We start from the raw sequence: 63,276 nt of genomic DNA on the forward strand, positions 1-63,276 counted from the left end.
AAACTTTCAATTCTCCCGCCTCAGCCTCCTGAGTTGCTGCGATTACAGGGGTGCACCACCTCACCTAACTTGCGCTTGCTCTTGTCCACTTTGATAGTAAATTTGCTAAATTAGTTCCCATTATCCTCTTGCCCTCCAGCTTCCAAAATGTTAGTGATTTGTTCTCTGAGTCTGATTATATCAACAGAAAATACCCCAACCATCTATGACAATAGAACTCTGGCCTACAATCTCTGTAACAATTGGCCAGCAGGGTCATGATTTGGTCGATGAGTCAGCTTCCCAATATTGTGTCCCCTACCTCTACTTGTAGGTCAGGACCAACCATAAGAAACCTGTTTTCTGGTGAGCTCAACTCCAGCTTCCCCTTGATTACAATCACCAATCAGAGAAACCTTTTGCCTGCCTTCCAATCTCTGCCCAATATGAGAATGATAGTTGATCCCTACGACAAGCCTGAATAGTCTGTCTTCATTTGGGTGGTCTTCATCTTTTTGACTTTGAAGTTTTATGTTTTGGAGGGATTTGTTTTAGAGGGATTTCAGGAGGAAGAGTTTTATGTGGTTCAGTCCAACATCTTCAACTGCAAGTCTTTTTCTGTGCCCTGTCAGTTGGCCACTGTTCACTCTCTAGCTCCAACAGGCTTCAAAATAACCTTCATTATGTCTTCTCACAAATCTGGATGCAGAATTCAAAATCTGTTCAAATTCCTCCAAGGTATCTACAGGAACATAAACATTAGGGAATGATAGACACTTTTCTGAGCTTTACCTATGGTAGACAGAAGATGAAGTTATACAACATTCACATACACCAACACAAAGAACACAAACTCAATTCCCCAAATGCCTTAAACATGTCTTTCTTTCCCCAAATCTCTCCTCTGTAGATATCTTCTTCTTTCTACGAAGAAGTCTGGAGCTGACTCGCTCTGATTGATCCCCTGAGCCTTTAAATTCCTTATCCCTTTGCCTACAAAGCTTTGGCTCAGACTTTCAGTCTGCTTTCAATATACCACTCCCTGCAGAATGAAAGGGATGCAGACTCACCAGCCTTTCAACCCCCATTCTTCAGTGACTTGCCTCATTATGTGCGTGTGTGTGTGTGTGTGTGTGTGTGTGCGCGCGCGCGCATACCCATGTGAGTGTGTCTCTTCCTCATTCTAAGGGACATCATGAACATCTTCGAAATTACTATGGGCATCTCTCCCAAGATGTAATCTCATTCCAGCTCTATAGGAGGAAAACAGTTCTCCACATATCTAAACCCCCAGAAAAAGACCTTTTCTCACTGGCTAACAGTCTTTTTGTGTTTCCAACTAGCATTTAAGCTTCTTTTTTTTTAAAATTTATTTTTTATTTTGGTGCATTATAATTATACATAATAGTGGGCTTCTAAGCTTCTTGAGTGCACAGATGAGAGCTACCCTATGAGTTAGAAATTTCCTCTCTTCATAGTAACTAACAATATTATGAAAGTTTATAGAAAGAAAGTGGGAAGAAGGGATGGATAGAGTCTCAGTGGAAGGAAAGAGGATTTTCAGAAAGTGTCTATTAGGTGGTGGCTTCTCCAAGTTTGGGCTTGTATCTTCAACACACTAAACAAATCCAATAAAGGGCTTCCATGTTTATTGTGTATCTTCAGTTCTCGTTATTGTATTAAATTGCCTGATGTGGCATGCATCCATTATTAGTATCTTTGCTTTCCATATCAATTAGGGATTAGGTTCCACCACTGGTAACAAAACTTGTCTACAGTGGCCTTAAAAAAAGAATTAGAGTTTATTTTCCCATGAAAAAGAAGTCCAGAGGAAGGTAGTCCAGGGTTAGTATGGAAACTACACAGGGTATCAGGGATCCAGGCTGCTTCCACTTCTCAATTCCACCTTCCTAAGTACCTAGCTTCCACCCTAACGTTGCCACCGGGTGACAAAGGTATTGGAGCTCTGCCATCAGGTCCTCTGTTCTTTTTCTTTTTTGGTGGTGCTGGAGGTTGAACCCAGGTCCTCACATATGCTAGGCACAGCCTCTACCATGACCTACATTACCAGTCCAAGCCATCAGGTCCTGATTTAAGCTGGGAAGAAGTGGAAGGGTAATGATAAAGGGAAAATGAAGCTCAGGAAGTTGCCTGTTCCCCTTTAGGAAAAAATACAAAAAAATCCCATGCAAAAGCTTCTGCTTACCTGGAAGGCCAGAACTTAATTACATTGCCATACCTAGTCCCAATGGAGACCAAAAAAAAAAAAAAAAAGTATTTTTTTTTAAAGTGTCCCCTTCACTTTCATCACTAAGCAGAAAGAGAGAATAGATATTGGGTGGGCAATGGCACTTCCCTTTCAATTCCTTTTGAATATTCTGTACACAATGTCCCATGAGTCCTAGACCAGTGTTTGACATTGAGTTGTCTTTAGAATCAGTGAGTAAATGGTTAAAGAATTTTATTTTTTTTTATTTTTTTATTTTTTTTTAAGAGAGAATTTTTAATATTTTATTTTTTAGTTCTCGGCGGACACAACATCTTTGTTGGTATGTGGTGCTGAGGATCGAACCCGGGTCGCACGCATACCAGGCGAGCGCGCTACCTCTTGAGCCACATCCCCAGCCCAAAAGAATTTTATAGATAAATCAAACAGTTCACAGAATGACTTTTTAAAAAATTAATTGATTTTTTTTTCTGGAGCAGTTTTAGGTTTATAGAAAATATGGACAGAAAGTACAGAAAATTCCCACTGCCTTCCCCTCTACACACAGTTTCTCCTATTACTGACATCTTGCATTAGTATTATACATTTGTTACAGCATTATACCAATAGTCTTTTTGTGTGTGTGTGGGAGAGGTATTGGGGATTGAACCCAGGGTCCTGTGTATACTAAGCATGCAATCTTCCACTGAGCTATACCCCCAGCATCTTGATACGTTAGTAAGTCTGTAGTTTACTTTAAAATTCACTATGTTGCACAGTCGTGTGGATTTTGACAAATGCAGAATGTCATGCATCTGCTATCATATCATTATTTCTTTCTTTTTCTTTTTTTTTTTTTTTTTTGTTGTTGTTACAGAAGATTGAACCTCAGAGTACTTTACCTCTGAGCCACATCCCCAGCCCTTTTTATTTTCTACTTTGAGACAGGGTATCACTAAGTTGCTGAGGCTCTTTCTTGCTAAGTTGCTGATGCTGGCCCCACACTTGTGATCCTTTGGCCTCAGTTTCCCAAGTTACTGGGACCACTGCACCAGGCCAGAATAGTTTCACTGTTCTAAAAATGCCCTTTGCTCCATCTATTTATCACTTCCTTCCTTCTCCATAGACCTTGGCAACCACTGGTCCTTTTACTATCTCTATGTAGCATTGCCTTTTCTAGAATGTCAGGTTGTTGAAACTATACAGAACGTAATCTTTTCCAACTGGCTTCTTTCACTTAGCAATGTGCATATTTTTTTTTTTTTTGGTGACTTGATGGCTTATTTCTTTTTTGCTGCCAAATCACATTCCCTTGTTAGGATGTACCATTGTTTGGCTATCCATTTGCCTAGTGAAAGGCATCTTGGTTGTTCCAACTTATGAATAAAGCTGCTACATAAACATCTGCATGCACTTTTTTCATATTTTTATTGGTACATAATATTTGTAAGTAATGCTGTGAACATTTTTTGTGGAACTATGTTTCAACTCACTTCCGCAAATACCTGTGGTGTGATTGCTGGATGGTATGCTGAGAGTTTATTTACTTTTGTAAGAAACTGAAAAACTGTCTTCAGAAGTTGCTGTACCATTTTATGTTTCTATCAATGAATGAGAGTTCCAGTTGCTCCACATCCTCAGCAGCATTTGAGGTTATCAGTATTTTGGTACTTTTTTTTTTCCTTTAGCAGTACTGGGGGTTGAACCCAAGGCCTGATGCATGCTAGGCAAGCACTGTACTACTGAGCTGTATTCCAAGCCCAGTGCTTTGGATTTTAACCATACTAACAGGTGTACACAGGTATCTATTTTAGTTTTAGTTGGACACAATACCTTTATTTTATTTATTTTTATGTGGTTCTGAGGATCAAACCCAGGGCCTTGCATGTGCTAGGCAAACTCTCTACTGCTGAGCCACAACCCTAGCCCCATAAGTATCAATTTTTAAACTATTTGAAATGATACACATTAACATCTTTAAGGATACCACATTCCTGAAATCACAAGATGTCCAAATTCTAGAGCGCTGTTTCCTAAATTATTAAAATGAAATAGTCATAGTTTAAGATGTAAAAACCACATCTGTGAATTTTCATAAACCAGTTTTCATTTTAATTTTTCCTCAAAAAATTAGAATGTGTAAGAACCGTGTGTTAAGGTAACAAAGAAAATAATATTCTACTCGCCCTTGGGAAGCTCTAGGGAAAATATTTTTGCAAAACAAAACTTTAAGGGGGCCTAAATGAAATTTATCATTAAGTAAAAAAAAATTAATTGTACATAGACACAATAACTTTATTTATTTATTTAATGCTGAGGATTGAACCCAGTGTCTCACACGTGCTAGGCAAGTGCTCTACCACTGAGCCACAATCCCAACTCCCTAATTTTTATTTTAGTTTGTAATTCCCTAATGACAAGTGGTCAATAATGAATCTTCTATGTGTTTATTCGTATATAGTCTGTATATGTTCTTTGTTGAGCGGTCTGTTCAGACTTTTTGCCCATGCTTTAATTGCTTATTTTGTGTACTGGGAATTGAATCTGGGGTGTTCTACCACTGAACCACATTCCCAGCCCTGTTTTGTATTTTATTTAGAGACAGGGTCTCACTGAGTTGCTTAGTGCCTTACCTTTGCTGAGGCTGGCTTTGAATTTGCAATCCTCCTGCCTCAGTTTCCTGAGCCCCTGGGATTATAGGCTTGTGCCACTTCGCATAGCCAATATAACCTTTGTTATATTTTATTTTGAGAAGGGTTACACTACGCAAGTTCACTGTGTATTTTGGATACCAATCCTTTATCAAATATGTGTTTTGTAAATATTGTAAATATTGTCTTCCATTTTTGTAAATATTGTCTTTTCATTCTCTTGTCTTACTAATTTGTTGGCATAGTTGTCCATCATATTTTTAAATTTCTTAAATCACTGATGTATTTTATGTCTTCCTTTATATTGTTGTTTATTTGATGCTACTTCTCTTTTATCCAGACGAGTCTCACAGAATTTTGTTTTCTTTTTTAGTTTTTTTAAAAATCTAACTTTAGTTTTATTGTTCATTTCTAGTGCATCTTTTTCTATTTCATTAATTTATTTTTCAGGCTGTTGTCTTCTATTTGGACTTATTGTTTTGATTTTTTCTAATGTATTAAGCAGGTCACTTATCTGATTAATGTTTAATTATATAATTAATCTAATTGTTAATATTTCTATTTTCTAGTGTAAAGACATATAATGTTAATTTGCCTGTATCCTATACATTTTGATAGATGACATTTTTTATGTGGTTCCTGGGATCAAATCCAGGACCTCACACCTGCTAAGCAAGTGCTTTACTACTGAGCTACACATTGAATCTTAAATAATATATTTATTATCATAAAATCTAGTATCATAAGTTCCATTGGGATTTCTTCTTTGACCTTTTGGTTATGTAGAAGTTTTTAAAATTTCTAAATATGTGGAGTTTTAAAAAATAATCATATTATTGATTTCTAACTTAATTATAATATGGTCAAAGAAAGGATAGCATTTTTTTTCATTTTGCAATCTGTAGATAGTTGCTCAATGGATTAAATAAAAATTTTCTAAAGTCTTCCTTGTGTATTGGAAAAGTATTTTTTTTGTGTGTGTTTGTGTGATAGTTTTATACACATCCTTCAAAAATGTTAACTAATTGTATTGGAAACATTTCCACAATGACTGGTGATTCTCAAGATATTTTTTTTCTATTTAAGAGTGAGACAAGTTGGGTGTGGTGTGCCGAAGTCTGGCTTGGCACAAATCAGGAGCCACTTGTCAAAAGGAAACTAACTTTATTTTTAGAACTACAAACGCCAAACAAAACAGCTCCAGGGAAAAACCCTCAGAGCCCAACTGCCACCACCGACTTCCACAAGCCTCTCTCCCCAACACCAGCCTTTTCCTCCCACAATCCTCCTCCTCTTGAGGCCGATTGGCTGGGTTGCGTGGGCAGAGCCAAAGAAGTCACCCAATGAGCAGCTCCGTGGAGGAGCCAATCAGCTAGATGTTGCTGGGGCAGCTGTGAGCCAATCATCAGCTGGCAGTCTGAAGGGCAGGGAAACAGCCCAATGAACATCACCGCAGAGGAGCCAATCAGCTAGATGTTGCTGGGGCAGTCTGAAGCTTGCTGGCAGCTGGAAGTTTGCTGGGGCCCCTTTGGCTGTGGCTCTCAACATCTCCCCCTCTCTGTTTAAACAACAAGCATGTGGCTTATGGACCGTGCCTGCCTTAGGTTGTCCAATACATATGGTCCTTACCCGTCTTCGGATGAGCTGACCTCAGGGCGTCAGCCTCCTGTCTTAGGTTGGTACCATTGTAATTGGATCTTACCCGTCATTGACTACCGGTCCAGTACAGCCACACCTGTGGAGAGGTCTCAGCGGGGGGTGGGGGGGGTGGGGGGGTGGGGGGGTGGTGAGGTTCTTTGCCTCACCTCTGTTGACCCCCAAATTTTAGCTGAATGATCATGACAAGCAGAAGGGAGGAAGATATACCAAGTCAATTGACGGCTCCTTTTGGGAAAATTGTACCACCGATGATATCATCAGCAAAAATATCCCAACACTACACAAGTCGCTGCACCAACAGATAGTTCACAATGCATACAAGTGACACATAGTTCTGTAAGCAGTTCAGTGTAAGTTCTGTAAGCAGTTCAGTGATGGCTATTGCAGAAACTGTAGATTAGTTTTATCTTTGTGTTCACCGGCACAGGGATGAAGATAGGAATTCTGGCAATAATGACTAAAGAAAAAATTAGGTAACATTCCAGAAGACACTAAAAGAAAACAATTTTCTTAACAATTTATATTATCTTCATCGGCACTGGGATGAAGATAGAAATTCTGGCAATAATGGCTAAAGAAAAAATTAGGTAACATTCCAGAAGGCACTAAAAGAAAACAATTTTCTTAAAAGAAAACAATTTTCTTAACAATTTACATTATAGTGAAGAGAATTATTAAATATAATGAAAACGAAAGGTGAGAGTAAACAAACAGAACCTCCTTTTTTGTTTACATATTAAAACAATTCTTAACAGTTATTTACCCAATTTAAATTAAACCATTTAAATCACGTGAATAAAAAAAAAAAATATTTGGATCCATCTTTTCATGAGCGCTCATCATATATGATATATGGAAATACGTACATTGGACATACGTACATTCAAACATATAACACAAAACACAAGTGTGCACACATAATATAATACATACAACACATAACACAATAGTAAAGGCCTTATAACTTTTTACAGGTAAAATCTCTATTGCAATGTTTAAAAACTCTTGGCTCTCAACAGTGGTGCATGCCTTAATTTCAGAGGCTCATGAGGCTGAGGCAGGAGGATCTCTAGTGCAAAGCCAGTCTCAGCAATTGAGAGAGGCCCTAAGCAATTCAGCGAGATGTTATCTCCAATTGAAATATAAAAAGGGCTGGGGATGTGACTCAGTGGTTAAGTGCCCCTGAGTTCAATCTTGGGTTAAAAAAAAAAAAAAGAGTGAGGCTCTTAAAAGGCTTATTAAAAATGTTGTTTTCACACTTGGAGCTTGTTGACTGGGCCTTCAACATAAAAGTGATAGGTTATAAACCCAGTCAGCTTATTATCGGATCCACCCAAATGCCAATATTCTGACATTCTAATCTAATCTATTTCTGTTTTTTCTTTTTGCAGTACTGGGGATTGAACCCAGGGGTGTTCTACCACTGAGCTACATCCCTGGTCCTTTTTATTTTGTACTTTGAGATAAGAGTTCTCTAAGTTGCTGAGGCTGGCCTTGAATTTGTGATCCTTCTGTCTTGGCCTCCCCAAAAGCTGAGATTATGGGCAGGTGACACCATGCCCCTTTATTCCCATTTAAAAACCATTTGATTAAAGTATATATACCTTTAAAAAAAAGTTCCCATAAATGTGCAACCTGAACACACATGTCAATCAGCATTCAGATTAAGAAACAGCACATTAACAGTACTTTAGGAGCATCCTCATGTGCCCTTACATAGTTTTCACTTTGGGATATTACAAAAAGTGTGGGTATTGAGGATTTTTTTTTTTTGTACATGACCTCTTGAACTTATGGGTATAAAATTAGGAGTAAAATTCTTGGGACAAAAGCTATTCATATGTTCAGCTTTAGTTGACCTTTATTGCCAGTTTAAGTAATTGTATCAATTTGTATTCTCTTCAAGAGAATAAGTTCTTTGATTGCTCCACAATCCTAACAATACTTGGGATTTTCTTTTTCTTTTTTGCCTGGGAGGTAAAGAGTGATATTACATTATGGTTTTCATTTGTATTTCCTATTTATAGAGTGCTTTTATATTTTTAGGTGTTTCAAGAAGAAACAGACAAAATGGAGTGAGTTAATCTTCTATATTTGCTAGAAATTTATTCCTTATGGCTATTTATCTAATGGGACTTGGAACCTTTTTCTCTGTATTGGAAGAAATATAATATAGACAATGAGGACAACACAGTTCACAATTATATGTGAGGCAGCTAATATGTACTATACTGAGGATTGATTCCTAGCTCCAACGTTTACTTGCTGAGATACCTTGAGAAAGTTATTGAACTTTCCTCCATTTTATGTAAAATGGCACTAATAATAGTGCCACCTCATGGAGATGAGGATTAAATGACATAAGATAAATAAAATGCTTTGTGAAATTCCTAGCATACTGAGCAAGTACAAGTCAACAAATGGCAGCTATTATTATATTTTGTATTGGTTATTTATACACATCTCATTTTTCCTTCTGCTTTACATAGTTCATGACAAAAGAACAGCTTATAGCACATATTAGTTGGCTCACATATAATAACTGCTACCAAAGACTGAATCAACGGGGCTGGGCTTGTGGCTCAGTGATAGAGTGCTCGCCTAGCACTTGTGAGGCACTGGGTTCGATCCTCAGCACCACATAAAAATGAAATAAAGATATTGTGTCCACCACCTACAACTAAAAAATAAATATTAAAAAAATACCGAATGAATGATTTAATATATAAATAGGTATTATGGTTATTGTTATAAAAGATGGTATAAATTATTAATGGCTATCAGATAATATGCACTGCTAATGAGGAATACATTATTTAAGTACACTGTCGCTGGGGCTGGGGCTGGGGCTGGGGCTTGGGGCTGAGTGGCAGGGCGCCTGCCTCGCACATGTGAGGCACTGGGTTCGATCCTCAGCACCACATAAAAATAAATAAATAAACAAAATAAAGATATTGCATCATTCATCTATAACTAAAAAATATTTTAAAAATAAATACACTGTCTCTCCTATTCACTTTCATCATTTAAAAAGTCAAAAAAAATTAATGTGGTAGAAAAACACTACCCAGGATAATAAAGAATGAAATGAAAATTAGATGTTTTACATTGCATCCTGTGAGAGTTCTCGACTTCTCTCTCCAAAACCAAAATGAAAAAAACTAAAATACCTTCCCAGAAACAAAAACACCACTTTCTTGAAAAGACATTCCTCCTTTCCAACTTTTCACAGTCATTTTTGTTCAACAGTGTAGAAGCTGAAGATACAACAGCTTCCGTACAAGATGGCGTCGCCCAGTCCCCGACTCCGACTGGGGTTACGTCTTCCCGGTCCGCAGTTGGACCGGAAATGGTTGCGGTCCTAGTGGATCCGGGTGGGTGAGCGCAGGCGGTCGCGAAGGTTCCAGCTTTTCAGGGAGAGATGAGGTGCCGCAGGTGTTCAGGCCCAGTCTGAGGCCGCAGGTGAGTGAAGCTGAGGGACTAGCGAAGTCTTCACTGTTCCTGTGTATCAGGCGGAGGTTTTTTTTTAGCGTCGACAGGAAGGGTGGTGTGGTGATGTTGGGGACATCACTGTGTGCGTGGGTGAGTGATTTGCGGGGAGCACGCTGTCCCCAAGCGAGTTGGTCCTGCCCCTCTCCCCGCCCTCGGGCGCGGCCTCCAGGTCTCCCCAACCCCTGGGCGGGGGCGGATCAGCATCCAGGTTCTCCGGGAGACTCAGGTCTCGGCCCTGACGCCCTCCCCATCGGCTCCTTCGATCCCTTCTTCCCTTTTGGGGAGGATCTTACAAGCCCTCGGGGCTCCCTGATCCAATCAGCTGAAAAGGAGGCCGTGGGGCCGCCCTGCCAACTCCTCGGCTGTATCCTCGCCTCCGCAGCTACAGCCCCTCCTAGAGTCGTGGGGACCAACCCCGCACCCATCACCTGGGGGACAGAGCCGAACGAGAACCTTCATAGTTATTTATTATAAAACTGACACCCGCACGTTTAAGTACAAACAAACCCAAGCCCTTAAACAAGGCTCCTTAATAAACCCACTTTACACCAGGAGTTGCAACGGAAGGTCTTTGTTTTATTCTTTTTTGCTGTATGGTCGGTCGTTTTTGTGGTGCTGGGGATTGAACCCAGGGCCTCACAAATGCTAGGCAAGCGCCCTGCCGCTGAGCTACGTCCCCAGCTCCGAAAGGTTGTGTTCATTATCTGGATTAGAAAGAGGGGAGAAAAGCGGTTTAATAGTGGGGAGGAATGCTTAAATTTGGTCTCGTTTAAATTGTTCTAAAAAATGTATCTTTTAAGACATTCATTGTACTGTAAGCATTCAATCTTGTGCAAAAAAAATCATGGAAAATTGTTGTCTATAGGTTTTTCTGTCTTTCTGTCCATACTGGGGATTGAACCCAGGGCACTTCACCACTGAGCTACATCCCCAACCTTTTTTTATTTTTTATTTTGAGACAGGGTCTCGACAAGTTGTTCATGCTCTTTGAACTTGCGATCTTCAAGTCTCAGCCTCCTCAGTAGCTGTTTTTTTTTTTTTTTTTTTTCTGTAGCTATAGATGGACAGAATGCCTTTATTTTTATGTGGTGCTGCAGATCCAACCCATTGCCTCACGCTTGCTAGGCAAGCACTCTGCTACAGTCCCAGCCCCGGAAAAAAAAAATTTAAACAAGACAGGTCCTCTCTATATATTTTTTCTGTTTCTTTTTTTTTCTTTTCTTTTTTCTTAGTTGTCGATGGACACAGTGCCTTTATTTTATTTATTTATTTTAATGTGGTGCTGAGGATCGAACCCAGTGCCTCACAAGTGCTAGGCAAGCACTCTGCCACTGAGCTACAACCCCAGTCCTATTTTTTGTTATCTTTTTTTCTTTACTAGCCCTTTACCCAAAAGTAAGAACTGTTATCACTTTGCGTTGTATTTTTTTAAATTTCTTTTTCTTTATGTTTATTGACTAGTGTGTGTACAGGTAAGATATATATTTGTAAGATTTCGTGTTAAATCTTTTACAAATGTGTATTTTTTTTCACAAATATAGCATATTGTCCCTATTCTGCAACTTGATGTTTTGTGCCTAAGAATGGTTCTTGAGGGCTGGGGTTATGGCTCAGTGGTAGAGAGCTTTGCCTAGTATGTGTGAGGCACTGGGTTTAATTCTCAGCACCGCATATAAATAATAATTTTTTTTTAAAAAAGGACCATTGATAACTAAAAAAATTTTTTTAAAAAATGGGTCTTAAAATACTTCTTGTCACTATAGAGATCAATCTATTCATTAAAAAAAAACTTTCTTTAGTTGTTGATAGACCTTTATTTTACTTATTTATTTATATGCAGTTCTGAGAATTGAACCTAGTACCTCACAAACATTCCAGGCAAGTGTGCTACTGCTGAGCCCCAGCTCCAGCCCCTCAACCTATTCATTCTTTTTGCTAAGTTCCATAGTACTTTAACATTGCAGAGTGTGTGAAATTCCGTAGGTTGTTTCCAGTTTTTCACTGTTGGACCCATGGTGTGCAAAGAATATCAGTCCACATGTCTCTGTGTGCCCAGATGAGCATTTCTCAAGGATAGTTTCACTTAGATGGAATTGCTGGATAGGAAGGGGTGGATGTTTAATAATGCCAAACTACCTACCATAGTGTATAGTAATACCAATTTCACACAGGCTTTTTAAAATATTTGATGTCTTTTTTTTTTTGCCATCTGATGGATGCAAAATGATCTTTATTGCTATTGTAGTTTGTATTCCCCTAATTCCTGTTGAGTTTCAGAATCTTTTCACAGTCAGCCCTTTATAATTCCTCTCTTGAGAAATTTTTTTCTGGTGGATTGACTTTTTCTTGATGTACTGGATTTTAATCTTTTGTCATTTATATGTGTTTTAAATATTTACTCCCAACTTAATACTTTTAAAAGTTGTTCCTTGTCCCTTAACTTTAAGGCATCCTGTTCTAACAAAGCTTTGCATTTAATGTTTACGTGAACCAGTCTTTTCTGTGTGTGTTTGTGCTTTGTGGCTTGCCTTCCTTCCTTTCTTTCTTTCTTTCTTTCTTTCTTTCTTTCTTTTTCTTTCTTTCTTTCTTTTTTAAGTTAAGGATGTATATTTTTTTATTTTATTTTATATTATTTTATTTTAGGTGTAGATGTAGCCATATCCCCAGCCCTTTTTTTTTTTTTGTATTTTATTTAGATGTAGATGCACAACACAATGCCTTTATTTATTTTTTATCTGGTGCTGAGGATCCAATCCGGGTCCTGCCTGTGCTAGGCGAGCGCTCTATCACTGAACCACAATCCCAGCACCCCGCCCCCCCCCACACACACATCATTTCTTACCCCGGTGGTTCTCAGAAAGGGAGAGGGTTTGTTGCCTTATGGACCCATTAGTGATGTCTGGAGACATTTTTTGGTTGTTCAGCTGAAGGGTTGCTGTTATTATCACCTGATGAGTGGAAGTCAGGGATGCTGCTCTACATCCCACAATGCACAGGACAGTGCTTCCCAATGCAGAAAATTTTCAACTTAAAATGTCAGTTTTGCTGAGGTTAAAATATCCTACTCTATTGTAAGACAGAGCAGGGTTTTCTCCTATAACTATTATTTTTTCTCCAATAAATTGTCTTTATACAATTTATTGGAGAAAAAAGAGTTATAGGATATTTTTGAGGTTTTCTTTAATTTCTCTAGAATTGGTGTATGCATGTGTATATGCATGTGTATAATTATTATTTTCTAAATAGTGTCACTTTGTATATCATCCACTCTTAAGCTGTTAATCTGAAATGCCATATTTATTGTATACTGATATCTCACACAAACAAGATCTGTTTTTTGACTCTGTTCTGTGGACTAATTTTCTGTATTGCTGGACCCCAAAACCATCACATCCTATAGTGAACCGTATGTTATATTTTCAATCTAGTAAATACTCCCAAGTGATTATTTTACTGGAAATCACATAATTTGTCAGCTTCCATGCTCTCTCTGGGGTTTAAACCCAGAGGCACTTTACCACTAAATACATCTCCAGTCCTTTTTTAAAAAATTTTTTTGAGGGCTGGGGATGTGGCTCAAGCGGTAATACGCTTGCCTGGCATGCACGGGGCGTTGGGTTCAATCCTCAGCACCACATAAAAATAAAATAAAGATGTTGTGTCCACCGAAAACTTAAATAAATAAATATTTTTTAAAAATTCTCAAAAAAAATATAATTTTTTTTTTTTTTTGAGACAAGAGTCTTGCTAAGTTGCTGAAGGTTTCATTAAGTACTGGGACTGACCTTGAGCTTGTGATTCTCCTGCCTTAACTGAGTTACTGGCATACTCCAATATTTTAAAAAACAGGTTTTCAGCTATTGGTTTTCTTTACAGATTAATTTTAGAATCAACTTGTCAAAATATTTTTTGTGGTTTTTTTTAATATCACATTTTTTTTATTGGTTGTTCAAAACCTTACAAAGCTCTTGACATATCATATTTCAAACATTAGTTTCAAGTGAGTTATGAACTCCCATTTTTACCCCAAATACAGATTGCAGAATCACATCGGTTACACTTTCACATTTTTACGTAATGCCATACTAGTAACTGTTGTATTCTGCTACCTTTCCTATCCTCCGCTATCCCCCTTCCCCCCCTTTTTTGTGGTTTTATTCAGAGGCAATTCATATGTTATATAATTCATTCTCAAACTGTATAATTCTTTGAATTTTAGTATATTCACAGAGTTGTGACACCATCAGTACAATCTAAATGTAGAACATTTTTATTACCCCCAAAGAAGCCTATACCCATTTGTAGTCACTCCCATTCCCAGCTTCCCCGATGCCCTAGCTCTAGCCAAATTCTCATTGTTCTGTCTGTATAGATCTGAATATTTGTATAAAGGGAATAAGACAAGGGGTGTAAAAAAAAGATGATGTGGTCTTTTGTGACTAGCTTCTTCCATTTAATATTTTCAAGATTCAGTCTGTCTTATTGCTGAATAAAATTCCATCTGATGGTGTATTTGTCTCCTAGGGCTGTAGTAACAAAGCAACACAAACTGAGTGACTGACAATGTAAATGTATTCTTTCACGGTTTGGGAAGCTAGAGAGTTATTATGAAGGTATCCGTGGGACTGCACCACTCCCAGGCTCTGGGGGAGCATCCTTCCTTGCCTCTTCCTAGCTCCTGTGGTTGTTGGCAGTCCTTGGCCTTCCTTGGTTTGTGGTTGCGTAACTCCAGTCTCTGCCTCTGTCATCACAAATCTTCTTTCCTGCATGTCTGTCTTCACATTTGACTCCGGGTCTCTTCTCTTCCTATAGGACAGCAGTCATGTTGGATTAAGAATCCACTCTACTCTAGTATGACCTCATCCTAATTTAATTACATCTAGAAAGACCCTGATTCCAAATAAGGTCACATTCACAGGTGTCTTTTTGGATGACACAGTCAAGCCATAACGTAGATGCGCTGCATTTTATGTATCCTTTCATCAGCTAATGGACATTTGTGTTTCCACGTTTGGGCTATTGTAAATAATGTTGTTATGAACTTTATAGTGTGGCATGTTTTAATTTCCCTTGGATATATATATCTGGGAGTGAAATTGCTGGGTCATATGGTAACTTTTCCCCTCATATTTTTTATTGATGCATTATAATTATACGTAATAATGGGATTTGTTGTTACATATTCATATGTGCATACAGTATAACAATATCATTTGGTTAATATCCCCAGTATTTCCCCTTTTCTTTTCCTCACTCTACAGGTCTTCCTTCTTATTTTCATGAGATTCCCTACTTCCTATCTTTCCACTCTATCTTCCACATATGAGAGAAAACATAAGACCCCAGACTTTCTGAGTTTGGCTTATTTTGCTTAACATGATGCTCTCAAGTTCTACCTGTTTCTTGCAAATGACATAATTTCATTCTTTTTTGTCTGGGAGGGGCACTCAACCACTGAGCCATATCCCCAGCCCTTTTTTTGTATTTTATTTAGAGACAGGGTCTCACTGAGTTGCTTAGCACCTTGCTAAGTTTCTGAAGCTGGCTTTGAACTCTCAATTCTCTTGCCTCAGCCCCCCAGGCTCCAGGGATTACAGGTGTGGGCCACTGTAACCAGTTCATTTCTCTTTATGGCTGAATAAAACTCCATTGGGTAGTTGGGTATGGTGGTCAGTTAAGAGGCTGAGGCAAGAGGATTGCAAGTTCGAGAACAAACGTGGCAACTTAGCAAGACCCTTGGCAACTTAGCAAGATCCTGTCTCAAAATAAAGAGGACTGGGGATATAGCTTAGTGGTAAAACATCCCTGGGTTCAATCTCAATACCAAAACAAACAAAACAAACTCCCTTGAATATATATATCCTATGATCATGTAGACTGATTCAAAAATTTGACTATTGTCAAACATGGGTATGCATATAATTCTATAGTATATAGTCTTTAATTTTTTGGTGGGGGCGGGTACCAGGGATGAGCTCGGGAACACTTAACCACTGAGCCACCAGGCCCCAGCCCTATTTTGTATTTTATTTAGGGGCAGGGTCTCACTGAGTTGCTTAGCACCTCACTTTTGCTGGGGCTGGCTTTTTTAAAAAAATATTTATTTTTAAGTTTTAGGTGGACACGATATCTTTATTTTACATTTGTGTGGTGCTAAGGATCGAACCCAGTGCCTTGTGCATGCTAGGTGAGCACTCTACCACTGAGCCACACCCCAGTCCCTTAGGCTGCCTTTGAACTCATGATCCTCCTACTTCAGCCTCCCAAGCCACTGGAATTATAGGCGTACACCACTGTGCCCCACTACTATCTTTAATTCTTTAGGATAAAAAATGAAGAGTGGTATGAGTCATGTGGTGGTTCTGTTCCTAGTCTTTTGAGGAACCTTTGTACTGATTTCCATAGTGGTTATAGCAGTTTACAATCGATCGCACCAACAGTATAAGTGTTTCTTTTCTCCACATACTCTAAAGCATTTATTATTATTTGTATTTCTGATGGCTGCCATTCTAACTGGAGCAAGATGAAACCTCCCTTCCCCTCCCTCCCCTTTGCCCTATCTAGAGTTCATTTAGTCCTCCCATGCTCTGCTCCCCCCGCCCCCCACCAACCACATTGTGAATCAGCATCCTTAAATCAGAGAAAACATTTGGCATTTGGTTTTTGGGGATTGGCTAACTTCACTTAGCATTATCTTCTCCAACTCCATCCATTTACATGCAAATGCCATGATTTTATTCTCTTTTAATGCTGAATAATATTCCATTGCGCATATTTACCACATTTTTTTTTTATCCATTCATCTACTGAAGGGCATCCAGAGTTTAGCTCTTGTGAATTGTGCTGCTATAAACATTGATGTGGTTGTGTCCCTGTAGTATGCTGATTTTAAGTCCTTGAGGAGAGGGATAGCTGGGTCAAATGGTGGTTCCATTCCCAGTTTTCCAAGGATTCTCCATACTGCTTTCCATATTGGCTGCACCAATTTGCAGTCCCATCAGCAATATATGAGTATGCCTTTTTCCCCACATCCTCACCAACACTTATTGTTTGTATTCTTAATAGCTGCCATTCTGACTGGAGTGAGATAAAATCTTAAGAGTAGTTTTTGATTTGCATTTCTATAATTGCTAGAGATGTTGAACATTTTTTTCATATATTTGTATATCTTCTGAGAAGTGTCTGTTCAGTACCTTGGCCCATTTATTGTTTTTTTTTTTTTTTTGGTGTTAAGTTTTTTGAGTTCTTTATATATCCTAGAGATTAGTGTTATATCTGATGTGTGTGTGGTAAAAATTTGTTCCCAAATTGTAGGCTCTCAGTTCACCTCACTGATTGTTTCTTTTGCTGAGAAGAAGCTTTTTAGTTTGAATTCCTATTTATTGATTCTTGATTTTAATTCTTGCACTATAGGAGTCTTATTAAGGAAGTTGGGGGCTAATCTGACATGATTGAGATTTGGGCCTACTTTTTCTTCTAATAGGCGCAGCATCTCTGGTTTAATTCCTAGGTCCTTTATCCACTTTGAGTTTTGTGCATGGTGAGAGAGAGGGGTTTAATTTCATTTTGTTGCATATGGATTTCCAGTTTTCCCAGCACCATTTGTTGAAGAGGCTATCTTTTCTCCAAAGTACATTTTTGGTGCCTTTCTCTAATATAAGATAACTGTAATTATGTGGGTTAGTCTCTGTGTCCTCTATTCTGTATTGTTGGTTTGTTTTGGTGCCAATACCGTGCTGTTTTTGTTATATTGCTCTGTAGTATAGTTTAAGGTCTGGTATAGTGATGCCACCTGCTTTACTCTTCTTGCTAAGGATTACTTTAGGTATTCTGGGTCTCTTAATTTTCCAGATGAATTTCATGACTGCTTTTTCTATTTCTATGAGGAATGTCATTGGAATTTTGATTGGAATTTCCTTAAATCTGTATAGGGCTTTTGGTAGTATCTCAATATAGTTTTGATTTGCATTTTCCTAATTGATAAAGATGTTGAACATTTTTTCATATATTTGTTGGCCATTTGTATTTCTTCTTTTGAGAAGTCTGTTTAGTTCATTTCTCCATTTATTGAGTGGGTAATTTTTTTTTTTTGGTGGTAAGTTTTGTGAGTTCTCTATATATTCTGGATATTAATCCTCTGTCAGAAGAGTAGCTAGCAAAATTTTTTTCCCATTCTGTAGATTCTCTCCTTATATTCTTAATTCGTTTCCTTTGCTATGAAGAAGTTTTATAAATTTGATAGTATCTACTTATTAGTACCTTTTTAAAAAGTATTTATTTATTTATTTACTTTTAGGTGGTCACAATATCTTCATTTTATTTTTATATGGTGCTGAGGATCGAACCTAGTGCCTCATGCATGCTAGGTGAATGCTCTACCTCTGAGCCACAACCACAGCTCATCTACTTATTAATTCTTGATATTATTTCCTAAGCTTTAGGGTCTTATTGAGGAAATTGTTGCCTGTACCTCTATCCTGGAGTGTTGATCCTACATTTTCTTCCAGGGGTTAGTTTCTGGCCTAATTCCTAGGTCTTTGATCCATTTTTGAGTTGACTTTGTGCAGGCTGAGACATAAGGATCCAGTCTCGTTCTTCTACATATGGATAACCATTTTCCCAGCACATCTACAAAGACTGTCTCTTCTCTAGCACATATTTCTGTCACCTTTGTCAAGGACCAGATGACTGTATCTGTGTGGATGTGTCTGTTTTTAATGCCAGTACCATGCAGTTTTTGTTATTGTAGCTCTGTAGTATAATTTGAAGTTGGATATTATGATGCCTCCGCATTGCTTTTTTTTTTTTTTATTTATTTATATGTGGTGCTGAGAATTGAACCCAAGACCTCACAAGTTCGAGGCAAGTGCTCTACCACTGAGCCACAACCCCAGCCCCCCCTCCGCATTGCTTTTTTGCTTAGAATTGCTTTGACTATTCCATGTCTTTTATGTTTTCAAATGAATTTTAGGACTGTTTTTTCCTAGTTCTGTGAAGAACATCATTGATATTTCGATTGGGATTATACTGAATCTGTATATTGCTTTCGGTAATATGGCCATTTTAGCAATGTTAATTCTGACTCCCCACAAACATGAGAGGTGTTTCTGACTTCTTCTGTCCTCTTCAATTTCTTTCTTCAGTGTTCTATAATTTTTATTGTAGTCTTTCAACTCCTTGGTTAGATTTATCCTATGTTTTTTTTTTTCTGTCTTCTCCTCCTCCTTCTTCTTTGAGGCTATTGTTAATGGAATTGTTTTCATGATTTCTTTCTTAGTGAATTCCTTGTTGGTGTGTAGGAAAACTATTGGGTTTTGTGTGTTGATTTTATATCCTGTCATATGATAAGTTTTTCTTAAGTGAGGGACTGGTGGTCTGTTTTCCAGATTAGCTGTACCATTTGACGTTTTCACTGACAATGTTTGAGAGTTCTGATTTTTTTCTTATTATTTTCAGTACTTATTACCTATTTTTTGAGAGTCATCCTGGTAGTGTGAAATGATATTTCATTGTGGTTTTGATTTGTATTTTTCTAATAGCTAATGACATGGGACTTTGTTCCATGTACTTATTGGCCATTTCTCTGTCTCCTTTCAAATGTTTATTTGTATCTTTAATCTGATTTTAAATTTGGCTATTTGCCTTTTTATTTTTGAGTTGTAAGAGTTCTTTTTTTAATATTCTAGATATATACTTTTATCAGATAAATGATTTGCAAGTTTTTCTTCCATTGCTTGGGTTGTCTTTATGGTCAATTCAGTTTTTTTAAAAAAAATTTTAATTGTAGATGGACACAATATCTTTATTTTATTTATTTATATTTATGTGGTGCTAAGGATCGAACCCAGGGCCTCACATGAGGAAGGCGCTCTACCACTGAGCTACAACCCCAGCCCTCAATTTTTTAAAAAAAGGTTTCAAAAATTAAGTTTGCACCTAGCTTATATGTTATTTTGAGTATACCTATATAACAATATGGCTTGGATGTTTCATGTTTTCCGAAGATCCATGTGTTAAAAGCTTAGTTCTAGGGTGGTGCTTTTGGAAAATGGTTGACCCTTTTGGAGACAGGGCCTAATGGGAGTCCTTAGACCATTGGGCCAATGTCTTTAGACCATTGTAGTATATGCCTGAGTATATGTACATGTAAAGTGCCTGTACATGTTGAGTTCCTCCAGCATTGTATATATGTGTGTGTGGTTATTGCTTATATATTTGCTGTTATGAATGAAATTTTTTTTTCACTTTTTTATACTGGGTTCAGTAAACTTTTGCTTTCATATCCATCAAAATTTCTAAGTTATTTTTGAAGTTTTAAAAGTTGGTTGATGGCTTATTATTTTTCCAGATAATTCTGAATGCTGATGTAACCATTTTGTTTAGGAGCTGTTGTTCTTATTCATTCTGATTTCTTCTGCCCTGATTCATATGGTCTTCTTCTCTTGGCTCTAGGATTGTCTTTTCATTGTTCTCCATGCTCCGGTTTTTGCCTCTCTATCTAGCACCCACACTGCCACCATGTGTTGACATATTAGCTTGATCCAGCCACTGTCTTCGTAAGTCTTTTATTTTTATTGGCTTTCCATTACCTAAAAAGCTTCATCCTGTAGGGTTATGTAAGATCCCGTATACTGGCCATGGTGGTGCATGCCTGAAATCCCAGTGTCTTGGGGAGACTGAGACTGAGGATCACAACTTCAAGGCTGGCCTTGGCAACTAAGTGAGACCCTGTCTTAAAATAAAAAATAAGGGCTGGGAGTGACGCTCACTGGTAAGGAACTCCTGAGATTCAATTCCCAATGCTTGGGAGAAAAAAATCAACATAGAAATTATCAATAGGATATTTTTACATTTATTGTAGTATTTAAAATTTAATGAGTATTTTATGCTTAGTCTACAACTTAAATTTTCTACACTTTTACCTATAACCATGATGCTTCTGGCTTTGATTTTTCTTGCACATTTTGTTCCCTGCCTGGAGGGACATCTCTTATTTGTGCACCTAGAGGACTCTTACCCATTTAAAAAAATATATTTTTAGTTGTAGATGGACACAATATTTTTATTTTGTTTTTATATGGTGCTGAGGATTGAACCTAGTGCCTCACAAGTGTGAGGCAAGTGCTCCCCCACTGAGCTACAATCCCAGCCCCTCTTGCCCACTTTTTAACACTAATCTCAGGTATCATCTCTCTAGTAAGTGTCCCTTAAAAACAACTGCCCTTCTTTGTTGTTCTTGCCTGTGCTTTATATGCTTCAGTTGTTAGTGTTATCTCACCAACTGCAACTTGTTCAGTACATGTATTTCTCTTTTGTGAAATCCTAAATATTTTGAAGACAGACTGTGCCTTTTAACCCTCTTTATCCTCTCTAGTACCAAGTTTGCCTTATTAAGGTGCTGTATACATGTTTACTGAATGAGTCCTTTGGATAGAAAAGACAAAACAAAAACTAACAAAACCTCTCTATATAGAAATGAACAGCATTAAAACATGTTAGAAGATGGTATTTTCTTTGAAAACAAAGTTTCACATTTGTGTATAAGATCATCTTTTGAGAGGGAAGGCATAGTGAAGCTGCAAACTGGTGTCAGCAGATGAAATGTTTGGCTGAAACAACATTTGTAAAGAAGAAACAAAGTATTGAATTTAAGTGCAAAGTAGAAACTAGAAATACATAAAATGTGGATTGATTCTGTATTACTCAATTTTAATTTCCCATAAACTTTATAGGTGACCTAACAATATGTTGCTGTTACTAAAAAATGTGTTATTTCATATCTTATTAATAAAATATAGGGCCCAGATAATGGGAAGTAGTAGTATCATTGTTATCTGCCTTATTTAGACCATTTCTCAAGTGTTGAGTACAGACTCGGGTGCCACATTGGAGGAGGTATGTTGACAAACCCAGAGGCTCTTGCCTTCAAGTTTATAAGTTAGGAAGAACTTAAAGGCAGCCTTAAGAACTGTCTTCACTATTTGATAGGCTCTTAGGAGGGAGCAAACTCTTGTCATTTCAGAGACCAGCTGAGTATCAAAGAGTAATTTCTGTGTAGGTGGCTTTTACAGATGCAATGACTTTTTTTTTTAACTTTCCTTTTTCATACCTTTATTTTATTTACTTATACGTGGTGCTGAGGATTGCAGTGACTTTTTAACGAAAACTGCCTCTTCAGATGGTGAACTCTTATTGAAAGTATTCAGCAGAGATAGGTCATGGTCTTGCCCTTCCAAATAACTATGGAAAGAAATTTTTAATTGGATGGAAACTGTACTTGACTCCTAAGTTTTAGTCAAAGATTCTTTCTTTTCCTTTAATAGGAGTTCTGTGGTTTCTAGAACTGCAGTAATATTAGTAGCTAACATTTATTGAACTCTAATGAACTAGCCAATATGCTTAGTAAATTATAGTGATAATCTTAAGCCTCACAATAATCCTACATAATAGATGCTATCTTTCCTACTTCACAAATGAGGAAACTGAGATATAGAAAAAATTCAGTAAATTGCACAAGTTCATATAGTTAGCAAATGGCAGAGGTTGGATTTGAACCCAGGCTCTTTGACTCTGGGACCCATGTTGTTATCATCTTTCTGAATAATGTTGACATAGTCACTTAATTAAAATGTGATTTATCCCAGAAATATAGTTACATATTAAGTGGGTATATTTACATTGCCTATGTTCAAAGAACACTTAACAAAAAACTTTGTTTTTCTAAGTATGAATATATACCACTATAAAATTCTAGATACATATAGAATTTGAAAAAAAATTGTTCATAATCCTACAACTCTTATGTAACTGTTGTTAAATAGTTTGATGTTTGCTTATATATAAAATATAAATAATATAAAATTATGTAAAATAATTAATTATAAAACAAAAAATATTTAAAATAAGGACTGTAGATTGCTTCAGGAGCTGGGGAGGCACTGAAAGGCGTGGAACCCCCAGCAAGGTTCCAGTTTTCTCACTCCTGGCCCAGTATGGAATCATAATGCCTATTCAGAGCAATAAGGCTCAGTAATGGAAATTAACTCTTTTTTCTCTTGAATAAACAATCTTACATACACTGCTGGTGGGGCTGCAAATTGGTGCAGCCAATATGGAAAGCAGTATGGAAATTTCTTGGAAAATTGGGAATGGAACCACCATTTGACACAGCTATCCCTCTCCTTGGCGGTCTATACCCAAAGGACTTAAAATCAGCATACTACAGGGACACAACCACATCAATGTTTATAGCAGCAAAATTCACAATAACTGAACTGTGGAGCCAACCTAGATGCCCTTCAATATATGAATGGATAAAAAAATGTAGCATATATATACAATAGAATATTACTCAGCAATAAAAGAGAATAAAACCGTGGCATTTGCAGGTAAATGGATAGAGTTAGATAAGATAATGTTAAGTGAAGTTAGCCAATCCCCAAAACCCAAATGCTGAATGTTTTCTTTGATATAAGGAGGCTGATTCATAGTGGGATAGAGAGAGGGAGCATGGGCAGAGGGGTTGGAGGGGAAGGGAGGGGGCATGAGGTTAGAAATGATGGTGGAATGTGATGATGATTATTATCCAAAGAACATGTACAAAGACACAAATTGGTGTGATATACTTTGTATACAACCAGAGATATGAAAAATTGTGCTCTATATGTGTAATAAGAATTGTAATGTATTCTGCTATCATAAATAAATTTTAAAAAATAATAAAAAATCTTATAATCCAATGATTGAATTAGACATTTATCATTAACATATTAATATAATACCTCAAATTGAGTTTTATTTACTTAATGAAGATTTATTGAGTATTATCACTTCTGTTCCCAGCACTTACACGTGTGAGGCACTGGGTTTGATCCTCAGCACCACATACAAATAAATAAAATAAAGGTATTGTGTCCACCTACTGCTGAAAAAATATTTTTTAAAAAATTGCCAGTTGTTTCTGCTGTCATGGAGTGTGCACTCTGGTGAGAAAGACCACAATCAGTCCAGCAGAGGAAAAAATCAAAAATAATCTTGAGAACTATAACTCCAAACCCCTATAAGCTATAGAACTTTACCACTATTCCAGGACGTTCCCTCATGCCTGAAATGTTCTTCCTGAGATTTTGGATGATGGGCTTCCTTTTGTCCTTCAGTGCTCAGGTCTCTGCCCTGTACTCCTCTCTCCTCCAGGAGCATCTACTGCTAAACCCATAGGGTAGGTTTAGCTGTTCTAGAACTTTATATAAGCAGAGCCTTATCTATCTATCTATCTATCTATCTATCTATCTATCTATCTATCTATCTATCTATCTATCTATCTAGTATGTGAGCTTATGTATCGTGTATCTGGTTCCTTTCACACAGCCTGAAGGTATTTGAGATTCATCCATGTCGCATTTGTCAGTTCACACCTTTTCGTTGTTGAGTAGTATTTCCATATAGAGATGTACCACCTGGACTTTTTCTAGTTTCTGGCTATGATGAATGAAGATGCTGTGAACATTGTGATACAAGTCTGTTTGTGGATAGATTTAATTTATCCATCTTGAGACTCAGAAAACTGTTCTAAATCTGACCCCCTTCATATATTTCAAGTCTTTCTTACTTAGATACTGGAATTTCTGTCCATTCTCCATTCCTCTACTCCATTGTGGTTCTCCCTCTTTATTTCTTCACACTGCATTCTGGGTAACATCCTAAGACTTATCTTCAGTTCATGACTCTCTGTGTGTCTAATCTGGTATGTAACTTGTTCATTGAGTATTACATTTAAAAATTTAAAAAATATTTCCATACCTAGAATTTTGCTTTTAAATTTTTTCTCTTATTCATGTTTTAGCTATTATTTTCCTTATTACCTGTGAATATTCTTGCTCTAAAGTCCCTTTCAGATCCCAGATATGGAAACTTTTGTTTGATGGCTCTATGAACTCATTTTATTAGCTTTAGAGGTTTTTGTTGTTATTTGGGGGTACCAGGGATTGAACCCAGGAGCACTCAACCACCGAGCCACATCCCTAGCTCTCTTTTGTATTTTATTTAGAGTCAGGGTCTCACTGAATTGCCTGGTGCCTGGGTAAATTCCTAGGGCTGGCTTTGATCCTCCTGCTTCAGCTTTCCAAACCATTGGGATTATAGGCATGCCCCTCTGCTCCCAGCTTGTTGGTTTTGATTCATTTGTAAGCCCTTTTCCAGGGACTGGTCTTGGAATAGGTCTTCCATGGAAATCTTGCTAGAAACATATATAAGGTAGACCATACTCCTGTAATCGACTTTGTCTAGTTAACAGCAGAGTTCACCAATTGTGAATCAGTCTTAATTCATTTTCTTGGCTTTGAGTTTCCTTTTGTTAGGGGAGTGTAAACTTGAGCCCTGTCTCTGCACAGCATGGCTCCAGGCTCTTCTCTTGTGGTGCTCTGTTTATAGTCTAAGCCTGTGGGGCAGGTGGCTTGCCTACCCCATAGTGGACAAACTTTTTCAGGTCCCTGTTCTTGGACAGAGCAGCACTCTTCTGGCTCCCAATGTGTCCTAGGCCTGTGACCTCGACTTCTGCCCCCAGTGCTAGGGCTGGTCTGAGTTCTGGTCTCTACCTGGTTTCCACTTCCATTTCTGATATCTGATGATTTCTTTTTTTCTCTCTCTCTCAGCTCAATTGCATATTAATTTTTTATCTTTTCAGTTGTTTTTCCCCAGCATTTGTGTTATTTAGAGTGGGAAAGGAAAGTCTTTTTATATCTACTCAAAATTCTTTTTAAACAGATGTCTCTTTATACAAGTTATTTAATCTCATTAAGCCTGTTTCCTATTCAATAAAAGCACTAGAAAAAGTATATTCGAAGTACTTAGCACAGTTTCTAAACCAAAGTAAATGTTTTTAAAAACAGCATAGCCAGTATGTTACCATTTTTTATTCTTATTGTCATAATTTTTGTGATGCCATTTTTCCATTCCAGTAGCTGAATATCTCTATAGACATAGGTATAATCTATTGTAAATATAAAATTATTTTAGTAACGTTTGTGAAACTTTAAAAAAGTGATAAAAACAGGACACATTGGGAAACCCTGAGTCATAGAAAAGGTATGGCAGTTAGGCAGGGTGCTGTAGATTTGCTCTGTCTTTGCTCAGTTGAGGTTTGGGGCCAGAGCCCACGCATGATTGCTCAGCAACATGCTAGACTGACACAATATTTATAGAAGCTGTAAGTTTATTGCTAATATTTAAAAGTGGTAACATTCCTTGTAAAATTCAGATCCCTGAGTGATCTTGATTAGCACAGTATCTGACTACACTGGGCCTTCTTCCCACGAGGAATCCATCAGCGCGTGCTGAGTGGTTATTGCCCTGTGTTCTTTCTGCCACTGAGGCCAAGGGCCACTGACCAGTTATTATCACACTTTTACTGATTTTTTTTTTTCATACCAGGGCTTGAACCCAGGGGCTTTTAACCACTGAGCCACATCCCAGCCCTTTTGTATTTTTTATTTTGAGGCAGAGTCTTGCTGAGTTGCTCAGGGCCTCGCTAAATTACTGAGGCAGGCCTTGAATTTAGATCCTCCTGCCTTAGCCTCCCATATGTGCCACCATGCCCAACTTGTTGTTTTTAATAGTATAGAAATAACACTGTGTACTCATTTGTTTATCAAAAATGAGGAAAACAAAAGATACATGGTAAAAGCCACATGTGCTAAGATAAAAGGGACTATTTTGTGGTATGCTTCTTTTATCTTCATTAACCTTCCTGGTCTTGTGGCATTTGTTTGAAACTTCCTTCTGGGAATCTTGGATATTTGTTTTAGTCAGGTTTTATGCCAGAAGACCTGAAAAGAACAATTTTAGAGGAGGAAAAGTTTATTTGGGTCTAGTAGTTTCAGAGGTCTCAGTCCATAGCCAGCCAGCTCTGTTGCTCTGGGCCTGAGGTAAGGCAGCACATCATGGTGGAAAGGCTGGGAGGAGGAAAGCAGCTCAAGACAGGACAACCCAGAAGCTGGGAGAGACAACTTCTCTCTCACCAAAGACAAAATACATACCCCGAAGGCATGCCCCAAAGACTCACCTCCTCCAGCCACACCCTACCTGCCTAGTCCCCATCCAGTTAATCCCTGGGGGTATTAGTGCACTGATCTGGGTAAGGCTCCCACAGTCTAATCATTTCACTTCTAAACTGTTGCACTGTCTCCATGTGAGCTATTGGGGAACTCCTAATATCTAAATCATCACAATATCTAAGTGTCACCTTTTTCTTTTTTCATCCCTTGTTGTTCTTCCCCTTTCGTGCTGCCTCTGCCTTACCTTGTAGAAACTGAGGCAATTTCTTTGGAGAACTACTGATCAACAGAAACTTCTGAAGCAACAGAAAAGTATTTATTTTCAAGCCCATTTCCTTTGCCTCTACTGCCCACACCTGCCAGAAGAGTAATACAGTCACCCCACCAACTGATAGATGATTGTTTTTTTTTTTAAGAGAGTTTTTTAATATTTATTTTTTATTTTTTGGCAGACACAACATATTTGTTTGTGGTGCTGAGGATCGAACCAGGCTGCACGCATGCCAGGCGAGCACGCTACCGCTTGAGCCACATCCCCAGCCCCAAGTTTTTTTTTTTTTTTTTAATTGAGAAGCAAAATTTTTATTCAGCTGGTAGGAGATTAAAGGTTTAAAGTTCAAACACTTTTTTTTTTCAGTATGTGTGGTACTGGGGATTAAACCCAGGATGTTCTACTACTGAGGTACATCATTAGCCCTTTTAATTTTTATTTTGGAGCAGGGTCTTGTTAAGTTGTGGAGGCTAGCCTCAAACTTGTGATCCTTGCCTTAGCCTTCCAAGTAGCTGGGATTAAGGGCTTGTGTGACCATGGCCCGCTAAACTGCAAACACATTGAGAAAGAATCATTAACTAATCAATTCATTTACTAGTAAATCAATAATCCAAGGTGAAGGTCTAGTTTATTCTGTTTTGATTAATAAGATTTTATATCATTAAGGGAACCCTGGGTATCTGTCAGAGGGCTAGGGAGTTTTTAGTGGGAAGGATGAAGATAGAGATGGAATAAAAAAGTACAAAAATGAAAAAAATTCTATTGTTTGATGTGGAAATTGATAGCAGTTGTTTTAGTTTGTGGGTGTAAGGATTGTAGGTGGAAGTTTTTAGGGGAAAACTTGTTTATATATAGGGTTTATATTCTGTATGTAAATATATTTTTGATGTTTGTTTTGCAGGTTGTATGATTAGTAAAATGCTTTCCTAAACCGTAAAAAGTTGAAGATGTCTAGACAGAATTTAGTGGCTTTGACAGTGACCACCCTTCTGGGAGTGGCTGTGGGGGGATTTGTCCTATGGAAAGGCATCCAGCGACGCAGGAGTAAGACAAGTGGTGTGACCCAGGCGCAGCAGCAGCAGCAGCAGCAGCAGCAGCAAGAGCAAGTGACACCAAGGAGAGAGCAGCCCCCTTCAGAAGAGCACCAGCTGCCCTCTGGTGTTCCCAGAGCCTCCTGGGAGGAAAGAATTCTCCATGCAGATGTGGTGACAGTGTCTCAGGAGGCAGAGTGGGATCAGATTGAGCCCTTGCTCAGGAGCGAGTTAGAAGAATTTCCAGTACTTGGCATCGACTGTGAGTGGGTAAGTTAAAAAGCAAAAAATTAAATAAAAAACAAAACACAGACCTGTTCTGTTTTTCTGACTAGGTGCTTTGGCTGGTCAAGTAGGAAGGCTGAATGGAGAATTAGTTTGTTCTCATCTTGTGGGTAGATTTTTGCAGATGAAGCTGCTGCTCTTCTCTGGATAGAGGAATACTTATGATTTTGGATTCTGGAGTTGGATGGACCTTCATGAGTTCCATTTTCACTGATTATTCTGTGAACTCAAATAAGCTGCTTAGCTTCTTAGCTTCTCTTGAGTCTCAGTTTACTTATTTGTCTGTAATAAGGGTATAATGGTACCTATATCCAGTACAAAGGCTTCAGTATAGTTTTAACATATAGAAAGTGCTCATTAAATACTAGTTGCAATCAATATTTTTGTTGTTTTACTGGCGATTGATCCCAGGGGTACTTTAACACTGATCTCCAATTTCCAGTCCTTTTTATTTTTGTATTTTGAGACAAGGTCTCACTAAGTTGCTGAGCATCCAACAAAGTTGCTGAGGCTAGTCTCAAACTTGGCAATACTCCTGCCTTAGTCTCCCAAATTTCTGGGATTACAGACATGTGCCACCATGTCCAATTTATTGTTGACTTTTGAATATATTGAATTCATGCTGGATGTCACATCTCCCTTCAGATGACTTCCTTTCCCAGATTGCTGTAAAATAAAAACTTCATGAAAAAAGGCTTTGATAAAAATCTATGCAAACAAAACAAAACATTATACAGTAGGTTACAGGTATTCCCTATTTTTTTTTTTGTTTTCTAGAAGAGTTTATGTAAGATCTACATTATTTTTTCTTTAAATATTTAGTTAGAGTCTATTGGTGAAGCCATCTGAAATTTTCTTTTAAAGGAAGTTTTAAAATTATGAGCTGTTCATATTTTCTGTTTTTTGTGTGTCAGTTTTAGCAAGTTTTTTTTTTTATTGTTGTTGTTTATTTGCTTGTGGTGCTGGGGATTGAACCTGGGGCCTTGAGCATGCTAGGCAAGCACTCTACCACTGGTCCACATCCCCAATATCTCAGTTTTTTTTGAACCTTTATTTTATTTATTTATTTTTATGTGGTGCTGAGAATCGAACCCAAGGTCTCCCACTGAGCCACAACCCCAATAGTTATAATTGGACACAATAACTTTATTTTATTTATTTATATGTGGTGCTGAGGAGCGAACCCAGGGCCTTGCATGTGCGAAGTGAGCACTCTACCACTGAGCCATAACCCCAGCCCCTACAATTCTTATTACATATATAGAGCCAATTTTTTATATCTCTGGTTGTATACATTTATTCTTTAGCCTACTTTAATTCAACATCCTTCCATAATGTTCCACTCATCAAATTGAAGACTTCTTTTTAATCCAGTGGACACTTCTTGGGACTCTCAAAAGCATCTGCACAACTCCTTTACAAGACTTTTTCTGCTTGGCTTTCATGCAGTTGTGCTCTCCTGTCTGCTCTTTGCTGCTTTCTGATTTTTCTTGGCAATACTCCTTCCTTAGCCTCCCAAATTGCTGGGATTACAGCAGTGTGCCACCATGGGGTCAAACCCTGGGCCATGTGCATGCCAGTCAGGTGCTCTACTAGTGAGCTACACCCTTTCCCCCTCTTTTTCCTTTTCTGATCTTCCTTCTACTTAGCATCTAAATATTGATGAAACTCAGATGGTTTTTCTACCCCAGGAATTACAAAACTCAGATGCTTGTAAGGTCCAAATGGGTAAGGTGAATGAATGATGTAAAGTAATGGTATTTTCAGCTATCCTTAAATTCATAAAGAAATATGTTCCTTCTCATTTTCTCTTTTCCTTTTTTTTAATATTTATTTATTTTTTCTTAGTTCTCGGCGGACACAACATCTTTGTTTGTATGTGGTGCTGAGGATCGAACCCAGGTCGCACGCACGCTAGGCGAGCGCGCTACCGCTTGAGCCACATCCCCAGCCCTCCTTTTTTATTTTGGTACCAAGAATTGTACCTAGGGCACTTTACCACTGAGCTATATCCCCAGACCTTTCTCTCTTTTTTTAAAAAAAATTTCCCCCCACAGTACTGGGGATTGATCCCAGGGATGCTATATCACTGAAGCTCTGTCCCTTTTTATTTTGAGACAAGAGTCTCACTAAGTTGCTTACAGGCATGCTGTACCCCACCCAGCTCATTCTTTCTTTACACATGAGGACTTCTTGGGCTATCTTCCAATTTCCTACTTTTAATACAGAAGTGGATTCTGGGAAACAGTGGTGTACAAATATGAGGATAGCTAGCTTTAGTGTTGAGAAGACATTATGGTGAATTCTAATTAATATCTCATGAATGAAGAAGCTGCTATTTTGTTTAAGCCAAGTATTGCCAGATTGTCCAATCTTGAAAAAGAAATTTAGAATATGAATTTTTAAAAATATGAATTCTACTAATTCAAAAATTCTGGCATAAGTTTTTAAATATGTGAAGGCCCCAAAAGAATAAATATGTGTGTGTGTGTGTGTGTGTGTGTGTGTGTGTATAAATATATATATCAACAGGCACTAATTTATGCCCTATATTTCATGTTCTTATTATCTAATTTTATAGCTTTAGATATCATTTATATGTTAATTGGTGTTAAAAATAGAATGTCAATCTTTTATGTCCACCTATCTACTTGATATCTGCTCTTAAATGTCTAATAGTGATCTCAAACTTAACAGGCTCCTGCCAGGCACAGTGGTGCACACTTGTAATCCCAGCTTCCCAGAGGCCAAGATAGGAGGATCACAAGTTCAAGAACAGCCTGAGAAATTTAGGGAGATACTATCTCAAAATAAAATTTTGAAAAAGGGGTAGGGATGTACCTCAGTGGTAGAATATTTGCCTATCATATGTGAAATCCTGGGTTTAATCCACAGTACTACAAAAAAATAAAGGCAAAAAAAACCACCTCAATATGTTCCTAATAGAACTCTGGATTTTTCTTCTTAAATGTGTTATTCCTACTTTTCTGTACAATCAAGGACAATCAGGGAACTCTTCCCCCCTCTTAAGAGTTGTCCAACAGTGGAGCTGGGGTTGTGGCTCAGTGGTAGAGCGCTCGCCTAGCACGTCGTGCATGGCCCTGGGTTCGATCCTCAGCACCACATTAAAATAAATAAATAAAATAAAGGCATTGTGTCCAACTCAGCTAAAAAATAAATATTAAAAAAATAAGAGTTGTCCAACGGTGATATAATTGAACATCAGACAAATAGGCAGTTATGGTATGCTAAATTTTTTAACATTCTGTGTTGCATCACACGAGTAAATTGGTCAGGGTCACTCCAAGTGAATTTGGGCACTAAATAAAGACACACAGACACAGAAAGTACCTTTTCTTTGGGTTTAGTGACCACTCCTCAGCTACAGCTCTCACAAGGGGGCAAGACAGGCAAGAAAGAGAGTGGGGAGCACATGCTGAACCTTTTTATTGGGGAGAAGCCATTCAAATGAGGCAAGGGGTCAGGTTTCAGGAGGTTGAGTCTAGCTTCTTGAGGTCTTGCTATCAGTAGATTGACTGATATCTAGGAAGGCCACGCCCATCTCATGAGCTGTGTGGGGATCATAGGCAGATCCAGCGAAGAAAAGAAACATCTGTCACCCGCCCAAATAGAGGCAACATCGGTTCAGTCCACTTTGTATGCTCGGTGCTTATAGTTCACACACACAGCCCACAGCTGGCTTGCTGCGTCTCCACATTCTCATCGCTCAAAGCTAAGGGGCGCTCTATTCCTATGTGGCAGCTCCTGACAATACTATAGTTTGTTAATAAAGGTTTATAGTATGTTAAATTTCTTGGCAAGATATATGAAAATTCAATATATGAAGTGGTTATCCAAAGCAGGAATTAACAAAACGTGCTACCAGACGGAGGCATGAGTTTCCAGATACCCCTGAGTTGCCCATAGTAAGGTGTAGCTATGAACAGATCATCTGTACAAAATGGGCCTCCTGCCATGTTTTAGAAGCCATTTGCCTTTTGCCTTTGGAAGTAGAGATGAAGATGTTACTGAGTACCTTTTTGGCTCCTGACTCCTGCCTGATTGTTTCTGGAGATTTACTGCATATGTCCCTGCCTAACAGGTGCAAATAATTGATGCAATAAAGAGTGAGCTAAATAAAGGTTATTTTCCCAAGAGCATCCTTCTGCAGGCCCAGGCCTCAGGCCTACTTGAAGTTCACTTCTTTCTTCTTATGGTTAACCCCTCCCTTTCCCACTTAACAAGTATTATTGATGCTATTTCCAACATATATATTGAATCCATCTACTTCTCTGTATCTCCTCTGCTATTTCCAAAGCCTCAAGTATCTTGCATCTAGACTATTGCAGAAGCCTCCTGACTGGCCTACCTGCTTTGACTCTTGTGCATCTCCAATCCTTCTCCAAAGAGTAACCAAAATGCTCTTTTAGCCTGGCATGGTGGTGCACACCTATAATACCAGTGGATCTGGAGATTGAAGCAGGAGGATTACAGGTTCAAAGCCAGCCTCAGCAATTTAGTGAGGTCCTAAGCAACTCAGTGAGACCTTGTCTCTGAATAAAATTTTAAAAAGAGCTGGGGATGTGGCTCAGTGGCTGAGTACCCCTGAGTTCAATCTCTGGTACCAAAAAGGAAAAAAGAAAAAAAAAAAAAAAAAAGGAATTCAGGGCTGGGGTATAGCTCAGTAGTAGAGTGCTTGCCTAGTATGCCTGTTGCCCTGGGTTGGATTCCTAGGACCACCATCAAAAAAAAAAAAAAAAAAAAAAAGCAAGTCAGATCACATCAGTCTTCCGTTTAAAACCCTTCTAATTGCTTAAAATAAAATTCAGATGTCTTAGTTACATTCTCTTTTTTATTTTTTTCTGATTTTGTCTCCTTTCATATTATTCTCCAGCCACACAGGTTGTACAGGAACACTTGAACAGGGAAAACTTATTTCTAAAAGCCTCAGGCTAAATTTAACTGATTTGTTAACTCCACAGACTATATTCCTTAGTTAACCTGTGCCAGCCCAGAATATGATCCCATATCATTTTTTACTCTCTGCTGCCATCATGGGGTCATTTAAAGACTCCTAGGCCTTGCCAGAGACTAAACAGCTCTCAGTTTTTACTGAAGCTAAAATGGATTATCCTTTGACTCTCAGGAAGAAAGTTCTCCAACCCTATGTTCTTTAAATGAATCACTGAAACACAGAAGAGTGTTAAGAAATTTCATCTGTAATGACTGATAACATAATTCATTTAAAATTATTACTTTTGTGTATTTTTAATTAATTAATTTATTTTAATTAGGTATATATGATAGCAGAATGCATTTTGTTTCATTGTACACAATTGCAGCACAACTTTACATTTCTATGGTTGTACACAATGTAGCATCACACCATATGTGCAATCATACATATACCTAGGGTATAATGATGCTCATCTCATTTTGTGTATATTTAATAGTGTATACAGGAGTAGGGGTGTAGCTCAGTGATAAAACACATACTTAACATGCATGAGGCTCTGGGTTCAATCTCCAGTCCAAAATATGTATATAATACAGTAGTACCACATTACATGTATGTGATTTATAAATAAATATACATGTACAGTCGTGTGCCACTTATTGAAAATAATATATTCTAGAAATGTCTCATTAAGCAACTTTGTCATTATGTGAGCATTATAGTGTGTGGTATGGTTAGTCACTTGTTGTGGCCTTTTGATGCAATCTAGAGATGTCATAAACAGGAGATTGTATGAGGCTGCTACTGGAGTAACATGACATACATCTTACAGTAAACTTTTTTTATAAGTAGAACAGTCTAAAATAATAAAAATGTGATATATATAAACTAGTAATATAGTTGTTTGTTATTATGTTGTTGTTGGTGGTAGTATTTTTGCAGTATTAAGAGGTTGACCCAGGGGTGCTTTATCACTGAGCTATATCCCCAGCCTTTTTTATGTTTAGACAGAATCTTGCTAAGTTGCTAAGGCTGGCTTTAAACTTGTGATCCTCTTGCCTCAGCCTCTTGAGTCACTGGGATTACAAGTATGCACCAGCACACTTGGCTTATTTATTTATTATTATCAAGTATTATGTACTATACTTAGTGGTATGTTTTAAACTTTTTAATATGTATTTTTATTTTAAAATATTACATAATTTTGCATATTTATGGAGTACAGTGTGATATCTCAATACTTGAATAGAGTGTGCAATGATAAGATCAGGATAATAGACATTCATTCCCTCAAATGTATCTTATCTTTGTGTTTGGTGTGCTTTATTTTATGACTGGCATTCTGTAGGTTTCTTTATACCAGCATCACCACAAATATGTGAGTAATGCTTTGTGCTATGATGTTACAATGGCTATATGTCCATCACTGCGTGACAGGAGTTTTTCAGCTCCATTATAAACATATGAGACCACCATTGTATATGTGACCCATATTATTGACTGAAACATTACATGGCATATGACTATATATTGTGTATATCTCAAACATTTTTATATGGGTTAAATAATCTTAAAAAACCCCAGAGACCACATGATTAAATGATACTAATGAAATAAAGAAAAAGGGGAAATATGAGAAATAAAAACTGGGCATCTTATTTTTTAAGCTAAATTGCCTTTCTAGAAAAATTACACTTCTAATTATGCATTCAATGTAAATTGGAATCATAATTATACATTTGGATGCCTAGTAAGTAAACTGATTAAAATATATAGGATCTTCAACACAGTACAGAAGCACTATTAAAAAGGCATATGTATTGGCTCTGGGTTTGAGCCTCAGCACCACAGAAAAATAAATAAGTAATATAAAGGTATTATGTCCAACTACAACTAAAAAATAAATATATTTTTTAAAGGCATATGTATGTTTGTATTCAGTTGTATATTTTATTTATTGGACCTGATGTGCAAAGGTCAAGCCTTAAGAATTTGCAGGGTTTTTTTTTTTTGCCAAATTAGCAGTACTACATATTAGAAGTGGAGAGCTATAGTCTTTTCTAAGGCAGGGCAGATATACATTGAGCATCCCTGATCTGAAAATCTAAAATGCTCCAAAATCTGAAAATTCTTGAGTGCTGACATGATAAAAGTGGAAAGTCCACACCTGACCTCAAGTGACAGGTCATAGCCAAAATGCAGCTGTGCTAATAATATTGTACAAAATTACCTTTAGGTGGTATATATAAAGTATATATGAAACATAAATGAATCTTATGTTTAGACTTGGGTCTCATCCTCAAGATATTTCATTGTATATGCAAATATTCCAAAATCTGAAAAAAAAAATCCAAATCCAAAATACTTCTGGTGTCAAGATTTTTGGATAAGGGATATTCAGCCTGTATTACAGAGGGAGAAAGCTGCTTATTAATGGAAAAGGCAGTTTTGCCACATCAAGATGGATTGGTATAGAACAAAAACCAATATTCAATTCTCTTTTTGTTTGTTTTGTTTTTTGGTACTGGGGATTGAGCCCACACTGAGCCACATCTTTAGTCCTTTTTATTTTTTATTTTGAGATGGGGTCTTATTAAGTTGTTTAGGGCCTTGCTAAATTGCTGAGGCTAACCTTAAACTTGTGATCCTTCTTCTTCAGCCTCCCGAGTCACTGAGACTACAGTTGTGTGCCACCACACCCAGAAGTAGTCATATTTCTTCTAAGTCTTTTGAATCTTGACTGAGATAGACACCATAGAGATCACACGGGCATGGTTTGTTTTAAGGGTATAAAACTACTACTTATTTGTAAAGCAGTGCCTGAGAAGAAATTCTAAGGCTTGTATGAATTAACTCATGTTTTACTTAGCATTAGGGTAGAATTTGAGGGCCAAGACTCTCAAATATTTTATTTTTAACAGCAGCTCTTTGTAATGCTTGTTTCTCTCTGTGACTTTGGTTAGCTCAACTATGAAATATTCCTGCTGATTACTTGTGACATTGTTTGAATCACTCCTTTGGTATTTGCTGTGTCGTTTTCTGTGTTTGTCAGCTTGTGTTTCTAATGTCTGCTGTACCTCCTGTGAGGTTGTATGTTCCTAAATCAGGAACCCTGCTTCCATAACCATGGCTGTGATGGCACCGTTCAGTGCCTTGCACATAGGTAGTGTGGCAGTGAGAGAGCCACACTGTCCTGGCACAGGGTCTTTCAACCTCCCCATTTTTCACATTTTGGGCAGGTGATTTTTCGTTGTGAATGGCTAGTCTGTACAGTGTGGGATGTTTAGCAGCGTTCTGGCCTCTACCTACTAGATCCCAGTGTACTTCTTTCTCCCATATGTAACAGCTAAAATTTTCTCCAGACATTACCAAATTTCCTTTGGAGGGAAAAATCATTGTCCTTTGAGAAGTACTTCTCTAGAGACTGGGAAATTTAGGTTATAGTCCTGGCTTTATTATTAAGTCATCATATTTGGTCAAACTGTTTCACCTGTAGGCCTTAAGTTTCCTCTCCTGAAATATGAGAAGGATTGGAATTTATTGGGAACCTATTTTGGAGCCCATGGATAGTTTTTTGTTTTTGGTACTGGGGATTGAACCCAAGGGTGCTTGACCTTTACCAGTGAGCTGTATCACCATTCCTTTTTATTTTTTATTTTGAGACAGGATCTCTCTAAGTTTCTGAGGCTGGCTTCACACATGTGATCCTCCTGTCTTAGCATCCTGAGTTGCTGGGATTATGGGACTTACCTATATGCTCAACATCCCATGGATAGTTTTAGGGAATCTTTAAACTCTTAAAAATATATGTGAATTTTGTATATAAATTTTTCTAGGGATAACATTTTAGCTTTTAGTATTTTTTCAAATTGACCTATGACCCCCCAAAAGATGAAACCTAGGTCTAAATATGGTTAATACATGAAATTATTTTTATCTCTTAAGATAAATGTCCTAACTTAATGGTCAATATCCATTTTTATCTTTATGACCACCATTTAGATAAGAAATGCTGAGAAAGCACTTTGTGCTACCAGGGTTTGTTTTATTGGCAGGTACCACTTATTTACACAGCTACATTTCCTACCTATTTTTAAAAATCAGTTTCTGAGAGTGTTATGATAAGGTAAGTGAGTGGTGTTGCTGGTATGTGTGTCAGAGAGTCTGGATGATGAAGAGAACATGGTCATTTGGCACTCTACTCCTTAGCCCTCTTTTCTAGTACTGCGTCGGACTCTGCCAATGTGTGTCCCAGAGTGCCTCTTTGTCAGCTGGCCACTATTTATGGACTGCTGATGTTTCAGGGCTATAGTTGGGCTCCCAAGAAGCTTTATTTAGGTTGCTGCTTCACAGTGTCCATTGTGTTAGTTAGTACTTACTCTCCTTAGATTTAACCCCAAATCTGGTTGGCTTCTCTTTTGGGGAAGTTTAAATTGTGCCTCTTAGCCTTACCCCACCCCACCCTTGCCCCCAGTTTTATGTTGTGCTTACTGCTCTTTAGTCTTAGTGGTATGAACCATAGATCATGGTCTTTCTTGCTCTGTTGCAGGTGAATCTGGAAGGCAAAGCTAGTCCTCTGTCACTCTTACAGATGGCCTCACCAAGTGGCCTGTGTGTGTTGGTTCGCTTGCCCAAGCTGATCTGTGGAGGTAAAACACTACCAAGAACGTTATTGGACATTTTGGCAGATGGCACCATTTTAAAAGTTGGAGTGGGATGTTCAGAAGATGCCAGCAAACTTCTGCAGGATTATGGCCTCATTGTTCGAGGGTGCCTGGACCTCCGCTATCTGGCCATACGGCAAAGGTATGATTGACATGAATGCTAGGCTATCCACAGCTGTGGGGCAAACATTTTAGCAAGATTTGTAGATTATTAGAAATCGATATTGAAATCTTTGAAATTCTTTAGAAACCCAGAGGATTCTGAAGTGCATATTGAATTTATAAGATTATTTCAACTTCCGAGATCACATTAGTTACCTAGAATTTGTCATTTTTGTGTATGGTGCTGGTGTTTGAACCCACAGTCTTGTGCATACTAAACAAACACTGTAATACTGAGCTATATCCACAGGCCTTTTTATTTTTTTGAGACAGGGTCTCATTGAGTTGCCCAGGCTGACCTCAGACTTGGGATCCGCCTTCCTCAGCCTCACGAGTAGGTGGGATTATAGGCATGTGCCACCATGCCTGATGAATTTGTCTTTTTTTGATGAAATGTTAGTATCACTATAAATTTAAATTTATCACTATAAATTTAAATGTTAGTATCACTATAAATTTACAAACTGGCTAAATTAGGGCTGCAGCTTTTTTTTCCCACATGAAAATTCAATTTTAAATCCAGAAGATTTAATTGTAAGTATCAGTATTTCTGGCTTTTCTTGAAAATTTAAATGAGTCCAGAGTTCTTGAGGGCAATAATGGGCCAGATAGTGATTGTCCCCTTTAATGAACATACTCTTTTAAATTTATCAGAGTCTCTACCATTCCCATTATAACCCTGACTCATCCTGATAAACATTTGAGTTTGCAAACCTTGCTTTAGGCTAAAAATTATGATAGAGTTAGCACTTGTCTGGGAGGAAGAGTGATTTCCCTTTTCCTTAGAATTCTATTCCTATGGAAATTCTATTTCAACTTGTTTTTTCCAGGGGTCATGTTTCCTCTTCATGTGTTTGTACCAGTCCTCCTTTATAATGACAGGAGCTGAAACAGCTCATCTTGCCTCAAGTGATACTGACACTAAAAGGTGGGAGGATTTGACAAGCTTCAGAGATGGCCTGATTAAAATCTGTGCTTATCATAGTTTTTTAGTATAAAATGAATTTAAAAAAAATATTTTAAAAATTGTGGATGGACCTTTATTTTATTTATTAATTAATTTATTTTCGGTACCTCACACATGCTCTACCACTGAGCCCCAGCCCCAGCCCTCAGTGGTAGAGCACTCACTTAGCATGCGTGAAGCACACAGTTCGATCCTTAGCACCACATAAAAGTAAAATAAAAGTATTATGTCCATCTATAACTTAAAAACATATATTTTTAAAAAATGAATTTTTAGTTTGGTTTATATGCAGAAATCTCTTGTAAGTATACATTTTTTTCTATACATTTTGTTTCATTAAAATATTGCTGTAAAAATGAAAATTCTGTAAAAAATATTTTAAGTATAACAGCAAAAGCTACCTTTTATTAAGGCTTCCCATATTCTGTGCCATGTATAGAAGCTAAAGGTTACTTGGGAGCAGACTATGTGTGGGAGTCCTAGTGCTGCCACTCACTAGCTTTGTGAAGTTTGGCAAGGCACTAACTTCTCTGTTCCTCAGTTTCTTTATCTATAAGAGATAGCAGTGTTTCCACCTTGTAAGACTGGTGTGAGGATTAAATCAGTTAAACTCTGTAAAGAACTTAGTGTTCGACATGTACAGTACTATGTAAATTTTAACTGTTACTTTCTTCATCATTACAGCTGCTTGATTTTCCTTTTAGATCTTTTTCTATGCATTTATTCTTACTATATGAACACATAGAAATTGAAGGTACATTGAATTCTCTTTTTGACTAAATACAGAATGATCAAGTGTCAAAATAAGAATTTAGCCAAAGCTGAATATTATTTTGAATTTCTCCAGAAATAAGAATAAAACTTATCAGACCTTTCCTTTTTTTAAGGACATCAGAATTTTAAAAACTATTTATTGGGGTTGGGGTTGTAGCTCAGTGGTAGAATGCTTACCTAGCACTCTACGTGTGAGGCCCATGGTTCAATCCTCAGCACCACATAAAGATGAATATATAAAGTAAAGGTATTGTGTCCATATACAACTACAAAAAATATTTTAAAAAACACTTTTATTGAGCACTTTAGTAATAAAATTAAAATTTTTGACATACTATATTTGATATTAGGGGTAAGACTCAAACTCAGTATTAACAGCTGTTAGATTGCTCCTGTTGTTGACTATGGTAAGTAGTTATTTCTTTCAGCTAACTAGGAAGTTAGATGGAACTGACATTTAACTAAAGGTAGCAAGATTTTAGGGGGACAACTGCTATCTTCTTACTCTTTAGACATTTTTAAGAAACAGGGTTTCACTATATTCCCCAGACTGGTCCAAACTCCACTGCTTAAACAATCTTCCTGTCTCCAGGCTCCCAAGTAGCTGGGACTATAGGTGTGCATCACTATGCCTAGCATCTTTAGATTTTTTATTGTAGAGGTTGTTGTACATGATTTTGAAATCTTTTATTGAAAACAAAGTGGAAAAAGTGGCATTTTTTAAAAAATATTTTTTTAGTTGTGGATGGGCACAAGACCTTTATTTTTTTACATGGTGCTGAGGATTGAAACCAGGGCCTCACACATGCTAAGCAAGTGCTCTACCACTGAGCTACAACTCCAGCCCTGGCATTTTGTTTTTAATTCATCCTCAAGAAATGTGAAATCTTCCCAAATGTGACATTAAAAAAATTTAATCACTCAAGTGGAATTATTAAATAACTAAAAATTAAATATTGTCTTCAATGAGGGTAACAATTTTAAGAAATAGAAGTACCCATGCTTGTAAAACTACACAGCTGTTAAAAAGGATGAAGTGAGAACATTTGTATTATCTGCCATGGAAGGAAATATATAGTACATTAAGAATAGAGTAAATTGTAAAGCAGAGAACAAAGCAAATACCAAAATAAGACATTTTCTCCTTTACCTATAACCATCTGTTGTTTTTTGTGCATAGAAAAAACATGGAGGGGTGACATTGTTAAGAGTGGTTATTTCTGAGCTGGGGATATGGCTCAAGCGGTAGTGTGCTCGCCTGGCATGCATGCGGCCCGGGTTTGATCCTCAGCACCACATACAAACAAAGATGTCGTGTCTGCCGAAAACTAAAAAAATAAAATATTAAAAATTCTCTCTCTCTCTCTCCTCTCTCTATCTTTAAAAAAAAAGTGGTTATTTCTGAGAAGAGAAAATATGAGTGAATGAGTGGAGGAGTTTTCTTTTCACCCATTGTATTTCTCTGTCATTTGAGTTTTAATAATAAGCATTCCTTCTGTTGTAATTTTTTTGTTACTGGGTATTGAACCCAAGGCCATGCTCATGTTGTGCACATGCTTACCACTGTGCTACAACCCGGCTCCTACTTTTATATTTTATTTTATTTTGATACTGAGGATTTAACTTAACCACTGAGCTACAAGCTCTGCCAATGAGCATTTGACTTTTTTTTTTTTTTTTTTTGAGACAGGTCTCTCTAAATTTCCAAGGCTGGCCTTGAACTTGCAATTCTTCTGTCTGAGCCTCCTGAGTAGCTGGGATTATAGGCATGTGTTACATGTGTTCTTAATTTCATGTTTGTTTTTGATCTTTGGACAAATTAAATTTTTGTACCACTTTGTGGCAATTTTTTTTTTTAAGAGAGAGTGAGAGAGGAGAGTGAGAGAGGGAATTTTTAATATTTATTTTTTAGTCGGCGGACACAACATCTTTGTTGGTATGTGGTGCTGAGGATCGAACCCGGGCCACACGCATGCCAGGTGAGCGCACTACCGCTTGAGCCACATCCCCAGCCCCCACTTTGTGGCAATTTTAATCAGAATTTTTTTGAAGCACACAAAGTGTAGTTTTTTGAATTTTCACCTCTTCAGTGAAAATAACCTTATCACTTTTTCACATTTAAGAAGTAATGCATAGGGGTTGGGATTGTGGCTCAGTGGTAGAGTGCTTGCCTAGCATGTGCGAGGCCCTGGGTTCGATCCTCAGTACCACATAAAAATAAATAAATAAAACAAAGGTATTGTGTCCAACTACAACTAAAAAATAAATATTTTAAAAAATAAATAAAGGTATTGTGTCCATCTATAACTAAAAATATTTTTAAAAAAGAAGTAATATGTAAACACTATTGATAGGTATTTAGGTTGTTTTGTTTATAATTCTTTCCTATTGTAAGTAGTGCTTTAGTGAAGATCATTTTATGTACTTTTGTCTTTAGGATAAACTCCCAGAAGTGGAATTGTTGGATCAGAGAATTTTCATGTTCAAAGTTTTGGCAATTGTTTATTATTAAACTGTTTTTCACAAAGGCTAAAAAAAAAAAGTACCATTCACAAATTTTATTTTTGTATTTGTTTAGTTATTAATTTTTGAGTGTGGCACTAGGGATTGAACCTGTGTCCTCATGCATGCTAGGCAAGCACTAGGCAAATCACTGAGCCACATCCCCAGCCCATTCATTCACAAATTTTAAATGATATTGCCTGATTCTTCATTCTTCATTGACACTGTATACAGTTTTTTAAAAAACTCTTTGCACTCTGATAGATAACAAATTATCATTTTATTTGATGTCTAGGGATTATTGGTCCTCTGTTTATTATTGGTAATTTATATGTCATTTTTTAATTTTCCTGCTCATATTCTTTGCTCATTTTTTGATATATGATTTTTTTTTTATTGTAGGAAAAATTTGCTGTGTAATGGACTTAGCCTGAAATCACTTGCTGAAACAGTTTTGAACTTTCCCCTTGACAAGTCCCTTCTACTTCGTTGCAGCAACTGGGATGCTGAGAATCTTTCAGAGGATCAGGTACTTCTTATCAGAATAGTGGGAGAATAAAAGTCATTGCCTCAGAAATATAATTGTTTTTAAAATTCTGATTTTCTCGTGTGATATAAGTAATAGGTAGAGATGCCTTAAAATAGACTTAGAATCTGGTGATACTCAATATACTCAAGATAATGTACCTGCCACTTTAAATAAAAGATTTAGTCTCTATTATATTTTATTTTTTGAGCATTTATTATGTGCCAGGAATTTCAGAAAATGTAATTTTTTATGAATACAAATTAATAATTAATGAAAAATATAAGTGTTATTTAAGACATCACATAAGAAACAGTAAGTGGTTACCTGCCTTAACCACCTCATTCCTAATTCCTCTTCCTTCTTATCAGAAGAAATTTCTTTCTGGTAGTTTCCAGGATATTTCTAAATTACATGCATTGCTCTTTCTTATTGTACATATATGTTTTGAGTTTTTACTATAGAAGATATGATTTAGTAGTCTTGCAATTTCCTTATGTTCAACCCAGTATTTATTCCCTATCCCATTCTCCTAATGTAGGTAAATTATCATTTTTATTAGTTAATATAATATAAATTCGTGTGTGTGTGTGTGTGTGTGTGTGTGTGTGTAGAGGACTTTACTTTTTTTAGGTGCTGGGATAAAAGCCAAGGCCTTGGGCTTGGGAGGCAAGCACTCTCCCAGCCCTTCCACTATTGATATTGCTATTTTTTATAACTAAGTAACATGGTAAACTACAATGTTTTTTTTTTCTTACACACTTTTTGTTTTCCCAGGAACAATATATATATATTTTCTTGCTTTATGTTCTATATAACTATGAATTGTTTTAACCTTCACCTCTTTGCCAGAACTATAGATCTGCTCTTGGCTGGTTCAGACACATCAGGTGGACTACTCATTTGGTTGTCTCATGGAGCCCATCCCCCTGTGGATGCCAGATGACAGCTCCCTCCCAGGACTGATTGTACTCTAACCCTGCTGCCCAACTCTCATCCTGGAATTTTGCTTCTAGCATCAGCCCAGGGATTCCCTTCACTTCTCTTCTATAGTTGATCTTATATTTTCTAAATTCCAGACCTTTTCCCTTTTTTATCTTGGTGGCATACATTTATAACAGCTTCCTGAGAAAGGGGACACTGGGATGTGATTTATGACACCTACCTGTCTGAAAAATACTTGGTTTCCCTTTCCTTAATAAATAGTTTGACTGAGGATAGCATTTTAGGGTGGAAATACTTTTCTTTCAGAACTTTGAAGGCAGTGCTCCTTGTCTTCTAGCTTCCAGTGTTGATATTTAGTGTATGATTTCTTTTTTTTTCTGGAACATTTCTTCTCCTTAGTTTTTTGAAATTCATGAGGACAAACATGATGGTTAGGCCATTTTTCATTCATTTTGTTTTAATTCAGTGAACCCTTCAGTCGAGAAGCTAATGTCTTTCAGTTCAGGGAATTATTCTCAAATTATTTCTGAAAATGTTGTAGTCTACTTTTCATTTTTAGAACTCATATATTTTTAGTATACTGGAAATTGGACTCCATGAACTGATCTTCTAATTTTCTTGGAGAAATATTTTCTCTTGTGTTTTCTCTCTCTCTCTCTCTCTCTCTCTCTCTCTCTCTCTCTCTCTCTCTCTCTCTCTCTCTCTTTTATCTTCTGGGAAATTTCTTCAAATTTATCTTCTAGTTTTTCTATTGAATTTTTAATTATTCCTTATCATGTTTTTAAACCACAAGAATTCCTTAGTCATCTTTAAGTATTCACTTTTAAAATAGTTTTCTGTTTCTTTTTTTTAATGGGTATAATATCATATCTTAGAATATTAAAGATTTCTGAAGTTTTCTTTGCTTCCTGAATTGTCTCTTTTTTCTCTGAGTTCCTTATTAAAAATGTTTTGGTCTTTGTCTTTCATGTTAAAGGTTTTTCTCAAATGTTCATAACCTAAGTTATCTATTCACGTTTAAGGAGGAGACATAAAGAGCTGATCAGATCAAATAGCTGATGAATGGATAAACAAAATGTGATATAACCATACAGTGGGATATTATTATTCATGAAAGTGGTGCATTCTGTAACATTGATGAATCTTTAGTGCTATGCCAAGTGAGAAAAATCACTCACAAGGGATCTCATAGTGTGTGATTCCATTTGCATGCAGTATCCAGAATAGGTAAATGTGTAGAGTCAGAAAATAGATAGGTAGTTGCCTAAGATTGGGGAACTCAGATCTAAGAATATAAGGTTTCTCTTTGGAGTGATGAGGATGTTCTAAAGTTCATTCTGGTGATAGTTGCACCACTTCGTAAGTACACTAAAAATCATGAGTTAGATACTTTTAAAATGAGTGAATTATATCTCAGTAAAGCTAGTGTATAAAAAATGTTGATTGATAATGAAAGTGGCAAAGTGATATCTACATGCTCTGTAAGGTTCTTTTTAGAATTTTTTTGGTACTGGAGATTTAACCCAGGAGTGCTTTACCACAGAGCTGCTTCCCCAGTCCTTTTTGCTTTTTTCATTTTGAAACAGGGTCTCACTAAATTGCTGAGGCTGGCCTCAAACTTGTGATCCTCCTTCCTCAACCTTCCATGTCGCTGGGATTATTGGCATGCACTACCACACTTTTTTTGTTTTTGTTTTTGTTTTTGTTTTGATCCTGGGGGATTGAATCCAAGAGCACTTAACCACTGAGCCACATCCCCAGCCCCCCCAATCTTTTTAAAAAAAATATTTATTTATTTTTAGTTGTAGATGGACAGAATACCTTTATTTCACTTATTTATTTCTATGTGGGGCTGAGGATCGAACCCAGGGTCTTGCACATGCAAGGTGAGCGCTCTACAGCTGAGCTAGAACCCCAGCCCCCCTCACCCTTTTTTAATTATTTCTTTTTTAGGTATAGTTAGACACAGTGCCTTTATTTTATTTATTTATATATGCTGAGGATCGAACCCAGGGCCTCACAGGTGCTAGGCTAGCACTCTATTGCTGAGCTACAACCCCAGCCCCTCCCTAGTCCTTTTTAGTATTTTATTTTGAGACATGGTCTCGCTGAGTTGCATAGGGCCTCGCTAAGTTGCTGAGGCTATCTCTGAACTCACAATTCTCCTGCTCAGCCCCCTAAGCCATTGGGATCATAGGTGTGCACCACCATGCCAGGCTAAAAGACCATTTTAGTTACTCTATGGAGAAGGATTGCAGGTACACAAGAGTTAAGGCAGGTAGGCCAACAGGAGGCTACTGTAATAGTCTAGATTCGAGATACTTGAGGCTGGGAGTACAGGCATTTGCCACTGTGCCTGGCTGGTGGTTCTTGATTGAATCAGGGACCCCAAATCCTGGAATATCTTTAAAAGACTTTTTCTTAGGATAATTAGAGATATTAAACTATTTATTAGACATTTTAATTATCTATATCTTCATCCCTTTACATTTTTTTGAGACAAAGGTCTCACTAAATTGCTGAGGCTAGCCTTGAACTTTCAATCCTCCTGCCTCAGCTTCCTGAGTCATTGTGGTTATAGGCATGGTGCCCAGTTAACTATAATGTTCTTATATTGTGTTACTGTTATAGTTCTGGAGTGTTGTGATTCTGTAGGAGAGTGTCCTTGTTTTAGGAGATACACACGGAGAGATTTAGAAGTGAAATATAACTTAACTTTGAAATAAATTCAGCCAAAAAATGTGATGTGTTTATTATAAAGAGATAAAGCAGTTATTGACAATTATGAATGTCAGTTGTTATTGCTAGTCTTTTAACTTTTATATATTTGAAAATTTTCAGAATAAAAATTTAGGGTGATAAAGTTAATTGTTGCCAAATTTGAAACCAAATTTGTGATTCATATTATTTCTGTAAGCATTCAGAATTTCCAATGACTTTTTTTTCATTGTTTTAGCAATGATTTTTTGTTGTTGTTCTAATTATAAAAATAATACTTAACAAGATTTTAGAAAATATGGAAAATAATATTTGCATTTGATATTAAAAAATTTTCATTGAGAGCATAGAGTATGGCTAGGACTTTTGGACTAGTGGGCTTCATTGCCAGTAGCTACAGATTATACTCAGATGTCAGTAACTGTTTTTTCTCTTAGTTTCTCTAGGTAGAGTCTTCTACCCCACTACTCATTAGCTGGTAGGCGAAGGGGAGAAGGGAGCTGGTGGTCTCACCATGCAGTACATAGACTTTCTCACAACCTCCTCCTTTTTTTCCAAGTGACATTTTGCCCCTTTCTTGGGTTGTGCCTGGTATACAAGGTCCAGATCCTCTCTGGTTTAACCATTATATCACTTAAACTTTTACTCTGTTTTGGGGTAGGAAGTGGTAGTTACCTAGCCCTGTGGTCTTGATGCTCTTGATAATCTTGTGCTCTTTTTTTCTTTTTTCTTTTTTTTGGGGGGTGTTAGACACAATACATTTATTTTGTTTATTTATTTATTTATTTATTTATTTTTATGTGGTGTTGAGGATCGAACCCAGGGCCTCAGGCATGCTAGGCAAACGCTCTACCACTGAGCCACAACCCCAGCCCTTGTGCTTTATTTTTCAATTGTAGTTGGACACAATACCTTTATTTTATTTTTATGTGATGCTGAGGATCGAACCCAGGGCCTCGCACGTTCTAGGCGTGTGCTCTACCACTGAGCCACAAACCCAGCCCTTATCTTGTGCTTTTGATAGACTTTTACCTTATCTTTCCACTTTCACCCCTGCTTGTACCCTTGCTTTCATAGTCATCTGATGAGGTAGTCCTCCCTACTTTCCTCTCTCTGTGGCTCAAACCAATTTGATTTTTGACTTTTTGGCCTACCACACCCAGTAGGTCTAGGTTTTGGCCTTCTCATTTACCACATTGGATACCACTTGTTCATTCTTCAAAAATGTTAAGGGGTAGTGACGCATGCCTGCAATCCCAGCAACTTGGGAGGTTGGGGCATGAGGATCATAAGTTTAAGACCAGTCTCAGCAACTTAGCAAGATTCTGTCCCAAAAAGTATGTGTGTGTGTGGGGGGGGGGGCTAGGAATGTGGCTCAGTGGTTAAGTGCCCCTGGATTCAATCACTGGTACCAAAACATACATACATATCCAAATAAATAAATAAATGGAAAGATTTAGCAGTAGTATCTCAAGTTTAACATTCTGTGGGAGAGTTCTAGGAATCAAATTACTTGAGTTTGTTTTCTTTCTTTTTTTTTAAAGCTTAATTTTAATTATAGATTTTATTTATTTATGTATTTATTATTATTTTTGTGGTGCTGGGAATTGAACCCAGGCTTTGCACATGCTTGGCAAGTTCTCTATCATTGAGCTGCTGTATCTCCAGACCTGAGTTTGTTTTCTCCAGAGATTTCTGATTTGTGACCCTGAGTAAGTTTCTTTCTTTTTAGAACATTTTTGTTGAGATACAATTTACCTATAATAAAAATTATCCACTTTAAATTACACAATGATGGATTTTAGTACAATTGCAGTATTGTATACCTCTCATCACAATCTTATTTTTTGGTACTGAAGATTGAACACAGGAGTACTCTACCAATGACTTACATCCCTAGCCCTTTTTAGTTTTTATTTTGAGATAAGGTCTCACTGAGTTTCTTAGCACCTCGATTTTGCTGAGGCAGCTCCTGCCTCATGAGCCTCTGGGATTACAGGTGTGTATCACTGCACCAGGCAATTGTCTAGTTATTTTTTTATCACTTAAACTTTTGACGTCATATCCAGGAAATCATTGCATAGCCTGAGACTCTGTGTTCTCCTTTAAGATCTTGTTTTAGCTCTTGCATTTAGGTGTGTGATCCATTTTGAATTAAATGTGTGTCCTGTGAGTTAGGGATCTACCCTTGTTCTTTTTCATGTTGACATCCAAGGTACTCGCACTGTTTTTTTGAAAATACCTGTTCCTTTATCTTTTGCAAACAATGTGTTGAGAAGCACTCTGGGCTCTTCAGTGAGAGACAGTCTGCCAATGGATCAATAGATTGGGAGCTTGGGATATAGCTTAGTTGGTAGAATGCTTGCCTTGCATGCACAAGGCCCTGGGTTCAACTCTAGCACCACACAAATGCACACACACAAAAAGATAAGTAGATTGTTGGATCTAGGTGGAAAAGTGTAGCTGAACTTGTTTTATTATTCTAAAAGGTAGGACATCCTTACCAATTAAATTATTTACCCAGCCTGATTATTAAAGTTGAATTAAAGGAATTTTTAAAGTCTTTCCCTCTTTTTGGGAAGAGCTATTAATTTTGACTACTTTTATTTATGACCAGCTTGGATGTTATCAGTTGCCAGAAAGAATGACTTACTATTGTTAAATTAGAGGAATGGACCCTGTGACTTTTGATTTGAGGCCCATGATTAAAACTTATTTGTTTCATTTCTTTTCAGCATGAACAGTTGATAGGTCATTTCTGATTGACAGTCACACAGTCCTCTTAATTCAGCTCATAGTCATAGTTTCAGCTCTTTTAAAAGATGGCTGCCCCCAAAGTGAATTTCATGTACTCATTGTCAGACCTATGTTAACTGTATTTCCCCCAAACTTGAGAAAAATTTGTCTAGCAGTTTGGTAGCAAATAGAAATTTCATTGATTTATATAGGTAATAAGGATTATCTGGCATTTAGAATACATCATTATTTTAGCTATTTTTTTAAATATACCTTTATTTTATTTATTTATTTTTATGTGGTGCTAAGGATCTAACCCAATGCCTTGCATGTCCTAGGAGAATCCTCTATCGCTGAGCCACAACCCCAGCCCCTACTTTAGCTATTTTTGTTAAAGATAGAGGGAATGTGAGAGTTCATTATATTATTCAATTTACTTTCCTATGACTTGAATTTTTTATAATAAAAAGTTTTTAAGAAGTATATAATACTTAGATTATAATACATTTTGAATTAGAATTCTTTGACTTTGAAGTTACTCTCTCTAGTTTGCCTTCTGGATTTCATTGATCTCCAGTTCTTTTTCTTCAGGTAACATATGCAGCCAGGGATGCCCAGATTTCCGTGGCTCTCTTTCTCCATCTTCTTGGACACCCTTTCTCTAGGAATTTACCTGTGGAAGAAAATGATGACCGCATTGGCTGGAGAAAAGTCTTGGAGAAATGCCAGGATGTGGTAGACATCCCATTTCGAAGCAAAGGAATTAGCAGATCGGGAGAAGAGGTTAATGGGGAAGCAACAGAATGTCAGCAGAAGCCAAGAAATAAAAAGTCTAAGGTCAATGGAATGGTGCCAGGCAACCACCAAGGAAGAGACCCCAGGAAACACAGAAGAAAGCCCCTGGGGGTGGGCTATTCTGCCAGGTAACCAAGTTGTTCCCTGGCTAGTAAAGATTGTGAGGGGCTTTGCCGTAGGTCTGGGAGAAGGCTTGGGTCAGCTAGCAGAGTCTCCTCAGGGGTTAATGTTACTTTTCTCTGCCTTTAGGCACATTTAGACTATTCTTTGCTTGATTTTTGTATTTTTCTTATTTTCCCCTTCTTTTACTTTTCTCTTTTTTGACAATTGAAGTGGAAATGAGGAGCGCTTAGCCTAGCTTAATCATTGACCCTCACAGGATCTTAGATTATTATGTCTCTGCCTACAAAGGGGGTATAATTATTATCCCTCGTTTGTTTCAGGATAGCTATAAAAATGTGTAACATGATGTGCCTGATACTTTTCCAGGGAAATACATCTTTGGGTTTCTTGTTCATTTGGTATTTGATGGTTGCAAATGATATCCAGCTCTAATTCAACATTATTTTCTAGCCAATGAGAATTTCCCTGTGGGACATAACACCTTTGTTATAAGAAGATGACTAATAAGTACTTTGGAGCAGGAATTTGGTCCCTATAGCAAAGTGCCTTTAGGAATTAGATGATTAAGTTGAAAGAAGTATTTCATGTGAGCCAGAGATAAATCTACATGGCCCTCATGACTTAAGCTTGAACTTAAAATTTTTAAAGTTACTTTGCTTACTCCAGTCATTTGGCAGTATTCTTGTTGCTGTTTCCTCTTTGTTCACAGCAGAGCTATGTAAATGCTACCTAACTCACTCCCTAATGTCCCATTCTGTAAGTGTAAAAACTAGAGGCATTCACAAATTGATTTCTAGTTCTGCTTGCTAGTGCGGTGCAGACAGAGGATTGAACGTGGATTCTTGCCCTGTTTGTTTTTTCCATATTGGGTGTGTTTGACCCTAATGTGGAGAATAGTTTGAATCATTCAGAAGAGATTATGAGAAGGTAATGGGTACCCTGGCTAAAAGTTAGCTTTCAATATAAGCTTTCTCTCTCCCTTGTCTACAGAAAATCACCTCTTTATGATAACTGCTTTCTCCATGCTCCAGATGGACAGCCCCTCTGCACTTGTGACCGAAGAAAAGCTCAATGGTATCTGGACAAAGGCATTGGAGGTGTGAAATTCAGCTGTCATAGTTTAATTAGCTGCAGCACATGGGTACTGCCAGGAGTGGGAGTGGGATGAGGAAGGGGGTAGATAAGGAAGACAAACAGACTGGGTGGTCATGCCTCAGAAATAATCTTCTGCCAGCACACAGAAGGATGCTTCTTCCTTGGGGGTGGAAAGGGGCAGGACAAAACTGACACTATTTCTTTTTTCTAAGAGCTGGTGAGTGAAGAGCCTTTTGTGGTCAAGCTACAGTTTGAACCTGCAGGAAGACCTGAATCCCCAGGAGACTATTACTTGATGGTTAAAGAGAACCTGTGTGTCGTGTGTGGCAAGACAGACTCTTATATTCGGTGAGTGTGGCATTGGGCTGCCCTGGTTGTCTGTCTCAGATGGAGATTTTTACATGCAGAGCCCTCGGAGGCTTTGGTTGAGTTTGCTGGCTTTGTCTGAGAGGCTTGGCCCAGCTTCCCCAAGAGCTTCATTCTGCCTGGCCTTCTCTAGTGGCCCCTATCTCTCCTGAGCCAGTTCTTAATTTCTGGAATTCAGCATTATCCTCAGTAACAGTCTGCCATGGAAAAAGTGGTTCCCTTTGGCTCATGAAGGTCTGAAGACCACTTCCTTTAGTGGAAGCTCTGTCCTTTTAGTTCTACCTTGAGGCTCTCAAGCTTTCTGAACATTGATATTGTTCATAGAGTTTTTGGCTACCTGAAGGCTGCTCTTTCATGCCAGGGTCTCCACACAGTGAAGGTGAGGCTGCTCCCTTGGGTTTTCTCCATGGCTTTTGTGCAATAATTTTCTTTCTTTCTTTCTCCCTCTCAAAGACAAATAGTTCTTCTTAGAAAAATAATGATGAGTCATGATGAACCCAGGAAAATAACAAGAGCAAGGAATTCCTCAGATGAAGGAAATTGGCTTGCTTGGGTCACCAGGCTTCTTTGAGAGAGTTGCTTTCCAGAGTTCAAAGGCCATTAGCATATCTTTTCATTTCTTTGTGACTTTTTCTTCTGGGGGCACAGCCTTCTCAAAGGTTGTTATTAACTTCTCTTTGCCCTTAGTCCTCCACTGAAGCCTGACAGTACGTGTTCTGTACTTACTTCAAGGAGAGGAACCTGAATCACAGGTGGATAGGTAGGAACCTAAGGCACAGGTCAGGTTGAGAGTAGAATAAGTAGTTTTGCCTTCATGTTATCTCTCTGGGATCACAGTGCCCAAAGCTTCTCAGAAATATTTGAGTCCTGGTTAGACTCCCAGTTGCCCACCTGCTAGCTTCACATGTTCTCTGTGTCATATGCTAATTAGCACTGCTCTCTGCGTGGGTTTGGTCCAGGAAGAACGTGATTCCACATGAGTACCGGAAACACTTCCCAATTGAGATGAAGGATCACAACTCCCATGATGTGCTCCTGCTCTGTACTTCCTGCCACGCCATTTCCAACTACTATGATAACCATCTGAAGCAGCAGCTGGCCAAAGAGTTCCAGGCCCCCATTGGCTCTGAGGAGGGCTTGCGCCTGCTGGAGGATCCTGAGCGCAGGCAGGTGCGTTCTGGGGCCAGAGCCCTGCTCACGGCGGAGAGCCTGCCTGCTCATCGAAAGGAGGAGCTTCTGCAGGCACTCAGGGAGTTTTATGACACTGACACCATCACAGATGACATGCTTCAAGAGGCTGCCAGCCTGGAAACCAGGTACGACTAACAGTGCTCGTCAGAAAAGGAATTGGGGAGTAACAGTGATGTTAATCCTCACTACTTGTGAGAATGCTTGTCAGGGAGTTAGCATGAGCCTCTAGATGCAGAGCCTAGCCTCATGCGTAGCCCAGGATGTGTCTAGTGGTTTGAGGTAGCATGGGGGTGGAGTAGAACAGCCTATTTGAGAGTTTCCTTTCAATAGAAATTTGTCTTTCATGAAGTGTTTATCCTTAAGGTCACATGCTTAATTAAGTTCAGCCATTTTGATTGGCATGATAGTTCAGATGCTGTGGAATTCTGTCTTAGTCATTCTGTGCAAAGATAAAATCAGCACAAATCATGAAAGTAACTGTCCAGTAATACTCTGGCATCTCTCTAAAGTTTCCCATCAAGTAGAGTATGTATGGTTTTATGTCTTTGGCCCCATATACAGGTTTGTGAAAACTTTGACCAATAGATTCACATTTCCATTCCCACCTGCACACGGATATTGGTCCACTGAATGGAATGTTGGACAGAATTACTGGGCTATATAAATTACTTTTCTCTTTTTTCCTTCCTTTTTTGCTTTCTCCCTCCTTCCCTCTGAGTACATAGTTGAATTTGCATGACATAACTCACTTCCCAAATGAAAAGTTTATGATCCTGAAAAATGAGTGGGTGCATGGCTCTGGTGATAACTCTGGGCTGCAGTGCATAATGTTGCTTCTCAGCTGTCACTATTTTCAATAATAGTAGAGTTCTGTAAAACCCAGATAGCAATGCTGGTTGCCAATAGTAGTTTTTGTTTATCAAGAAAAGATAAAGAAATGAAAACTTTATAAAGCAGCAAATATTTATTTTATTATTTATTCAAAACCTAAAGTATTTTACTAATGCTACTGATCTGTCACATATATTGCAAATATTTACTGAATACATGAGGCACCAAGCTAATAAATTTTACATAAATTGCCTTAATTATTTCTTATAATAAGCTGATAGGTAGGATTTAGATTTCTTACTGATAACTGCTAATATTATCTTGCATTAAAATTTTTTTAAAAATTAAATTTATTATTGAATTTTATCCATATAACTATTCTGTGTAGTTCTAAATGTTATTTTCTAAATTTCATATTAAATATTCTGAGGTTAAAGTTAAGCAACTTGCCAAGGTCTTATTACAAAGTAGTGAGACTGGCTTCTTTGACTAATTCCCAAATGAGATTCCTAAAACAGCTAAACATCCCCTTTAAATCACAGACCCTTCTATGCATTTTTCTGAATTATATAGATGGATGCTGGATTGAGACTGAGGAGAACAGCTATTTGGAGTCAGATAGGCAAGTTAGGGGGAAACTTATGAGCTAAATAATAAAATATATGCAAATACTCAGAGTCACTAACATGGCTAGACTGATTGGGGTCTTGGAGGGCAGCTTGAGAGTAGAGTGTGGTGTAGAGGGAGTAAAGAGGCTATGGGGGCAGGGTGCTTCCTTGAGAAAGGACACCTGTATTCATAGGAACGAAAATTTTGTGACATGTCAGAGTAGTTTTCAAGGCCTCCTTGCCTGGTTAGGAAGGTGGCAGAGGGTCATCTTCCCCTTCAAATAACACCATTTGCACAGCTGAGCAACCACTGGAGCATTTATTTCATTGTGACTGAAGCACTTCTTGTCCATGTGGTCTGGCGTGTACTTTACCTCGGAGCCACATCCTCATCCCAAATTCTGGCATTCTGTGGGAAAGAAGGCACTAAAGAAGTATACCACCCTGCGTTTTATATTCAGGTATTGCAGTGTTATGAAAAACTGGACCTGTAGGCTGATTAGCAGCCTCATATTAATATTGGGTATGGCTCAGAATAGTGGATAACTTATAGGAGGGTTGAGCTGATCTCTGAGTAACATTGAAATAAATAAAAGACCAATAGTCTCCTGAAAAAAGTATAGCTCAGAACCCCTGAATACTTTTTGTTGGATTTTGAACCATAGTTCAAACTATTTTAAAGGCAAAGATGATAAAGAGGATGTTTTCTAAACATTAAAGTAACCAGACCCTTAGGACTCTAACTAGCTCCCAAACCACTGGCCTGCAGCATTTGAAGCTATCAGTGAGATTGTCCTGTGCTTGTTTCCTTCAGACCCTTTGCGTTTCATGTTTTGGCAGGATTTCCAATGAAAACTACGTTCCTCACGGGCTGAAGGTGGTGCAGTGTCACATCCAGGGTGGGCTGCGATCCCTCATGCAGCTGGAGAGCCGCTGGCGCCAGCACTTCCTGGACTCCATGCAGCCCAAGCACCTGCCCCAGCAGTGGTCAGTGGACCACAACCATCAGAAGCTGCTCCGCAAATTCGGGGAGGATCTTCCCATCAAACTGTCATGATAGCTGCTTCCCGTCCAGGTCAGGACAGCTGGGAAGCTGGAGCCAAGGTGGAAAAGTCATCTGTTCTTGTTTTAAGACATATTTAATTGTCAATGCCTGGATGGCAACTCAGAACACTAACTTGTACTAAACCCGGGTGCTTCTGATGGAGCAAGGCTGTTGTTTGAAGGGGGAGCTGGTGGTTTTGAATTTTAATTGAGCAGAGACAGTATTTTTTTGTTTGTTTTTCCATCATCATCTTTTACTTTTGTGGACCAGAGAGGTTTGACTTCTATTTTTATTCTCCCTCTTCTGATTTCACTGTAAAGAGACAAAATGAAGACTTCTCCCTGAAGTGACTCATTAAGGCTTTCAGAAAATGTTTGTAGTATGTTTCTTCCCTGTCCACCATGCTAATTACCTCTAGCAGGGACTGTCCAGGGTGTCAGTCCTGTCAGGTTAGGAGGGAGAAAAACTTTTTTCAGAGGCTGGAGAAATAACCAAGGAGTCAGATTCATTTTCCCTCTTCAACTTCATAAGTCCAGTTTCTTCTGCTCTCCCATAATTTATCTGGTTGGAATCCATCCCATCTGTGTTGCTTTGGTTTATTTCACATACTGGAAAATGCTTCCCTTTACACATCTGTGTCCAAAGCAGCAGCTTCCTGTCATGTACTTCCACCCTAACACTGAGGGAGCCCTTTTCTGTAAATAGGCCTTCAGCCTGGGTGGGACAGAGAGAAGCAGACACACACTCTTCCAGGAGACTTTGGAACTTTGTTTAGCTTTTCCTCATGCTCTTTGTGCCTGCTCACTGCACTCCCCTTGCCCAGGGCTGGAAGGTTTTTAGTTTAATCTCTTTCTGAAGAGGAGATTACCTTTGCTCAAAATCAGTGTCAGCTCCTTCAGTGTTCCATGTTCCATCAGATTGGCGATACTGACCCATTTTCAGCACTTAGTTCACTTTTAGAGTCATTCGGTCAGTTTCCAGTGTGAGGATTTCTCCGTCTCCTCTGAAGCCCAGGACACCAAGATGAATTAATATATTAGATGTTCAAAAGGGTGATGTTTCATCTTTCATAAAGATAGGCTATACTTTGAGTATGAAATCAGTTTATTAGTGATTCGTGTTTTTTCTAAACTTTTGGGAAAACTTTCGTATTTTACAAGATCTTAATAAGTTTGAAAAGAATTTTATGGCCAGAATCCAACAAAAGCTGTAATTTGGATTTGTGCCCAAGTTGGTGATAATTGATCTGACATTGATGAATAAAACTGCTAAGCACAAGGTTCACTGATTGTAAATGTGAAATTTTTCTTAATAAAGTCAGTAAGTATTCTTGGGGGAGGAGATATTTACCCTATGGTCCCTGCCTTGTGACAGTACCAGGATACATGTGCATGGATATGCGACACACATGTACCCAGGCTGTCGGGCTGTGTCTGAAGCCTAGATCTGTGTACACATCCTGTGTTCTGTTCCTCTGCCTCTTCATTACCACTTGTCCTCCAACAGGCATTCCTGGGATGTAAACTAGAAATCCTTGAAAACAAATAGTACCAGCCACTTTGGAGAATGTATGGTCAATGTAGTAGATTAGCACAGGGCCTGTGTCTCCTGGTTGTGGATCCCAAGGTTAGAAGAGAGCCAGGGAGATGATGGGGACAACAGGTAGATATTTGGTCATGGTGGTAGTTAGGCTTGCCACAAGGTGGCACTCATAGATTGGTTTTTGTATTCATTCCTGAGACTAAGCAACTTCATTCATGGTTACTAAACATAACTCACGACCTGTGTTTCACAGTTTGCAGAGTTGATTTTGAGTCATTTTGGTAGCTTTGTAAGAAAAACATTTTTATTTCCCTGAAATAAGAGAATAGGATTCTCTCTTTTCTTCTGATCCTCATATGAAAAGGTGAGAAACACTTAGGAGGACTGTTCTGGTGCCCTGTGTGCTGTGGGAAGAGGGAGTGGCTTCTCTCTGGAACTCTGTGCAGGGTCCAGTAACAGAGCCAGTGGCAAGGAAGCTAGACCAGAAAAGGGTTTCATAGTAGATGTGAATCTTTTTATTCTGCCTTGAATTCTAGCAGCCTTTCCCTAAGGGTAATATTTACCATCTTAAATGAGAGATTTTAGGGTAGATATTTTTTTAAAATAAATATTTATTTTTTTGCCTGATATAAAAGTAATATATACTTATTAGAGAAGAGTCTTAAGTGAAAGAATAAAAATCATCCATCTTCTAGAACAGAGAACATCTTTCATCTAGAACAGAGCTAAACTTTACTGATACATTTATGGATTTTCTTTCAGTACTTAAAAATGCATATAATATGTGTATAATATTTAAACAAAATTGAGGGTTACATATACACACAAGTTGGTATTCTAATTTTCCTCCCTCATTGGCATGGTATCAAAAGTAGTTTATGTGTCTTTGAAAGTAAATTCTTAGTAGTTTTACCTTCTTTTAGCTATTCATTCTTTGTTGATCCTTCATTGTCATTTTTTTTAATGTTTTTTAGTTGTAGAGGGACATATAATATATTTGTTTGTTAATTTAGTTTTTATGTGGTGCTGAGGGTCGAACCAGTGCCTCACACATGCAAAGCAAGTACTCTACCACTAAGCCTCATCCCCTGCCCCCATTGTCATTATTACCAATGATGTTGTGGTGAACTTTCTTGTGTATAGCTCTTTGACTCTATCCTTTGGAATTTCTTGAGGATAGAATCCTAGAAATGATTGTGAAGTGGGGGACTCTCATTGCCCCAGTGAGTACAAACTGATACCTTTAGAATTACATGTTGAGGAAATGTGTCTCTTTGACCCTTTAGCTCCAAGTATCCCAGTACATTGACTGAGCTTTCACATGAGTGGCCTCTGTCAGCCCCTTTAATTTACTAAGCTCAAATTTCTCATTCTTATCTATGATTTAATAGATACCTCTGTGGCCTGGGAATCCCGACTCTTCCCTGCATGTTACCGCTTGAGAAGGTGAGCTTTGGGAAGCAGAAATGGTAGGACAGTGCCATAGCAAGAGTCTCTGAATGTCCTGGGTAGTTAGGTTGGTGGGCTCTGAGTGTCTTTCTGCTCTTTGCTTTCTCCCACTCTTTTTTTTTTTAAGATAGATAGAGAGAGAGAGAATTTTTTTAGTATTTATTTTTTAGTTTTCGGCGGACACAACATCTTTGTATGTGGTGCTGAGGATGGAACCCGGGCCGCACGTATGCCAGGCGAGCGCGCTACCGCTTGAGCCACATCCCCAGCCCCTGCTTTCTCCCACTCTTCATTGCTATGTTTCTTCCTCTGTAGTCAGTATTTTTTGGGAACAGTTTATTTTAAAATAAAAATATTAAAAAATTTAATTAAAAATAATTTTTTCTTTAAAAAAAGGTTACAGACAGATTATTATTATTTTTTAAAAAAGATAATAAGCACTTAGTGATTTGCCATCCTGAAGTGAATGAGGACATATTCAGGGATTTGCTTCCACTTAAGAGTGCAGCCATAAGTTACTTATTCTTATCCATGTCACGGATTGATCAGATGACAAAATGTGTTCCTTTGAAAGAAAGCCATTTTAATCCTTCATTTTTGACTCCTAGAAATTCAGCAGGCAGAAAGAGCTTTGGTTCAGCTTATTCTGCCTGTTATTTTGAGTCCCAATATTTAAATTAAGTTAAATTCTTAAATTCTTAGTTTACCTTACATCTCTTGTGTTTTTCATTCATTCCTTTATCTTTTCCTTTTTTTCTTCATTATGTCTCATTCTTATGAGAGGTGTTTTCTAAAGGATGTTTGCTAGTTTATTAATTATCTTGTATTACTAATTATGATATATTTGAAATGAAAATTTTTTGGACTTTTTTTTTTATAGGAAGGTCATTTTGAGAGTTTTCTAATCCCCTCAGAAATATAGTGAGAACCAGTTTTTCTTAGTACAGTGAACTAAAAGAGGGTGTAATGATTCATAATATGATTAACTCTTGATCTGAATAACATAAAAATAATACATAATCCCCCATATACATTTATTTTGGAACCCAGACATACTTTTCAGGCATTCACCAAGTTGCCCTTGTTCTAGAGCCTGGCACCTTCTTCCTGGAGCAGTTCCCCTAGTTGATGGAACAGGGCTGGCATGCAGCCAATGACACACAAGTTCTAGAGTACCCATTCTTTTTTTTTTTTTTTTTAGGCGTTGATAGACCTTTATTTTATTCATTTATTTATATGCGGTTCTGAGAATCAAATTCAGTGCTTCACACATGCTACTCGAGTGCTCTACCACTGAGCCACAACCCCAACCCCTAAAGTACCTATTCTATCAGCCCACTGGGGATGCTTGAGGCACCAAAGCACTGGCTTAAGTGCCAATATATTGTTTGGAAGGTGGAAAGTACCATTAGATCATGTTTTTTTTCTAGTCAGTTTTGCCTATGACCAACTCTGGTTGGAGGCCCCTGGACACTGGGTAACCAGACCAAATGGGTTATCATTTGGGAGATAATCAAGAGCTGACTTCCTTCACACAGGAAGGGGGAATGTCAGAGAACCTGATTCACGCATCCTTGGTTGTGCCCTCTTCTCCTATGGTACACATTGCCTTCCAAGTCATTCTCTGCTTTCACTGAGTGGAAATGGTTCATCTCATCCTCCAGATTGAGCCCAAAGCATGTGCCCTCCTTCCAGTTTCCTTATTTGTTACTAGTTCTTGAATTTTTCTCTCTTGGTGGATGGGTCATCTGTTGCCTCTCTGGCACCATTACCTTCAAAAGCTGCTGAGTTTAGAGTGAGCATTATTATAAGCAAAATGTGTGATCCAGAATATTCCTGAGTTGGAATAGCTATTTATATTGTACTTCTGCTTCCCAGAGCTCACCCTTCTCAAGTGGTAACATGCTGGGAAAAGTTGGGATTCCCAGGCCAGAGGGTATCTATTAAATCATGGATAAGAATGAGAAATTTGAGTTTAGTAAACTAAAGGGGCTGATAGAAATGGGAGATTGAAACATAGGTAGTTTTAAAGGAGATGCGTTTATTTGACTGATGCAGGGAGCCTTGTTCATGGACTTTATATATTTTGTGGTGTTTTCCCCCCTAAACCCAGTTCATCATGTTAGCGATTCAGAGAAAAGTGTGCTGATGACTTGGGTTCTGCTGCCATTAGCCTGCTGTGTTATCTTTGGACAAGTCACTTAACTTTTCTGGGCTTCTTTCTGTACCTGTAAATTTAGAGATTTGGATGAGATGTTCCAGAAGAGCCCTTTGAGCTAGAGCATTCTGGGACACATCCCCCCATTGCTTTATGTGGCCTTTCCCTTGGGTGCTGTGTATCTTCTGCTTTGTTGCACACTCTTACCCTGCCCAGCCCTGGAATGGAAACTAGAAGGAAAGCAAAGGAATAAGGGAAGCAGGATGCCACCCCATGTCCTCCTGGCCTCATTAACTAGGGAGAAACCCCCTCTCCCTCTGTCACTCTACACGGGGTCAAAATGCCCTTCTCACCAGAAATGTGCTGTGTGTGGCCCTCGGGTTCTCAAGTTTCTACTCAGTCTGCTATTTAACCTCAGACAAGAGGGACATCTTTATCTATAGCCGCAAGGCCAGTGGTGTGAGGCTGATTAAGCGATCAGTGTGGAGTGTGCCCAAGTGTTTAGAGGGAGGTTGATGAGAGGGGAAACAAAGACTTTCAGTTTAATGATAAGAGAAATTATGTGTCATAGAGAATTGAATAGAATTGGGAGCTTTAAAAGGAAAACATGAGAAGTCGAGTAGCGTCTGCCATGTTAATTCCTTGTTATCCATCCAGGAACCGTAGATGAGATTAATGCATAGGAGGCCTGTGTCTTGGGTCAGCTGGCTTGCCCTGGACTTTGTTCTGCTCATCTTTGCCTTTGTCTGGGCATCAACTAGACAGACGTGTGCAAAATGTAAAGTTTGCGTTTTACAAGCTGCAGAATGGACTTTCTATATACACATGCATTTCCTAGGACCTGGCAGAGAATACTTTTCGAGATAAGGTGGGTGTTACCATATGACCAATCTGTCCTTAAGCCCCTGATTCTCCCTGAGTAGCTGGGTTACAGGCACATGCCACTGTGCCTGGCAGAAAGTGCATTTTCTGGATCATCCTTGTGCTTAGTTTCAGCCCAAGGGAACTTGTTGGTTTTTCTTTGTGTAACACAGATTTGTACTGAGCATGCTCCACCTGAAGCTCTTTTCTGTTATCTAGATAGACATGGATGTGAGCGAGCCCTGGTTTCTACCAAATTGGGATCTTTTTTTGCAAGGGGGGTTGTTATTCAGAAATTTAAAAAATGATGACCTGATAGTCAAAAAGAAGGCTCAAATATGTTACTCCAGCCTCTCCTACATGGTCTCTAAAGTGCCTAGAGTTCTGACATCTTCTGTGTATCTCACAAAGCCAATAAAAGACCCCATCAGCTGAATTAGTTTCTCTTAAATTGAGAGACTCGAGTCTGGCGCTGGAGGCCTGGTAGGCCTGCGCTGAAGCACATATGGCTTCCTGAGTTCTTGGATACAATAAGCAGGACTAAAGTTGGCTCAGGAAAGGAACAGAAGATGACTTGGGGTTAGTTTTTCTTTTTAAAATGTTATACAAGTGCAGAGCTATTGGCTGCCACCCACCTCTCCAACCATCAGCAGAGCTTGACCTTGGCCAAGATTTTGCCTCATCCTCTCGGCATTTCAGCATAGAGTTGCGTTTCAGCCGTGGAATGCTTAACCAAAAGCACATGCTATAGTGGTGGTTTCCAAAGAGCAAGTTTTTGCAAAAAGTCTGCATAGTGTTGTTTTATCAAAACAACAGCTTCCTCCGAACCATCAACCCAGCAAACCTCTATATGGTGATTCTTTGGCTTATTTGTACACAAGGGCTAGGACTTTTATTGAATATTCATTGAAGTGTGGCATAGTTAACATATGGCAGATATGCACATCTTCAGGGTAAAGCCGGATAAACTTTGACAAGTGTACACACACATAACCATTAAGGGCTGGGGCTTTTATACTATGTGAACATCTATTCCAGTGATAGGCTTCTGGGTATTGGAAGGTTGTGTACATCTGGTCATACAAATTACTCTAAAGCAGTAAATCCAAGTAAAAATGAAATGAAGAGTTGGTGGTCTGGTCTAGGCAGTTTGCCCACACTTAGTGGACTTGGTAACTACAAAGCTTCATAAAGCTTGCTTTTAATAATTTTTTTAAATGGGTAATATGTGTCCAGGTACAGTGGCACCAGCCTATAATCCTAGCTACTTGGGAGGCTGAGGCAGGTGGGTCACAAGTTTAAGGCCAACCCAAGGAACTTAGTGAGACCCTGTCTTAAAAAATAAAAAGGACTAGAGATACAGCTTAGTGGTTGGTAGAGCACCCCTTGATTTGATCCCCAGTACCACAGAAAAAAACAGTGTGGGGGGAGTAATATGAAATTTTTAAAAAATGTATACTGAAATCTCTCCAGTCCTTTACTTCTTTAATGATAACCAGTGTAATTTATTTGTATATTGTCCACCCATCAAAGAGAGAGTATATAGAGTTTGATTTGTTTTGTTTTTGTGGTGCTAGGAATTGAACTCAGGGCCTTGTGCATATGAGACAAGCATTTTACCAATCGAGCTATATCC

General features: G+C 38.1%; 1 protein-coding gene across 3 annotated transcripts; it reads left to right on the forward strand.

The window, feature by feature from the left end:
- The first annotated feature begins 9,822 nt into the window (after positions 1–9,822).
- On the forward strand, positions 9,823–56,914 carry Exd2 (exonuclease 3'-5' domain containing 2). Of its 3 annotated transcripts, XM_021724835.3 has the most exons (10): positions 9,839–9,957; positions 20,440–20,543; positions 28,211–28,610; positions 38,132–38,388; positions 43,054–43,180; positions 50,168–50,499; positions 51,485–51,591; positions 51,802–51,937; positions 52,915–53,271; positions 55,426–56,914. In XM_021724835.3, the coding sequence occupies exons 3-10, from the start codon at positions 28,257–28,259 to the stop codon at positions 55,640–55,642; spliced, it is 1,887 nt and encodes a 628-aa protein (XP_021580510.2). In that variant the 5' UTR covers positions 9,839–9,957; positions 20,440–20,543; positions 28,211–28,256; the 3' UTR covers positions 55,643–56,914. The 3 variants fall into 3 exon arrangements, with proteins under 3 accessions (XP_005322885.2, XP_021580510.2, XP_040130765.2); XM_005322828.5 differs by lacking the exon at positions 20,440–20,543 and having other exon boundaries at positions 9,823–9,957; XM_040274831.2 differs by lacking the exons at positions 20,440–20,543; positions 28,211–28,610 and having other exon boundaries at positions 9,864–9,957.
- The last annotated feature ends 6,362 nt before the right edge of the window (positions 56,915–63,276 follow it).

This window comes from Ictidomys tridecemlineatus, chromosome 5 (assembly GCF_052094955.1).
Source record: "Ictidomys tridecemlineatus isolate mIctTri1 chromosome 5, mIctTri1.hap1, whole genome shotgun sequence".
NCBI classification, from domain to species: Eukaryota; Metazoa; Chordata; class Mammalia; order Rodentia; family Sciuridae; genus Ictidomys; species Ictidomys tridecemlineatus.

What these genes read in the sequence shown, in the direction of transcription:
- Exd2 (XM_005322828.5), top strand. Translation starts at nt 28,257, where the DNA reads ATGTCTAGACAGAATTTAGTGGCTTTGACAGTGACCACCCTTCTGGGA. An exon ending in TATCTGGCCATACGGCAAAG is followed by an intron (nt 38,389 to 43,053) that starts GTATGATTGACA and finishes TTTTTATTGTAG; the next exon opens with GAAAAATTTGCTGTGTAATG. An exon ending in AAGACAGACTCTTATATTCG is followed by an intron (nt 51,938 to 52,914) that starts GTGAGTGTGGCA and finishes GGTTTGGTCCAG; the next exon opens with GAAGAACGTGATTCCACATG.